Genomic DNA, 72,089 nt, shown 5'->3' on the forward strand with positions numbered 1-72,089 from the left:
ACAAAGAAAAGCTGGACCATGAGGCATTAAAGAGAGAATTTGAGGAGATGTGGAAGAGGACACTGACAGACCTACAGATTGAGAAATTAAAAACACGCATTGTCAGTAGATCTATGTTACAGCATCTAATGAATGACATGAGGAATAAAGGATCAGCTGTAAATGAACACTTACTGGGTGTGAAGGATCCAGCTATCGCTCAACCTGATTTCAAGATGGATGAGAAATATATTGAGGGTGGATGGATCAAGAAACTGACAGATTCATTTTTGCATAATTTAGGTGTTAGACCTAGAAAGCAGCATTTTGACAAAATAAATGATTTTGCTCATTCTCTTATAGATAACTGTGACCAATATATCAGAGGGAAGGTGAGGACTGGAGAGGACTATTGTGACAACTACTGCCTGGAATTACTTCATATGATTACAACAGAGATTTCCAAAGAGTCCAAAAATCTTAATTTGTCCACATGGTTTGAACTGGATATCAAGCTTCACGTTCTTGGGAAAGCTTCCAAAGAGTTTCAGGAGATGCATGAGAAATTCATTCAAGAAAATGATCCAAAGCTGTGTTTGGAGAAACTAAAGCCTGGATATTTAGAAACATTTATCAGTCTATTTCAAGAGAAAGATATTTGTCAGACTAAAGCCAAATAATTCTGTGATCGGTCCTTAAAACCAGCAATGAGGGATCATGTTTTCCACCATCTTGGGCAAAAAATAATGGATAGCATAGTAGAAAGTTCAGACAACAAGAAATTCAGCAGTAGAACATTTTTTCAAGATTTTTTACTGAAGAAGCTGCTAGAAGAAATGTCCTTTCAGGAATATGTGAAATATATACGGTCATATGAGGAATATACAAGAGCCTGGATACTGAATTACACTGAAACATATGCAACACCCCAAATCCTAAAACCATTACAAGAAGATCTGCTCTCTTCACTGGACACAAAGATAAGATCGGCTCTTACTGAAGACAACTCTCTTAAAAGTTTATCAGTTTCAGATTTTTTTAAAACTGTATGTGAGATACTGAAGGAAGAATTGGTAATCCCACAGATTGCGATGCAAGTGATCACTTTCCAGAACAAGGCTGATGTTGGCCAATTTTCATCTGACATTCAGCTCTTCCTCCAAGATACAGAAACAGAAGTCTTATCAGAGCTGCAATCTATGGATATAAAGTCTGTACTCTCCAGGGTGGAGGTGAAGCCTCAGGATGAATTGTTCAGGAAGGTTGTTGGCTGTGGGAAGCAATGTCCATTCTGTGGTGTCCCCTGTGAGGCCGGAGGTGATGAACACAAGGAGCACTTTGCTACCATCCACAGACCTAGAGGCCTGGGAGGATGCAGATGGCTTGATACTGAAATCTTAGTCACTGATATATGTAGTACAGGTGTTGTATCTAATGGATCATTTCAAAATTCAGACACAGAATACAAACCACACCCATACAAAGAGTATCGTATCATTTATCCAGACTGGTCCATCCAACCAGATTCCAGCATCAAGTCATCAGATTACTGGAAATATATTTTTGTTACATTTAATCAGAAATTTGCTGAAGAATACGAGGCAAAACCAGCAAATCTACCAGACGGCTGGAAATCCATCACAAAAGAAAACGCTCTGCAAAGCTTAAAGAAAATGTTCAACAGCTAAACAGAGAAGACAAATCACCACAACATGTAATTCATCATCCAAGTCATTGTCTGCAAATCGTTTACACTTATGAAAAATAAAAACCTTTCCATGGATTTTCTCTAATTGGAAAAACATTTCAAATATTGTCCTCACCACCACGGCCACAGTAACCAGGGTGTGACAGAATGTCTGAGAATCCTCATCCCCCCCATGATATAATGGGATCATTGCTTCTCCCAGAAGATTCCAGAACATTCCAAGTCATATTACAGGTGGTGGTTGTATCCATGGACTATGACATTCCTAACACTGCACTGGAAATGTTATAGATGATATCTCTCTAGGAATGATCATCTGATTCTATGTTTTATTGTACTACACATTATAATATAATAAGACAGAACCTCCATTTAGCTCTCATGTTGATGGATTTCAGCATTTGTTCTAAAACAGACCATCTCAGTGTCTACAGAACAGAAGTCGGGAAGATTATTACAAGAAGGTTTGTAAGAATATCTGTAATGTATTTGGAAGCCCCGGAGAGGATTGTTTCCCCAACAACACTGGAGTCTCACATATAGAGGGGAATTTATCAAAACTGGAGCAGACAGAATCTGGAGCAGCTGAGAATGGCAACCAATCAGCTTCTAGCTTTTATTTTCAAAGCTTAACCGGACAAGCTGAAGATGGAAGCTGATTGGTTGCCATTCTCACCTGTTCCAGATTCTATCTGCTCCAGTTTTGACAAATTCCCTTTATAGTGTTTCGGTATATAGTATGTGTATGGGGGTTGGTTTACTAAAGGCAAATAGACTGTGCACTCTGCCAGTGCAGTTACTCCAGAGCTTAGTAAGTGAGGTTGTGACGGGAGTCACTTTGGGTGGGGGGCCCATGGAACACAGCTCACTTTGGAGAGGTGGGGAGACCCCTGTCTCAGCTCTCCATATCCCTATTATGTGTAAGTCAGCCTGTGCCTGTTAGGGGTACAGGGTGATCTATCCTAATATTGGGGTGGGGGGTTGTTGATTGTTTGATGTTATGTGGCTGCATCCCATTGTTCTATTGTCTGTCTGGTTTGGGAGCAAACTATTATGGGATGTATGTGTTTATGTGTATTAGCTTAGTGGGGGGGTGTCTCCAGCAACCCTCCCTCCTGATGGGACTGTCTGCTGCTGTGAAGTGTGAATACCTGTGTGTCTCTTGTTACTAAATGTAGATTGCCCCGCCCTGTGCCATTATGCAGGGAGGGGGGTTGTCTCCTGAGTGTATATATCTTGTGTTCAAATAAATTAGTCTACCTCCTGGTTCACTTCAAGACTGGTGTCGTCTGGATCTTGGGGTAACAATAGCCATATTCACTGGTCTCTTGTTCCAGAGCATGAGAAGCAGCTTCTTGATGGAGATACCCAGTTGTGGGTGTTTGGGGTCCGTTACAGTGGTAAAGCTTTGCTTTGTGAAGAATACCCAATCACCTGTAAGGGAAATTTAAAAAACAGCATTTTGCTTGCACGTGATTGGATGATGGAAGTCAGTTTTACTTCCGCTCATTTACTAAGCTCTGGAGCAATTGCACTTTGCAAAGTGCGCCGTCTATTTGACTTTAGTAAATCAACCCCCATGTGGTACTGTATGGTTACATTCAAAGACCTGAACAGCCCTTCCATTACAACCGTCAGAAATGATTTTGTTCACACTGAGGGATGTATTTATATAAATGTGCTCATAGCAATCCACCCAGTGAAAGTGCATGTACATGTGTTCTGTGTGAATATAAACACATGCCATTAGGCTACTTCCTGTGCTGGATTTTTTTTTCTAACTTGAAAGGGAAAATAGCAAAAACACGTTTTTCATTGATCTGGAAAATACTGGATTTGGCCACTAGAAGGAGCTAAATATTATTGGAATTCCCTATCATATTTATCACTATCTAGTGGCCAGATGTGGTATTTTCCATTTTAAATAAATGAAAAGCGTTCATCCAGCACAGGACACAGCCTAATGACATTTGTTTATTTGCCCCATTCACCCAGAACAAATGTGCGTTCACTTTCACTGGGTGAATTGCTATGAGCATTTTTTTTTATATAAATATACCTATATGATTTTCAAATAAATATGCTTTTTCATGTGTATATTCCATGTATAACCGCAATGCATAATCATGGTAATCGCAGCGTAATGAAGATCCCGGTGAATGGGACCCGGTGATCATGTGATCGCTATGCGATCACATGATCACAATGTTAGCAAAGCTGCTATGAATCAATCTAACAGCTCTACTTCTCTTCCTAGTGCGTGTGATTGGCCCACAGCTGTCACATGATTTTTGGGACCAATCACAGCACCCTGTACCTTGTGACCAGCTCCAGCCAATCACAGATCACTATCTTGAGCTGTCAAAAATGTAACTCATTTATGACCGTTCATGACAGCAAGCTTTGCATTGCAAGAGAAATGATCTTTATTTCTTCTGCAAAGTGTAAAAAAAAATCCTCCCACAGTAGTTCAATGTTACTATGGTAACATTGTACTATTCTGATAAAAGTATTACAAATTAAAAATTAAATGCCAAATGCCAAAATACCATACTGATAATTTAAAAAAAAAAAGTAGGGTTTTTTAACTACTTGCATTTTGCGGGCGAGCAGTGGCTCATGAGCAATATATCATTTAAGTTGTCATTTTCCAAACATTTGTGGCAAAAAATAAAATGCTTCATGGACTCAACATGTCTCTCATCAAATTCCTTGCGGTGTCTACATTCCAAAAAGGGGTAATTTGGGGGGGGGGGGGGGTGTTGTGGGCACCTGAAGAAATGTTATGGGCAGTCAGAAAGTAAAAGCTGTGTAAATTCTAATAAATATACTGTAGACTTGGCCCCCTAGTTCTAGTGAAGAGAACTCTTAAGGCGACATTTTGGACAATTTCATGCTCCCAACTTTGTGGGAAGAGTTTGAGGATGGTCCCTTCCTGTTCCAAAATGACTGCGCTCCAGTGTACAAGGCAATGTTGTGACGGGAGTGACTTTTGGGGGTGGGGGACCCCTGTATCATCTCCCCATGTTCCCATTATGTGTGAGTCACCCTGTGCCTGTTGGGGTATAGGGTGATCTGTCCTAGTATTGTGTGGACCTGTATAGATGGGGTGTGGGGGTTGTTCGTTTGTTCACTGCCACTTGCTGCATCCCATTGTTCTATTGTGTCTTGCTTGCCAGCAAACTATTATGGGATGTATGTGTTCCTGTATTGTCTACTGCCAAATGGTGTATCCCTTTGTTCTATTGTGTGTCTTGGTTTGGTGGGGGGTGTTTCCGGCAGCCCTTCCCCCTAATGGGACGGCCTGCTTATGTGTTTCCTGTTCCTGGTTGTATTTCCCCGCCCTGTATATATATCTTGTGTTTGTGTTAAAATAAAGCAGTCTATTTCCTGTCTTAAGAAGCCTGGTGCTGTCTATTTCCTGTATGGTCAGCGGTGTGGTCCGTGGATATGTGGTCGGACAGGGAAGCGGGAGTCTAACGGAAATACCCTAGCGCAGTCGGAGTCCAGTTCCGTTAGAAAGGTCCATAAAGACATGGAGGAGCCAGTTTGGGGTGGAGGAACTTGACTGTCCTGCACAGAGTCCTGACCTCAACCCCATAGAACACCTTTGGGATGAATTAGAGCGGAGACTACTAGCCAGGCCTCCTCCCCCGACATCAGTGCCTGACCTGACAAATGTGCTTCTGGAAGAATGGTCCAACCTTCCCATAGACACCCTCCTAAACCTTGTGGACAGCCTTCCCAGAAGAGCTGAAGCTGTTATAGCTGCAAAGGGGGCGGGGCCAACTCAATATTGATCCCTACGGACTAAGACTGGGGGGCCATTAAAGGTCATGTACGTAGAAAGGCCGGCAGCCCAATACTTTCGGCAAAATAGTGTATATATGTATAAAATCATTTGCAGACGCTATAACTTTCACACAGTAAATAATATACACTGATTTGGGTTATTTTTACCAAAGAAATGTAGCAGAATACATTTTGACCTAAATTTCTGAAAAAAAAAGATTATTATTCAGATTATTTGTTTGCAAAATGTTATAACATTTTGCAAACAAATAATCTGAATAATAATCTTTTTTTTTCAGAAATTTTTTTGTGTTTTGAGACTTTTTTGTTTTCAAAATTTTCAGTATGTTTTTTTAATTTATATAGCAAAAAAATAAATAACCCAGTGGTGATCAAATACCACCAAAAGAAAACTTTATTTGTGGGAAAAAAACATTGTAAATTTAATTTGGGTGTTGCACGACCCTGTAATTGCCAGCTAAAGTAGCGCAGTGCTGAACAGCAAAAAATGTCCTCCTCGTGAAGGGGTGTAAAACCTTCTGGAGGTCAAGGTATTGTATACTTTCAAATGTTTGTTGCCTCGGTATTAGTGTAGTTATATTCCCTGCGTTGTTTGTTTGCCCTACCTTGTATTGATGGGCTCGCAGGTCGTTGGCTGCAGTTTCCAGTGTCATGGCCGATCGATTCCCTCTTGTTTATGGTTTGCTACAGTTGTCAAAAGTGGTTCACCAAAGGGGCAAGACAACTTCCTGTTTTGGGTCGCAGCCTCCGATCCATACATTGCCATCCACTATGTGTCACATCACAAATGTTAGACTGGTAATGAGATAAAAAAAATACATCTGCCAGCGGCATCAGCGAGCTCTCCCAGTTTGTTAACCACTTGCCGTCCGGCAGCTGTATATAAACGGCCGGACGGGGGCAGCCCAGGGACGGGTTGCCGTTCATAAACGGCGCCCGCCATTATGGACTGTGCGTGCTCCCTGGGAGCACGCAGCACCGCGATCCGGAGCCCACTGTGTCCTCTGGACACAGTGGAACACCGATCGTCATACGGGACCTCTGTGCAAGGTCCCAATCATGTGATCACTGATTGGCCAATCAGTGATCACATGCAGAGTAGTAAGCAAGATGTCACTTCTGACATCATTGCTTACTACGTGTGAAATCTGTGAATGATTACCGAGATCACATGGTACAAGGTCATTCACAACAGCCTTGTACCATGTGACAAGCTGTGACCAATCACAGCTCACACAGTAGTTCTCAATGGCTGCAAGAATGCAGCCAGAAAGAAGGAGAAATAATTGCTTTTACAGCCTTTATGCAATCAGTGTAAAAAAAAATCTTCATCACCCCCACAAGTAGTACAGTGACATTGTAATTCACATTTTTATATGTATATTTCATTATACAGCTTTTTCTACAGTATATGGATTGTTGAGATTTTAAAGTTTTTTAGGGTGATGTTTTAAATGTGAATGTTGTACATTGGAGGCTGAGCACTTACCACTTTATTCAGGATTTATCCCCATTTTAGGGATACACTTTCTATTGCACCAAAACCTATGTTTCTTTAATCCCAATTAGGGATTGGGGGTTTTATTTGATTATTCACAATTTATCGGGTCCAATTCAGACCAATTTGTTTTATTCACGTTCATTCACGATATTTGTGTCACGTGTTAGTGTGCCATAATAGATCCCTGGAGGATCAGATCACGTTTTGGATATAATATATCATATATACACTTATTTTATTTATATATACAGTATATATATGTATTTTTGTTTATTATAGATAGAGCGCTACACCAATTTATTTAATTACAAGCATTTCCTGTACACACCCATTTAGTGTCATAACCACTTAAGAACCTAAAGCCCAACACCAAGAAAAAAAGATTTTTTTGTAGCCTTGGGTAGAATGGGGAAAAGTTAGAACCTCTGTCAGGTTTTCGTTGCTAATAAACAATCCATCCTACACCTTTACCCAGGGCCCCTGTTAGACATCATGGGGCCCTGTACAGCCAAACTGACGGGGCCCCCTTTGACCCCACCCTCGATTAAACCCCTGGTCCTGATTCAAAACAAAATGCAGCTTTGTCTTCAAGTGTTACAGTATATAATAATATGGAATAAGCATACAAATATCAAAGGCCAGGGCAGCATAATGCAACTTAGGCAGCTGACTTAGGGCACTGGGCGGGGGGGGCAGTGAATCCCAGCCACTTGCTGGGGATTTGGATTTTCTATAATACCAGTCTTATGTTCCCCCCCCCCCAACAGGCAAACTTAATCTCCCATTCTGCTCCCAGTAAGAAGGAGGGTGCAGCATGGAAGCCTTAGTTTACCTACACGAAGCTACTGTCAGAGAGAGGAGAGAGCAGTAACTGGCAGGCAGGGTGGTCTGTATGTCCTGCTATCAGAGTAGATCTGCCAGGATGCAGAGGAGGGCGGAGTGGTGGACCAATCCCAGGTGTGTGCAGGGAGTGCACGGGGGACACTGTCAGGCAGGCTCCTGTGTTGTCAGGAATGGTGGTGTGCACCCAGCTGTGCAGGGTGGGTGGAGCTAGAGGGTGCCAGTGGGTGGCCCCATGGAGGAGAAGGAAGATGAGGACAAGATCAGGGTGGAGGAGCCTTACCCCCGCTCTTTGCTGCAGCCAGAGATCTTCTCCTGCCTGGGGAAACAGTACCCCTCCTGGCACCCGATTCTCTACACCAACACCATCTGGAGGAGCTTCTGCTGGGTAGGTGAGATCTGGGAGGACTGGTCATTCCTAAGGTGTTTGTGATTAGAGTGACACTGCCCCCCTCCCGTCATGCTTTGCCCCCACGTCACACTGCAGCGGGACAGGTGAGGGGCAGCGGGACAAGTGAGGGGCAGCGGGGCAGGTGAGGGGACAGCGGAACAGGTGAAGGGGTAGCTGACAGGTGAGGGGCAGTGGGACAAGTGAGGGGGCAGCGGGACAGGTGAGGGGGCAGCGGGACAGGTGAGGGGGCAGCGGGACAGGAAGGGGGAAGCGGGACAGGTGAGGGGGCAGCGGGACAAGTGAGGGAGCAGCGTGACAGGAAAGGAGCAGTGGGACAGGAAGGGGGCAGCGGGACAGGTAAGGGGGCATCGGGACAGGTGAGGGGGCATCGGGACAGGAAGGTGAGGGACAAGTGAGGGGGCAGCGGGACAAGTGAGGGGGCAGCGGGACAGGTGAGGGGCAGCGGGTCAGGAAGGGGGCAGCGGGACAGGAAGGGGGCAGCGGGACAGGAAGGGGGCAGCGGGACAGGAAGGAGGCAGAGGGACAGGTGAGGGGCAGTGGGACAAGTGAGGGGGCAGTGGGACAGGTGAGGGGCAGTGGGACAGGTGAGGGGGCAGCGGGACAAGTGAGGGGGCAGCGGGACAGGAAGGGGGCAGCGGGACAGGAAAGGAGCAGTGGGACAGGTGAGGGGGCAGCGGGACAGGAAAGGAGCAGTGGGACAGGTGAGGGGACAGCGGGAGAGGAAGGGGGCAGCTGGACAGGTGAGGGGGCAGCGGGAGAGGAAGGGGGCAGCTGGACAGGTGAGGGGGCAGCGGGACAGGAAGGAGGCAGAGGGACAGGTGAGGGTCAGCGGGATAGGAAGGAGGGAGGGGGCAGCAGGACAGGTGAGGGGGCAGTGGGACAGGAAGAGGGCAGTGTGGCAGGTGAGGGGGCAGCGGGAAAGGAAGGAGGCAGCGGAACAGGTGAGGGGGCAGCGGGAAAGGTGAGGGGGAAGGGAGACTGGTGAGGGGGCAGCGGGACAGGAAGGCGGCAGCGGGACAGGAAGGTGGCAGCGGGACAGGTGGGGCATGACAGGTGGGGAACAGCAGACCAATAGGAGGCAGCAGATATTTCTCTCCTGTCACAATGGCAGTAGGATAGTGTGTGTGTGTGTGTGTGTGTGGGGGGGAGGTGCTGGATGGATGGAGGGAGAAGAGGAGTCGCTAATACGCTGCTGTGTACTGTAGACACAAATCTTTGCATTGGCCCTGAGTGTAATCATCATCTTCCTGTGTTTTATAGGAGCGATATAACTCTGTCCCTGTGTGTTCTCCTCAGCAGGAGTGGTATGGCACGGTCCCTGTGTGTTCTCCTCAGCAGGAGCGGTATGGCACGGTCCCTGTGTGTTCTCCTCAGCAGGAGCGGTATGGCACGGTCCCTGAGTGTTCTCCTCAGCAGGAGCGGTATGGCACGGTCCCTGTGTTTTCTCCTCAGCAGGAGCGGTATGGCACGGTCCCTGAGTGTTCTCCTCAGCAGGAGCGGTACGGCTCTGTCCCTGTGTGTTCTCCTTTGATGTGGTATGGCACGGTCCCTGTGTGTTCTCCTTTGATGTGGTATGGCACGGTCCCTGTGTGTTCTCCTTTGATGTGGTATGGCACGGTCCCTGCGTGTTCTCCTCAGCAGGTGTGGTACGGCTCTGTACATACGTGTTCTCAGGTTTGGTATGGCTCTGTCCCTGTGTGTTCTCCTCATGACCTGCACAACACGCAGGGACAGAGCCATACCGAACCTGAGGAGAACATGTATGGACAGAGCCGTACCACACCTGCTGAGGAGAACACGCAGGGACAGAGCTATACCGCCCCTGAGGAGAACACACAAGGACCGTGCCATACCACATCAAAGGAGAACACACAGGGACAGAGCCGTACCGCACCTGCGGAGGAGAACACACAGGGACAGAGCCATACCGCACCCACTGAGGAGAACACACAGGGACAGAACGGTACCGCACCCGCTGAGGAGAAGACACAGGGACAGAGCCGTACCGCACCTGAGAAGAACACACGGGGACAGAGCCGTACCGCACCTGAGGAGAACACACGGGGACAGAGCCATACCGCACCTGCTGAGGAGAACACACGGGGACAGAGCTATACCGCACCTGAGGAGAACACACAGGGAAGATTCCCCCAGATATTCCTGTCACTCAGTGTGCCGTCTCCCTCTGTCATCAGTCCTCCTCCTTCTCCTGATCGCTCTACGTTGGCCCTGATCCTGCCACAGTCCTGCCATGATGATGATTTCATCTCAGCCAGAGCCCAGACTCTTCTCAGCCAGAGCCCGCCCTCTTCTCAGCCAGAGCCCGTCCTCTTCTCAGCCAGAGCCCGTCCTCTTCTCAGCCAGAGCCCGTCCTCTTCTCAGCCAGAGCCCGTCCTCTTCTCAGCCAGAGCCCGTCCTCTTCTCAGCCAGAGCCCGTCCTCTTCTCAGCCAGAGCCCGCCCTCTTCTCAGCCTGAGCCCGCCCTCTTCTCAGCCTGAGCCCGCCCTCTTCTCAGCCTGAGCCCGCCCTCTTCTCAGCCTGAGCCCGCCCTCTTCTCAGCAGGCAGGGAAGAAGATGATATCACTCTGCCATCAGCAGGGAGTGTGAGCCGGTCATTTATGAGGCAATGCCGCGCTGCTGTGTGAATCCACCTGTGCCGAGAAAGAAAAAAAATGCACCTCTATCTTACAGTCTCCCAGGCCCCTCTGGATGAACTGATGGGCCCCCCAGCCCAGGGAATAGGATTTATTATTTGGGAGCCCCAGGGGAACAACAGATGTTTACATTATTTATGCCCATGTGTACTACATTATTAGGCTGGAAGCTGCTGCTGGCCAGGCCCCCCTGTTACAGTGATGAGGTTGGGCCCCCCTGTTACAGTGATGAGGTCGGGCCCCCCTGTTACAGTGATGAGATTGGGACCCCCTGTTACAGTGATGAGGTCGGGCCCCCCTGTTACAGTGATGAGTTCGGGCCCCCCTGTTACAGTGATGAGGTCGGGCCCCCCTATTACTGTGATGAGGTTGGGCCCCCCTTTTAACGTGATGAGGTTGAGCCCCCCTGGTAAAGTGATGAAGTCAGGCCCCCCTGTTAAAGTGATGAGGTCGGGACCCCCTGTTAAAGTGATGAGGTCGGGCCCCCCTGTTACAGTGATGAGGTCAGGCCCACTGTTACAGTGATGAGGTTGGGCCCCCCTGTTACAGTGATGAGGTCGGGCCCCCTACAGGAGGCCCGGAGGTACCCCTTATCAGCGGCCCTGGCCCCCTTACATGAATTTTCCCTATCAGAGTGCCCCCACCTGTCTGCACCAGACTTGCTCATGGACCAAATCCACCCCCCACATCGAAATGTTACAATCCACTTTAAAAAAAAAAGTGTAAAAATATAAAAAAACTAAGTAGCTTACACCCAGCTTACAAAAGGAAATGACATCACAATCCTTCCGGCAGGATTCTGGGGACATTGGGTATCCAAAATCTCAGGAGAAGAGCATAGAACAGTGTCATCCCATAACATCTGGGATCATCTCAGCAGAAGGAAGGTGCCTTGCTCGGTGTAAATTATAATTATGAATATATATTTTTAAAACTTTTCTCAACTTTTTTTTTTCTTTTTTAAGGGGATTGCAAGATTTTGGTATGGAGGGACAGGCTTGTGTTTAGTAAGTGGACCTCACATTTGGATGCAAGATCTGCTATAAGAAAATCTCCTAATTTCTGTTTTATAACACATGCACTCACCGGCCACTTTATTAGGTCCACCTGTTCAATTGCAGGGTAACACAGATTGCTAATCAGCCAATCACATGGCAGCAACTCAATGCATTAGCTCCAGTCTATCCTGAATACTGCGGCCAGACTCATCCACCTTACTAACCGCTCCGTATCCGCCACCCCCCTCTGCCAATCCCTCCACTGGCTTCCGATTGCCCAATGGATAAAATTCAAAATGCTAACACTGCCGTACAAAGCTGTTCATAGTACTGCCCCAAACTACATCACCGACCTGATATCCGCTCCTCACAAGACCTCCTACTCTCTAGTTCCCTGGTCTCCTCCTCCCATGCCCGTCTCCAGGACTTCTGCAGGGCTTCCCCCATCCTCTGGAACTCCCTACCCCAATACATCAGACTATCACCTACTCTCCTCTCCTTTAGGCGCACCCTGAAAACCCACCTCTTCAGGGAAGCCTACCCCACCCCCTGCTAATTGCCGATCTCCTCTACTCTTCCTACCACTCCATCCCCCACAGCCACTTCCTCCTGTACCACTATCCCCTCCCTCCTAGATTGTAAGCTCCAAGGAGCAGGGCCCTCAAACCCCTCATGTATCGCATTGTATTGTTACTATACTGTCTCGTGTATTGTCTCCCATTGTAATGTACAGCGCTGAGCAAACTGTTGGCTCTATGTAAATACTGTGTAATAATAACTAGAAAAGCTACAATTTCTGGGGAAATTGTGTGAAGTGTTCTTGCCTGCTGACACACCTGGGTTCCTATGGCAACTCACTCTACAGCAAGGGCATAGAAGAGCGGTTAAAAACAAACTGCTCCAACTTGCTCACTTCACTGGCAGTTGCCATCTTCAAACTGTTGTAGTTTAAAAATTATAAATCCTACACTGAAGAGCTTTATATTGTGAGAATCACAAGACCCAGACCTACATGTTGATGTATAGTATGTCTCTGAAATATTAAAAATGAAGGCACAGTCGCAGTTTAGAAATTGTTCTTCAAATTTGAGGTGGCTAGAGTGGAGTTTCAATGAATGTCAATGGGCGGCATGAGTTGCAAACAAATGGTCATATTGTGAAAACTATCAGAACTATGGCTTAGCCGTGGACATTTTTAGTGGCAGCAGGGATAGCTGAACGTTTTGATATAAGATTTGTGTAGGTGGGCTTGAAAATGAGGGAGTGATGGCAGTTTAGAAATCATGTCCTGATTTTTCAGCTCACACTCTAGCTTTTGTCAGCTCCCACTCTAGTTTTGAACATTGCGCCATTCATTCCTATGGGACCAATTTCACCACAAAAACGCTGATATTTCGTGAACCATTCGGCGAAACTTTCCAAAAAAAAATAGCACACCAATCGGGAACAATCCGCACGTTTCGGTATATTACTGTCTATGTAGTGTAAAAACTGTGGGAGGAGTTGGGGGGTAAATTTGGCTATATTAATAAGAACATGCAATAACACTTAATAATTTAGGCATCTAGATGTGGTGAAGACAATTTGCTGAAGTTCAAACTGAGTATCAGGATGTAGAAGAAAGGGGGAGTTAAGTGACTTTGAATGTGGCATGGTTGTTGGTACCAGACGGGCTGGTCTGAGTATTTCAAAACTGCTGATCTACTGGGAATTTCACGCAGAACCATCTCTAGGGTTTACAGAGAATGGTCCAAAAAAGAGAAAATATCCAGTGAGCGGCAGTTGTGTGGAGGAAAATGCCTTGTTGATGTCAGAGGAGAATGGGCAGGCTGGTTGGAGATGATAGAAAGGCAACAGTAACTCCAATAACCACTCGTTACACCCAAGGTACGCAGAATACCATCTCTGAACGTCCAACACGTCCAACCTTGAAGCAGATGGGCTACAGCAGCAGAAGACCACACTGGGTGCCACTCCTGTCAGCTAAGAACAAAATCTCTGAGATATGTTTCCAACACCTTGTTGACTATACGCGACGAAGAATGAAGGCAGTTCTGAAGGCAAAAGGGGGTCCAACCCGGTACTAGCAAGGTGGTCCTAATAAAGTGTCCAGTGAGTGTGTAATCATAATCTGTATGAAGACAGAAAATTGAGTAACATGCAGTCTAGATAACTCAATGTTCAGATTAGAGGGTTTACAAGTAGAAATAAAGATAGTTAATTTTTTTCCCGAAAGATGACCAACCACATATCGCTCTATTTTATGTGTTTAGCTTTTCTTCTCCAGATCGCTGATGATCTTGGGATAGCATTTTTTGAGGACTTCACGGAATGCCTCCATGTCTTTTTCTCCCCAGCATCTCACGTAATCATACAAGGCTCTCATCTTCTCCTCGGGTGTTGATTTGTTGAGCACATGATTTTTTTGTTCATGTGTTAGATTTTCTCGTTTTAACAGGTTATCTATGACCGGCCCAATAGGATCTATTTTAAGTATCAGTTCCGCTCTATACTTCATCACAAAATGTTTCTCAGACCCATCTGTGTATAAGAAGAATTGCATGAAGTAAATCACCTTTTATCTATAATATCATGCAGGTTTCTGCAATGAATACATAAAAGTGCAGCGCTTAAAAAGTTACAAATAATCATAAGAAAACAGTGAAAAATGTGTCAAACAAACATTCCATCCAAAAATAAAATAAAAGTCCTAGAGGCTGTGATGAAACAAAAGAAATCCAAGGACAGTTGTCGCGTCACCAACCACTACTACAGAAGGCTTACCAGAAAGGCATGACTCCCCTGTTCAAGTGGTCAAGCGCGCTTTGTTAAACAATCCAGAAAGCCGGTCACTCAAATCCGCCTCCAGATCACCAAAACAGCTGATAAGGATCTTCCAAACAATGGAGCTTAATTAGGGTAGCTAAACCATTCAGGATAAGTCCTCATGCACACTGAGGGGGGACGTTTTGATAATGCTGGTAACATTAGCTGTGTAAAGTCACATTGTAACGGAACCGGACCCCAACTGCACTAGGGTATTTCCGTTAGACTCCCGCTTCCCTGTCCGAACACAGATCCCCGGACCCCACCGCTGACCAAGCAGGAAATAGATACCACCAGACTTCTTAAGACAGGAAGTAGAACTGCTTTATTTTAACACAAACACAAGATATATACACAGGGCGGGGAAATACAACCAGGAACAGGAAACGCATCAGCAAGTCATCCCCTCGGGGGGGGAAGGGCTGCCGGAAACACCCCCCACCAAACCAAGACACACAATAGAACAAAGGGATACACCATATGGCAGTGGACAATACAGGAACACATACATCCCATAATAGTTTGCTGGCAAGCAAGACACAATAGAACAATGGGACAACCACATGGCAGTGAACAATGGACAACCCCCACACCCCACCTATACATGTCCACACAATACTAGGACAGACCGCCCTGTACCCCTAACAGGCACAGGGTGGGTTACACATAAGAGGAATCTGGGGAGCTGATACAGGGGTCCCCCCACCCCCAAAAGTCACTCCCGTCACACACGTTAAAAACCTTTTCAGCTTTTTTCAGGGTTTTTGCATTAGCGTTTAGGGGTGTTTTTTGGGTCAAAAAAGTCCAAAAACGCCAGTAGGCAATGGTTTACTGCATTTTACCGCATTTTTCAGCATTAGAGCATTTTTACAGCTAAAAAAACTCCTCTAGAAACCCACTAGTTCTGGGTTTTTTCCAATCAAAAAATGCCCCTGCCAAAAAATGTTGATTGCAGTCTGTGTGTGTATGGATAACATGCTGGGGGGTTTACTGGCTGTAGAAATAAATGTAAAAAGCCATAGACAGCCACTGTAAAAATGTCAAGTGTACATGAGGGCTAACACTGAAAAACATGGCAAAATGTGGTAAAACGCAGTAAAACGCCGCAAACCAGCGTTTTTGGACTTTCTTTGACCGAAAAACATATTTTAAAAAAAATGCTAAGAAAAACACAAAAGCAGACAAAACGCGGGAAAACGCCACTAAACGCCAATGCAAAAACGCTAAAAAAGGTGACTTTACGCACCTAACATTACCAGTGTTATCAAAACGCCCCCCCAGTGTGCATGGAGACTGAGTCATATAAGGAAACTTAAAAGCCACATTTATTTATATGACATAACAAAAATGTTAGGATAACCTGCTCTGTGTAATGGTTTTGCACAGAGCAGCCCCAGTCCTCCTCTTTTCGGATCCCCAGCCAGCGCTTCTGGTCCCTCTCTCCCGACACGTGCCCTCATAGCGGGCCACAGTACATTTCCACTTGCTATGGGGGCACCCAAGCAGGATCACTGCTGAGCCGCTGCTCTGTGTATTCATTCACACACAGACGTGGCTCAGCCCCACCCCCAGGCTCTCTCCTCATTGGCTCACTGGCTGTGATCGACAGTAGCTGTCTCAGCCATTGAGGAGGGAGAGACCCAGGAAAGCAGAGGCTCTCATGCACATTGCTGGATAGGGCTTAGGTAAGTATTAGGGGGGCTGTGGCGGGAGCTGAACACAGAAGGATTTTTTACCTTCCTGCACAGTCTTAGGGAAAGAAGGGAAAGGGGAGACACGATTGAAACCCTTAAATATATGATGAGTGTGAAGAAGGCTCAGGAGGGCAGTATTTTCAATATAAAGCTGTGTGCAGATTATATTCGTCTTGTAGCCATCAATATAAAGCAAAAATATGGTTGGTTGGAGCTAAGAACCACACTGGACTGGTTCAGGTGCTCTGAATCAGTATTTGGTGGTTCAATGGATGAATGGTGATGTTTAGCTCCCTTTGTTGGTGTGGGCTGCTTCTTAACTGGTGTGAATGTGATATCATTTCAGTGGCAATGGTATTTAGATGAAGAGGAAGGCACACCTAATGATACACTTGATGGGGAGTTAGCAGTCATTTACTGAGAGTCACACAAAAACAGATCAATCCAACACATTTTGGGGGAGTACGCCTCTCCCTCCTGGCAAGAGCATAAAAACATTACCATAAATATAAGTGATGTAAAGTCAGTATTTGCTGTGGACAGTGGTGGAACTACCAGGGTCACAAAGGTCTCGCTCGCGACTAGGCCCTGGCATTCCGCCACTGCGGGGGGGCTCCGAAGGCCCAGACTGTGGCTCCACGACAGGGTTACTGGTTGCAGGTATAAGCAGAGAGTGTCTATTATATTCTCTATCTCACTGCCCAGACCCAACACTGACAGCCCGCCACCCAACCTCTCATGAACCAGAGAGGAGAGAGGGCAGGATCTACTCCTCCTCCTCCCCCCGCTCCTCTGCTCATGTGTGTGCCTGAGGTCCCATCCACATTCCAATCCCTGGCAGTACTGTGCCTCATAAAGGGGATAAGTGGAAGGGAAAGCCCAGTAGCCCCCAACTAGATCATGGAGGAAATGTTCAGACTGCCTGAGCCTCCTTCCTGGGGTGAGTGAGCTCACCAACCAAGGTGACCAAAGTGTCCCTCCTTCCTCCCTTCTCTCTCCTGCCCATGAGTACACTAATGTAAGGGGGAACTCTATGGACTGTACTGTAAAGGGAGACTCTGATGAAATGGGAGCTCTGTGGGCTTTGGAGAGCAGAGACCCCCTTACATCAGAGTTCCCCTTTACACCAGAGTCCACAGAGTTCCCCCTTACATCAGAGCCCCTCTTAAAGTGATTCTAAAGGCTTATTTTTTTTTTTTTTTTAAGAAAAAATAACAAACATGTCTATACCAGGGGCGGACTGACAACTCATGGGGCCCCTGTGTCCTTGCCCAAACTCAAAAAAGCCTATGAAAAAGGTACCAGGGGCATCTCATGGGGCCCCTACTGACCCCGGGCCCTCGAGCAGTGCCCGAGTTTCCAAATGGTCAGTCCGCCCCTGGTCTATACTTACCTGCTGTGTGCAATGGTTTTGGACAGAGCAGCCTGGATCCTCCTCTTCTCAAGTTCCCCCGCAGGCTCTCCTGGCCCCTCCCTCCTGTCAGGTGCTCCCACAGAACGCAACTTGCTACAGTGCTCTGTGTGTCAATTCACACATGGAGCGGTGGCTCAGCCCCGCCCCCTGTCTCTTCTCATTGGCTCACTGGCTGTGTCTCAGCTTCTGTCTCAGCCAATGAGGAGAGGAGTCCCAGGATAGCCAAGACTCCAGTGCACATTGCTGTATCGAGAGGGGGCTTAGGTGAGTATTAGGGCCGGGCAGGGGGGGATGCTGCACAAAGAAGGGATTTTACCTTCATGCATAGAATGTATGAAGGTGAAAAACCTTGAGCCTTTACATCCACTATAAATCAGGGTTCCCAGAGTACTCCTTGCCATGAATGCCTTGCCATGAATCCTCCCCTTCTTCCAGTGTCCCCCTCTTATCTCCTGATAAGACATATCTTGTGGAGATACTCCTCACATGCTCAGCTTGGTGTGTATTGCTAGAGAGGTTTCTTTTTTTTTTTGCTTGGAGAGTGTATGTGATCAGCACAGGGCCAATCAGCACTGGCCAGACAAAGGCCAGGGGTTCTGCATCCCCCTACAAGAGAATAAAAACTCCTCCTACAAGCTTTAACCAGTGCTCTGCTGGACACTGATAGAAGACACAAGACTGCTATATACTGCTGATGAGAAAAGCTCTGTGCAGGATTACCTTCATGGTAAGGAGAGCCTGGTGCATAGAACCCTGTTATTACTGCTACATTTTGGAATCTTGCGAATGTTCTACTAGGGCAGCACATAAGATCTGCTGACAACCTGGACGGATATCCCAGCAGAGCCCACTGCTGGTCTTCTATTCCAATATAACAAATGCGCTGCTTGACCACCAGGGGCGGGCTGACCATTTGAGCACATGGGGTCAGTAGGGGGCCCCATGAGATGCCCCTGGTACCTTTTATAGGGTTTTTTGGGTGTGCTTTGAGTGTGGGCGAGGACACAGGGACCCCAAGATCCCTTATTGCCCGGGGGCACAATAAGTTGTCAGTTCGCCACTGTTGACCACCTTAATTGGGGTCAATTATCTTTGGTGAGCGTGAAATTCACTTGTTTCGTCTCCACGTGGTGAAAGCGTACATCTTTTTTCACAGCAACAGACTTCTATGGGACTGTTAATATCTACATCATGATTGCTTTATTATCACTTCTATAAATGTTGGATGTATGTTATTGGCTGGATGTCACAGGAATTATGTATTATCACATTTCATTTGTTATTGGCGTGCATTATTAGATGTAGAGAGATGCTTTGCTTTTGCATTTTTAATTCTGTTGCATTTTGTTGGTTTAGTGCAGGGGTGGGCAAACTTTTTGACTTGAGGGCCGCAATGGGTTCATATATTGGACCCGGGGGCCGGACCAAGAGTAGATGAATGATGTGTATGTGTCATCCATAGTAAGTATAGTAATATTCCCCCATAGTAAGCATAGTAATTAATCCCCCATATAGTAATTCATCCCCCATAGTAATTCATCCCCCATATAGTAATTCATCCCCCATATAGTAATTCATCCCCCATATAGTAATTCATCCCCCCATAGTAATTCACCCCCCATAGTAATTAATCCCCCATAGTAATTCATCCCCCATAGTAATTCATCCCCCATATAGTAATTCATCCCCCATAGTAATTCATCCCCCATAGTAATTCATCCCCCATATAGTAATTCATCCCCCATATAGTAATTCATCCCCCATAGTAATTCATCCCCCATATAGTAATTCATCCCCCATATAGCAATTCATCCCCCATATAGCAATTCATCCCCCATAGTAATTCATTCCCCATAGTAATTCATCCCCCATATAGTAATTCATCCCCCATATAGCAATTCATCCCCCATAGTAATTCATCCCCCATAGTAATTCATCCCCCATAGTAATTCATCCCCCATATAGTAATTCATCCCCCCTATAGTAATTCATTCCCCATATTAATTCATCCCCCATATTAAGTCCCCAAGTCCCCCCTGTGTCAATTCACTTACCTTTGCTCCGCGCGTTCCTCTCGCTGTGTCCCGCGCCGTTCCGGTGTAGCATGAAAATCTGTCTCCTATGAGGATCTGTCCCCCTCGACGTATCTGCGCATGTGCCAGTTTCAGGCATTAGCAGCCGATCGGCGATCTCCGGCACATGCGCAGATACGTCGAGGGGGACAGATCCTCATAGGAGACAGATTTTCATGCTACACCGGTCTTCAGGGCGGACTGTGAGAGCAGCCTAGCTCCGCGGGCCGGATTAAAAGGTCCGCCGGGCCGTAGTTTGCCCATTGCTGGTTTAGTGCCTACCTATTCACAGTTTTTATGTTTCAAGTGTTTTCCACTTTATAGGGGCAGCTGCCAACCCACATAGCCGGCACACTGTGGGAGTTAATTCTTTATTTTTTAATTGTTTGATTTTTGGATCGGTTATACAGACACATAGGAGCCACAATATTATTTTAATAATACTTTTGATCCGTATACTATATGTGTGACTCCCGATAAATGATTATTAAAGTGTTACTAAACCCACAACAATATAATCGGTCTGTAGATGCAGGAAAGCATGCTTGTTATACTCACTGGGGAACCTAAGGGGTTAATTTGGGCAGCACAGTGGCTACATGGTTAGCACTTCAGCCTGGCAGTACTCGGGTCGTGGGCTCGAATCCCAAGTATGGCACCACCCGCCTGGAATTTGCATGTTCTCCCTGTGGCGGCGTGGGCAGGGGCAGACTGACTCATGGGGCCCCCGGGCAATAGGGGATCATGGGGCTCCTGTGTCCTCACACAGACACTCAAACCACACCCAAAAAAGCCTATGAAAGGTACCAAGGACATCTCATGGGGCCCCCTACTGACCCTGGGCCCTTGAGCAGTGCCCGAGTACCCGAATGGTCAGCCCGCCCCTGGGCGTGGGTTTCCTCCAGGTACTCAGGTTTCCTCCCACACTCCAATGCTGGTAGGTGAATTGGCTCCTGTCTAAATTGTCCCTAGTATGTGTATGTATGAATGTGAGTTAGGGACCTTAGATTGTACACCCCTTGAGGGTTAGGGACTGATGTGAATGTACAATATATATGTAAAGTGCTGCGTACATTGACGGCGCTATATAAGTACCTGAAATAAATAATCCTCTTCATTGTGAAAAAAGGCTGTTTGATCCTGTCTTCTCTGATTCTCCCCTTCTTCTACTGTCCCCAATCCATCTGCTTATAGTACAGAGCTCTAGGAGGAACTCTGCACATGCTCAGTTTAGTGTGTATGGCTAGAGGCTTTTTTTTTTCTTTGGGAGGGTGCATGTGATCAGCACAGAGCCAATCAGCACTGTCCAGATAGAGGGTCAGGGGTTATGCAGCCTCATAAGACAGTCAGAATGAAAACTCCTACAAGCTTTAACCAGTGCTCTGCTGGACACTAACAGCAGTCACAAGACTGCTATATATTGCTGATGAGAAAAGGTATTTAGCAGTTTATATTTACTAAAATAATTGCATTTCCATGTTCTGTGTACTGTGGGAGACCAAATATAGTGAATGCGGGGTCCGGGGAGAGCGGATATAGTGAATGCGGGGTCCGGGGAGAGCGGATATAGTGAATGCAGGGTCCGGGGAGAGCGGATATAGTGAATGCAGGTCCAGGGAGAGCGGATATAGTGAATGCAGGGTCCGGGGAGAGCGGGTATAGTGAATGCGGGGTCCGGGGAGAGCGGATATAGTGAATGCAGGGTCCGGGGAGAGCGGATATAGTGAATGCGGGGTCCGGGGAGAGCGGATATAGTGAATGCAGGGTCCGGGGAGACCAGATATAGTGAATGCAGGTCCAGGGAGAGCGGATATGGTGAATGCAGGGTCCGGGAAGAGCGGGTATAGTGAATGCAGAGCCTGGGGAGAGCGGATATAGTGAATGCGGGGTCTGGGGAGAGCGGATATAATGAATGCAGGGTCCGGGGAGAGCGGATATAGTGAATGCAGGTCCAGGGAGCCCAGATATAGTAAATGCGGGGTCCGGGGAGAGCGGGTATAGTGAATGCGGGGTCCAGGGAGAGCGGATATAGTGAATGCGGGGTCCGGGGAGAGCAGATATAGTGAATGCGGGGTCCGGGGAGAGCAGATATAGTGAATGCGGGGTCTAGGGAGAGCGGATATAGTGAATGCAGAGCCTGGGGAGAGCGGATATAGTGAATGCGGGGTCCGGGGAGAGCGGATATAGTGAATGCGGGGTCCGGGGAGAGCGGATATAGTGAATGCAGGGTCCGGGGAGAGCGGATATAGTGAATGCAGGTCCAGGGAGAGCGGATATAGTGAATGCAGGGTCCGGGGAGAGCGGGTATAGTGAATGCGGGGTCCGGGGAGAGCGGATATAGTGAATGCAGGGTCCGGGGAGAGCGGATATAGTGAATGCGGGGTCCGGGGAGAGCGGATATAGTGAATGCAGGGTCCGGGGAGACCAGATATAGTGAATGCAGGTCCAGGGAGAGCGGATATGGTGAATGCAGGGTCCGGGAAGAGCGGGTATAGTGAATGCAGAGCCTGGGGAGAGCGGATATAGTGAATGCGGGGTCTGGGGAGAGCGGATATAATGAATGCAGGGTCCGGGGAGAGCGGATATAGTGAATGCAGGTCCAGGGAGCCCAGATATAGTAAATGCGGGGTCCGGGGAGAGCGGGTATAGTGAATGCGGGGTCCAGGGAGAGCGGATATAGTGAATGCGGGGTCCGGGGAGAGCAGATATAGTGAATGCGGGGTCCGGGGAGAGCAGATATAGTGAATGCGGGGTCTAGGGAGAGCGGATATAGTGAATGCAGAGCCTGGGGAGAGCGGATATAGTGAATGCGGGGTCCGGGGAGAGCGGATATAGTGAATGCGGGGTCCGGGGAGATCGGTTATAGTGAATGCAGGGTCTGGGGAGACCAGATATAGTGAATGCGGGGTCCGGGGAGAGCGGATATAGTGAATGCAGGGTCCGGGGAGATCGGTTATAGTGAATGCAGGGTCTGGGGAGACCAGATATAGTGAATGCTGGATCCAGGGGAGAGCGGATATAGTGAATGCGGGGTCCGGGGTTTAGTAACACTATAACTTCCCATCAAGTGTGTTATCACTTTGGATACTGGGTGCTCCTTCCTCCTCCTCTAAATATCAAGAATACAGGAAGAAGAACTCAAGCTAGAAAAGTTCAAAACTAATCTTAAAAAGTATCATTTTGCCGAAAGAGTAGTTGATGCGTGGAATAAATTTCCAGTAGAGAGAGTGAGTCAACAGTAAGCAGATTTAAACATGCTTGGTACACATGTACTGTAGATCTTTCCACGGAAAAAAGTGAAAGAAAACAAAAAGAAAAAACAACACCCCCACCCCACCCAGGCAGGCACAATGGACCACTTGGTCTTTTTCTGCCATCAATCTTCTATTTTTCTATAAATTATTTTCACACCAAGTTCTGTGACAATGGAAGTTGAAACATACCGGTCTCCATATAATGTCCCACCCTGGCTGTTTCGTCTTCTAGATCGCCTGAAAATATGAAACATTACAATATTATCAGGCAGTTTTTACAGCTTCCTATCAACTATTACATGTTCACATATACAAGAACAACATGGATCATTCCTAATATATAGAAGAAGATCAATCAAAAGGTAGGTTGCTACTGAGTTTTTAAATGCTGGATCTGCTATATCCACTGTATCCCAGGACTAATGGAGCTTCGAATGCCAAGTGATTGTTACCACCAAGACCTGTCCTCACTTCTTATAGTGGGGGGGGGGGGGCTGCCACAGGAGGGTATTTATGCCACAGCCCTATTGGTTGTTAACCCCTCGCCCTCCAGAGGATTCCCCCCCTTCCTGACCAGGCCATTTTTTGTGTTACGGCGCTGCGTTACTTTAACTGACAATTGCGCGGTCATGCAACGCTGCAGCCAATTTAAATTTATGCCCTTTATTTCCCACAAATAGAGCTTTCTTTCAGTGGTATTTGATCACCTGTGCCTTTTTTATTTTTTTGCATTATAAACAAAAAATGACCGACAATTTTGAAAGAAAAAAAATAAACAACAATATTTTTTACTTTTTGCTATTAAACGTGTCCAGTAAAAAAATTTTAAAAATCAAATTTCATCAGAAATTTAGGCCTTTTATTTTTTTTATTTGCACTATAAACAAAAAAGGAGCGACAATTTTGAGAAAAAAATATATTTTTTAATTTTTGCTATTAAACATGTCCAGTAAAAAATCCCTCCAGAGGATCCCCCCCCCCCCTTCCTGACCAGGCCATTTTTTTGCATTATGGCGGTGCGTTACTTTGACTGACAATTGCGCAGCCATGCAACGCTGCACCCAATTGAATTTTTTCCCACAAATAGATCTTTCTTTCGGTGGTATTTAATCACCTGTGCCTTTTTTTTTCCCTAAAAAAAAAACAAAAAAGGATGACAATTTTGAGAAAAAAACAACATTTTTGACTTTTTGCTATTAAACATGTCCAGTAACAACATTTAAACAATCAAATTTGACAATAAATTTAGGCAAAAAAGTATTCCGCTCCGTGTCTTTGCTAAAAAAAAATCCCAATACGTGTCAATTAATTGGTTTGCGTGAACGTTATATCCTCTACAAATGGCGGTATAGATACTGGGATTTTTTTTTTATTTTCACTAGTATTGGCGGCGATCAGCGACTTATAGCGGGACTGCGGCGGACATTCTGACACTGGGGGGGGAACTGACTTGGTGTCACTGACATCCCAAGTAATATCAATACAGTGATCAGTGCTAATAATAATCACTAATCCGAGTGCCCCCTACAAGGAAATGCAAAATCACATATATATACATGATTTTGCGCACCCCTGCCGCCCTGTAGCAGTATATCTGCTATAGGGCAAACGGGAAGCGGTTAACACCACAGGCAACATTCTGAGTGAGCAGGGAACACTTATCTAAGTGCTAATGTATAGACTTGTTTCGACTTTTTGTTCTAAAATCATATTTGTATTTTCCTGAAGTGGAAGTATGAGGAAGGTAAAAAAAATGAACCAAATGCTGCTTTATATACCTGTAAGCAGATGCTTCCAAAGGGCTAAATGGTTTTCTTTTGCTGTGTTTGAGCTCTGGGGTTATTTAGGTCAACTGTGTTCATGTATACAGACCAAATGTTACAATGTAACTGTGCACAATATTTGTCCTTGGTTGACCTGCTAGGCTGGTGGATCTGAGAAGAAAGAGTTAATTGCTGCTGGCTAGGTCTTCCAGCTCTTTTTCAAAGGGTTACCGCCCCCTACAGGTCACACCATATAAATAGGGGCTCATTTGTGCACCCATTGCCAAGATGTAGACATTACTCTGTTGGTCTGTGTCCTCTTCTGAGGAGCCCAGTCGGGGTTCCCACTGGGGTCTGGAGCCTGTGGATCTATGTGGACTTATAGATGGACTTATAGATGCCAGTCATGTACTTACCGATTTTTGTGGATTACTGCCAAAATCATGGACTTTAAGGGATTACTCACTACCTCTTGTGGATTTACTGCCTACCCACATGGAAAAAAAAAATATATGAAATATATTTTAAAAGTATTCTTCCCAAATATTGTGCTGCGCTCCCTAAAAACAAAAACAGCATGTGCATATATATCAATTGATCAATTCCCCCTGATGAAGCCACGTGACCGGAGGCGTAACGCGTAGGGGAGGGGCTCTGACGTCACCGCGTTCGATCGGCTTTGCTGTGATACGGCGAGTACTGAGAGAGAGTGTGATACACGCTGATGGCTATTTTTACTGATGGGCTTGTTTTCATCTATTACAATGTGAGTGTGGCAAACTTAGTTTTGCAATAAAGTGTTTTAAAAGGATAAAGCACTATTCTTTGTTTCCCTTTATTACCATACATGTGGAGATTGCTGGAGCAATCGTTAGGAGATTCATTCCCCAGGAGGGGTGGAAGAGGCATATTATATCCATTTATCCGTATGTCCATAGAAGAGGATTAAGTATCCAGGTGGTTAATCAGGAACACTGAAGTGTGGAGAGATCCAAAGAAGGTGCTGGTCATCCAAGGGATCCTTCATCCTCATGTGGGATAAACTGCGTTCATTAGCCTGATAGGCTATGAATTGAGGTGAGCGCATAATAGAGCAGCAGTGCTGCTATAAGGAACTTGGAAACCTGGAATTAATCCATTTGATCGAAGCTGATTTATGGGAAAGAGGACTTTTGTTCATTACACTGGGATGTTTTTTGATGCATGGGTGATTTTTTTGTATGAGGATTTTTTGTGTATTATATTGGGATGTTTTTGCTGCATGGGTGGATTTTTAGTGGAACACAATTAAGATGGTTATTGTATGGTTCTGGATATTGATATATATGAACATGCTGTTTTTGTTTTTAGGGAGCGCAGCACAATAATTTATTTATTTACTATTATATACACTATTATATGAGTTGGGTGTGAAGTGTTTGCGAACCACATATTGATTTTTATTTTTGGTTTATTTTATGTTTTTATTCATTTTTTAAAAATAGTATATTCTATTTTGTTACACATTTTGAAGGTGAAAGTCACTATATTGGCTCACGAGTCTTTTTAAAAAAATTCTTCCCAAATATATTGACATATATTTGAAATGCTACAATTTTGACCATATTCAATATATTTCAAAATATATTGCAATAAATATACAAATATATATATATATATATATATATATATATATATATTTATTTATACACACACACTGCATGTTGAAATGCGTTTTATTACAAAATATACAAAAAAAAATTTTTTTAAATACATTTCAAATATACTGTATGTCTTTAAAAATACAAATTTACATTTTTGGAATGCATTTAAAAATATATGTAAAAATTATTTTTTCTATGTTAAAAAAAATCTGAAGAATATATTTAAAAAATGAGCACAAGGCTGCATGCCTGCAGGTCAGTGTGCCAAAAGACATCCTGTGTACACTGGGAGTTGTGCTATTCTGACCACGTGCGTTACCAAGTCTGCTATTTCATCACAGCAAGTTAGAACAAAGAGAAACCGTGAAATTCTGTGTGAAACTGAGCAAATCTGCCACAGAGGTGTTTGATGTGATTTGGTTAGTTTGCGGCGGTGCTGCAATGAGTTGTTTGAGGTGTTTTGAGTGGCGCGCACTTCAAAAGCAAAAGAACATCACTAGAAGATGACGAGAGATCAGGAAGACCTTCTACAAACTCAACCCCCGAAAATGCCCTCTTTTGATCCAGCTCAAAGGTCGCCATTTTGACAACATTGCGGAGATCCAGCGATTTGCTCAGTTTCATGCACAATTTCATGTTTGCTCTTTGTTCTAACTTGCTGTACATGATGAAAAAGCAGACGTGGTAATGCCCATGGTCAGAATAGCACCAGTTGCAGAACTCCCGATGTACACAGGACAATGTCTTTTGGTGCACTGACTTATAAAGGTCGGTGCTCCCTGTGACTGTGCATGCAGCCTTGTGCTTGTGTGGTATAAAACTAGTCTCTCTCTCTTTCTATTTTTCTCTTTTTTTCTGTCTCTTTTTCTCTTTCTTCTAAATTTTTCTCTCTCTCTCTAAATAGGGGGAGGGGCACCCAATTTTAGTGTTTCCTAGGGCAGCACACAACCAAAATACCCCACTGCAGGTACTGATTTATGAAACAAACTTGATACTGGAACTTAATGAAAATTGTACCCCAAAGCGTAAGTAAAACAAGTGATTTTTCACGTCCCAATAATCTGTCAAAAACAAACAGAAAACAGATCCAGCTCCTTGGGAAAAATCTAAGTTGTAATGTCAGTAAAGCTCCCAAGATACCATGTCACACTTATATCAGCAACTAAGGAGATTTTGGCTCCCATGCCTGGGCCTCCCCGCTACGTTGGTCGCCACTCTTGGTTTTGGGGTGAGCCTACTGGACTGCTTTTAAGCACCGTCTATTTGACGTATGATGTGCTACTGCTGTTTGATGTCATATAATACATTGTCATTATGGTTTGTACATATTGAGTCATGTTTTGCTCCCTTCTAGATTTTGTTCCTGAAGAAGCAGCCAAAGCCGCAAAACATGTTGAGCACCTGCTGTGGTGTGCGTTTCCTTGCATTTGCAGTCTGAAATTCAGACCTCCACCACCAAGCTTGGAAACCCCAGCAGTGTTGGTCTGGAGAAAAAGAAATTACCGTGTATCTCCAAACACGGAAAGGTTTCTTCTCCATGTATAATACATAAGGGGGGATATGATCTCCATGTATAATACATAAGGGGGGATATGATCTCCATGTATAATACATAAGGGGGGATATGATCTCCATGTATAATACATAAGGGGGGATATGATCTCCATGTATAATACATAAGGGGGGATATGATCTCCATGTATAATACATAAGGGGGGATATGATCTCCATGTATAATACATAAGGGGGATATGATCTCCATGTATAATACATAAGGGGGGGATATGATCTCCATGTATAATACATAAGGGGGGATATGATCTCCATGTATAATACATAAGGGGGATATGATCTCCATGTATAATACATAAGGGGGGATATGATCTCCATGTATAATACATAAGGGGGGATATGATCTCCATGTATAATACATAAGGGGGATATGATCTCCATGTATAATACATAAGGGGGGGATATGATCTCCATGTATAATACATAAGGGGGGATATGATCTCCATGTATAATACATAAGGGGGATATGATCTCCATGTATAATACATAAGGGGGGATATGATCTCCATGTATAATACATAAGGGGGGGATATGATCTCCATGTATAATACATAAGGGGGGATATGATCACCATGTATAATACATAAGGGGGGATATGATCTCCATGTATAATACATAAGGGGGGATATGATCACCATGTATAATACATAAGGGGGGATATGATCTCCATGTATAATACATTAGGGGGGATATGATCTCCATGTATAATACATAAGGGGGATATGATCTCCATGCATAATACACAAGGGGGGATATGATCTCCATGTATAATACATAAGGGGGATATGATCTCCATGTATAATACATAAGGGGGGATATGATCTCCATGTATAATACATAAGGGAGGATATGATCTCCATGTATAATACATAAGGGGGGATATGATCTCCATGTATAATACATAAGGAGGGATATGATCTCCATGTATAAATACATCAGTGGTTCATATCGGTGAACTCGGTGTAGAGCCATTCCCCCTGAGGTCATCACAGAGGACAAGGGGGCGCTCTTTATGTTTGGAGGAAAAACATTTAATTTCTAAATACAGAAAGGTTTCTTCACAGTAAGAGCTGTGAGAATGTGGAATAGACTCCCTCCAGAGTTGGTTGTGGCCAGCTCAGTGGATTGCTGTAGGAAAGTCCTGGATTCTTTCTTAGATACACAGAATATAACTGGATAGAACATTTATAGGTAAAGTTGATCCAGGGAATATCTGATTGCCTCTCGGGGGATCAGGAAGGAATTTTTCCCCTGCAGGAGCAAATTGGATCGTGCTTTGCTGGGTTTTTTTGCCTTCCTCTGGATCAACTGTGGGTATAGGATTATAATTTTTTTTTCTTTTAATGGTTGAACTGGATGGACTTTTGTCTTTTTTCAGCCAGACTAACTATGGTTAGAGGGGATATTCACAATGTTCTGATTTTATATTTATATTATATATTGTATAAATTGTGAAAAACTGTATTATTAAGATAATCATTGCAGTAAATTTTAATATTCTGGGGTAAAATTCATGACCTTCTGTGTTGCTTCTAGTGCTTGAATGTCCATATTTGGTCAATGTGAGGGCAATCCCTGACTGATAGCTGAATGTACGGGGCTGGGGCGACTCACTGGCTATTAGGTGGGTGCTGGCTCCCTAACAAACAGAAGGAAGCTTCCATGTTTAGCACATACAGCTGGAGGTTCATTCAAGCATTTGCACAGGAATCTCCCTAGGCTGTACATAGTGCCGACGTCTCCCTCATTATACTCCATGCTGGCTCAATGTTCTTAACCGAAAGGCAACAAACTATTTCACACAAAAGTTAAAAAGTTTTATGGGTTGCACAAACTGAGACTTTTGCAAAGTGATTTTTTTTTTTTTTTAAGAAACAGACCCCTGTAAGAGACGGTTACGATTTCCCAGGTCGAGAAGATGTGATGAAAGAATTGTAGTTTGTAAATACAATAATACCTCTTGTCAGCTCTCCCATCCACACAGACTTCTCATCTCTAACCAGATCTAGAGAAATCGATGTTGCACGTCCTCCCACATTGATTTCCATAAAGGGGAGATCGTCTATACCTTCGTACAGTTCATACTGCAAAAACTAGAAAATATATCAAAGGTTTAGCTTGTTATGGGGTCATAGGCATTGACTTTTATTATTAGTACTATTTGTAGCATTACCCCTTAGGAGTTGCTGAAGTTATTGGGTCCCCCTATAGTCCTTCACAGCCAGGCAACAGGCATTTTCTCAGACTTTCACTCTGGAGACAGTAAACAGTCCTTGAGCTTGTTTTTTAGGTTTTATTAGGGTGTTGAACTTGGATGGGGTAAGGGGTGTATGGGATGCCCAAGGGAACTGCAACTGAGGACAACTTCGTAGCAACTATGTACAAGTACATGTACAGCAAAAATGGTTTCTTCCTAGAGAGCTCTCCAGCCTCTCCCGATGTACCACCCTAGACCCCAGATGGATCCTCTCCTCATCCAGCTGTACTGGGACAATCCATGGGCAGGGTGACCCAGAATCTGTCTCTTTCAATCAACAGTCCCAGATGGGGGCTAGTCATGTTTCCCACCCAAATGCCCTCTCTCTTTTACCAGCCCAGGGGGTGCAGGACTGCTCATTCTTCATCTCCTGCGAGCTTGCTTGGTTGGTGGCTGCCTTCCGGCCTTCTGCTGGGCTAGCTCCTTCCCTGCTGCAGAGTTGGTCCTCTCTCTGGGGACTACTGAGGTTGAGACATCCTCCATTCAAATTCAGCCTGGAGGTAGGCCCCTTCCCAGGGTTCCCGGGCTTCGGAATGCTCAATCTAAAATGCCCGCGCCTATTTTTAGTCTCAGTCCTCGCCTGCCCTCATTGTATTCCTTCTGCTGGTCGAATGTTCTCAGCCCATACTATTAGGCTATTTTCTCTGTTGGTAAATGCGCTTTTATGGTTAAATGTTCATATGGCTATATTTCTCATAGGATCGAATGTTAGGGAATACTACAATCGAAAGATTGTGCCCATACAAAAAGTTAACAAAAACAACCCCCCCCCAAAAAAAAAACACAGGCAGACTTGATGAACCTGCAACGGAACCGGACCCTGACTGCGCTAGGGTATTTCCATTAGACTCCCACTTCCCTGTCCGAATACAGATCCACGGACACCACCGCTGGCCATACAAGACGAAACAGCACCAGACTCGTCTTAAAACAGGAAGTGGACTCCTTTATTTTAACATAGATACAAGATATACAGTATATACACAGGGCGGGGAAATACACCCAGTAACAGGAAACACATCAGTAGGCCGTCCCATGAGGGGGAAGGGCTGCCGGAAACACCCCCCCAACAAGCCAGTACAAACACATATATCCCATAATCCTTTGCTCCCAAGCAAGACACACAATAGAACAGTGGAATACACCACAAGGCAGTAGACAATACACAAACCCATACATCCCATAATAGTTTGTTCCCAAGCAGGACACACAATAGAACAATGGGACCACATGGCAGTAAACAATGAACAACCCCCACACCCCACCTATACATGTCTACACAATATCAGGATAGACCACCCTGTACCCCTAACAGACACAGGGTGACTTACACATAATAGGAATATGGGGAGCTGAGACAGGGGTCTCCCCACCTCTGCAAAGTGGGCTGTGTTCCATGGGCCCCCCACCCAAAGTCACTCCCGTCACAGAACCACTCAGTATTTTTCTGCCATCACTTTTCTATGTTTCTTTGAAAGGTAACAAAGAAACTGTTCCACACATTTTACAAATATGGGCATTTTGTGTTATGTTTGCACATAAATGATGAGACCTTAACACAACAATATTTTTTTTAATAAATAGCTATAGAAATATCTATTTATATTTTTATTAAGATTAGAAATATAATGCATAGTATTACCTCCGGCATAACTTTGCTTTTTGGCTCAGTTTTCACTTTGTAAATATCACCAACAATCAGTGTGGTGTTGTAAGGTTTATCAATCTTTTTAAATCCAGTTTCTTTCTTCAGATCATCAAGTTTCTATATTAAGTGGAAACAAAGAAATATATTTTAAAAGAACAAAAATATGACTTGACTAATCCACAGTATAAAGCAGCAGTTATATACAGGGCTTGAGATTCTCAGTTTGTTTAGCGAGATAAGAAATTCATTAAGCTATAACAATTGTTACTTCGGGATGCAGAGTGGGGAAAGGATCCAGTAAACATGTTAAATTTGCCACCCCCTTTTCTTTCCTGAATGAACCCAATGAGTTATCAGTAGCACTCACTCACTGTGTTCGTTCACAACTGAAACATAGTAAACTTCTTTTTCTTTGGGGACCCTGTCAGGTTGGCTGTATGGGGCCCCGTGATTTCTAACATCAGCCCTGTGGTATATGGAGAGCTAAAAGGTTAGCACTTCTGCCTGGCAATACTAAGATCATTGGTTTGAATCCCAACCACGGCACCACCTGCCTGGAGTTTGCATGTTCTAGATGCAAAGAAGACAAACAGGGTGCACCGGCCTAGTGCACAACCTAAATAGCCTTTATAGATAAAAGTAGTAGATGGTGATATACTCAATGTATAAAAGCTCATCATAGAGAACAGCAATGTCCAGTCCGCCTGGTATGGCTTTCCACACAGGAACACTGGACCTCCAACAGGCTAACGTGTTTTGAGGACTTGCCTCTTCCTCAGAGCCAGTGTATACAGTGCCTGTACCCTGAGTTCACCCCCAAGCGCAAGAGTATTTGTGTTGAATATTTGGTAGTTTGCAAAGGGCTAAGTGGTCAGCACTTCCACCTGGCAGTACTCGGGTCGCTGGTTCAAATCTCAACCATAGCACCACCTGCCTGGAGTTTGCATGTTCTCCCTGTGCCTGCTTGGGTTTCCTCTGGGTACTGCAGTTTCCTCCCACACCCCAAAGACATGCTGGTAGGTGAATTGGCTCCTGTCTAAATTGGCCCTAGTATGTGTATGTATGAATGTGAGTTAGGGACCTTAGATTGTACGCCCCTTGAGGGTTAGGGACCTTAGATTGTACGCCCCTTGAGGGTTAGGGACTGATGTGAATGTACAATATATATGTAAAGCGCTGCGTACATTGACGGCGCTATATAAGTACTTGTAATAACTTAGGCAGAGACCTGCCCTCCTGATGTTACCTATATGTTTCTGGGTTCAGATACTATATTCTTTAAATGCTGCTATTACAATTATTGAAACATTTTTTCATGATATTTGTCTGCAGCTCCTTTTTAATCACAACCTTCACACCTTTTTTGAAGGTCCAAAACCAGCTGCCCCAAAAAATAAAAAAAAAATGCTGATCCCCACCTTACCCAATGCATATGCAGGGTAAAGCACTCATATTTTTCTAGTTGGAATCTCACCAGATCCAGCACTCCGGTCTCCTCTCCCACCCTCAATATTAGCACTGCTGGTCCTACATCATAATGATGTCAACAAGGTGGGCAGGGATGTGTAAGGGAAATGCACATGGACATGTTACCTTCAGTTCAGGTTTCTTGCAGGGCACCAGATACAAATGAGTGCGGTATTCTTTGTATTCTTTGTTGTGTGGACTCACTATACGGAAGTATAAAAGAACCTTCCCATTAATTTGTATGGATCTCCTCTTCAGTGTCCAAAACGAAGTGGAACGAATCATAGCTCCGGCACAGGAGAAAGTGGGATCCTCCAACACAATGTAGGATGGATTAATGCTTGTTGGGGTTTTAAAAGTTAAGTTTTCATCTTTAAAGTGGCCGTATTTGATGCTGGATTTGTCCTTACCAAGACCTGTTTAAAAGAAGCATTACATAAGTATCTGTATCACTTACACTCCCTCTGGGGTGGGTATTGAGCAGCATCAAATACAAAAGTTCAGATTGCTGAGAGGTCCTTTTGAAATGTCTATCGACTTTAGGGGGTGCAATAGTCAAGTGCCCTTAAATATTGGCCATATAGTGTATTAAAAATGGCTGTAAAGAGAGCAATGATGTACACATTTCAGCACTCCAAAGCTGAGTTAAGAACAGGCTTGAGCCCACAAATCACCAAATGTTCTGATTTGTTTGTGATTAAAAATGTTTCCCTAGCAACAGAATTACCTGAACTAATGTCCTGTACTCAACGCCAATGTTAGGGGTTACAGGCAGTCCCCCCACACCAGGACCGTGGCCCCCTACATATCCAGTGGTGCTCAGATGGGCCCAGTGCAACATTTCCTGACGGGAACTTTCCTGGATATTATGGGCCACTAATTGGAAGAGGGGACTGGTGGTGGGGACCTTAAAATGAACTGTGCAGTATATATATAGTTACATAGTTAGTTAGTCCATCTAATTGAACCAATAAAAGGGAAAATAAATGCACAATCCTATATACACAATCCAATACCCACAGGTGATCCAGAGGAAGGCAAAAAAAACCCAATAAAGCACGATCCAATTTGCTCCTGCAGGGGAAAAAATTCCTTCCTGATCCCCTGAGAGGCAATCGGATATTCCCTGGATCAACTTTACCTATAAATGTTATATCCAGTTATATTCTGTGTATCCAAGAAAGAATCCAGGACTTTCCTACAGCAATCCACTGAGCTGGCCAAAACCAACTCTTGAGGGAGTCTATTCCACATTCTCACAGCTCTTACTGTGAAGAAACCTTTCTGTGTTTGGAGATTATATTTCTTTTCCTCCAGACGTAAAGAGCGCCCCCTTGTCCTCTGTAATGACCTTAGGAGAAATAACTCTACACCAAGTTCACTATATGAACCACTGATGTATTATACATGGAGATCATATCCCCCCCTTATGTATTATACATGGAGATCATATCCCCCCCTTATGTATTATACATGGAGATCATATCCCCCCCTTATGTATTATACATGGAGATCATATCCCCCCTTATGTATTATACATGGAGATCATATCCCCCCTTATGTATTATACATGGAGATCATATCCCCCCCTTATGTATTATACATGGAGATCATATCCCCCCTTATGTATTATACATGGAGATCATATCCCCCCTTATGTATTATACATGGAGATCATATCCCCCCTTATGTATTATACATGGAGATCATATCCCCCCTTATGTATTATACATGGAGATCATATCCCCCTTTATGTATTATACATGGTGATCATATCCCCCTTATGTATTATACATGGAGATCATATCCCCCCCTTATGTATTATACATGGAGATCATATCCCCCCTTATGTATTATACATGGAGATCATATCCCCCTTTATGTATTATACATGGTGATCATATCCCCCCTTATGTATTATACATGAAGATCATATCCCCCTTATGTATTATACATGGAGATCATTTCCCCGCCAGGAGCGGACAGACAACCTATGGGCCCCCCGGGCAATAGGGGATCATGGGGCCCCTGCGTCCTCGCCACACTCAAACCACACCCAAAAAGCCTATGAAAGGTACCAGGGGCATCTCATGGGGCCCCCTACAGACCCTGGGCCCTCGGGCAGTGCCAAGCGCCCAAATGGTCAGTGCGCCCCTGATCCCCCTTTAATCTCCTCTTCTCAGTAGAGAATACATTCAGTTCCTCTAATCTTTCCTCATAGCTGATCTCCTCCATGCCTCTTATCAGTTTGGTTGCCCTTCTCTGTACTTTCTCCAGTTCCCCAATGTCCTTTTTGTGAATTGGAGCCCAAAACTGAACTGCATATTCCAGATGAGGTCTTACTAATGATTTGTACCGGGGGGGGGGGGGGGGGGAATATGATATCTCTCTCTGGAGTCTATACCTCTTTTAATACAAGAGAGGATTTTGCTCACTTTAGAACCCGCAGCTTGGCATTGCTGCCATTATTAAGCTTGTGATCTAATAGAACTCCCAGATCCTTCTCCACCATTGACCCCCCAGATCCTTCTCCACCATTGACCCCCCCCAGATCCTTCTCCACCATTGACCCCCCAGATCCTTCTCCACCATTGACCCCCCCAGGTCCTTCTCCACCATTGACCCCCCCAGATCCTTCTCCACCATTGATCCCCCAGATCCTTCTCCACCATTGACCCCCCAGATCCTTCTCCACAATTGACGCCCCCAATTGTACCTCCCCAGTATGTATGATGCATGCATTTTCTTAGCCCCCAGGTTCAGAACCTTACATTTATCAACATTAAACCTCATTGGCCACATAGTTGCCCAATTGCGCAGTGATGTGCGAGTCATCCCTACTTGCCCGATCACTGACAGAGTCCTTAAAAAGCTAGGGCCCCAGCTCACAACTAGGGCTCCTGTGTCTGGATTTCCTCCTCTTGATCTATGGATCCCCCAATCCTCTTTGCTCTCACCTGTAGGGATGCCCTCTGATTTGATTTGCACTCTGTACATTACATACTCCTGACCCCTGCCACCTGTATATAGGCTCAAGCTTTAGGCCCCTCTCTTTGTAATTTGTCATACCACCAGCAATTCGCCTTGGCTCCAAATGTTTACACCCTGTGGAAAGCCAATCGCGCCCCCAGGTAAGCTGTAGGTGGTCCCATGATTTCTAATGATGGCCCTACTTTTATAAGGGAAAGTAAATGACAACCATTAAGACTTTCTGTCTGTGCTCATATATGTGTGTTTGTTAGGTGTCCATGAAATGTTGGCTATATGATGTACACTCACCGGCCGCTTTATTAATTACACCTGTTCAATTGCTTGGTAACACAAATTGCTAATCAGCCAATCATATGGCAGTAACTCAATGCATTTAGGCATCTAGACGTGGTGAAGACGACTTACAGAAGTTCAAACCGAGCATCAGAATGGGGAAGAAAGGGGATTTAAGTGACTTTGAACGTGGCATGGTTGTTGGTGCCATACGGGCTGGTCTGAGAATTTCGAAAACTGCTAATCGAATTGGATTTTCACACACAACCATCTCTAGGGTTTACAAAGAATGGTCCGAAAAAGAGAAAACATCCAGTGAGCGGCAGTTGTGTGGATGGAATGCCTTGTTGATGTCAGAGGTCAGAGGAGAATGGGAAGACTGGTTCCAGGTGATAGAAAGGCAATAGTAACTCAAATAACCACTCATTACACCCAAGGTATGCAGAATACCATCTCTGAATGCACAACACGTCCAACCTTGAAGCAGATGGGCTACAGCAGCAGCAGAAGACTACACCGGGTAGCAAGGTGTACCTAATAAAGTGGCTGGTGAGTGTATATATGAAAGGAAAAGGTACACATTTATGTAGTCAAAAGAAATTGTCCTTCCTGCTGGCAAATATGATTTACAGCAGTCACACAGGGGTGGTATGTTTTTCCTTGTTCTTGGAAATAGTGAACGCTAAAATTTGAGTTTTATGGATATTTTTTCAAGTTAGCCAACAAGGAACCTGAATAACTGAAATGAGTGAAATACACATACGCTATTTACTAGAGGCACACTTACAACATTCACAGCATATGACCTACCTTCTAAATGCAAATAATGTGGCAGGTGCACGCTGGACACCACGCCCGACTTAACAGTGATTTTAAACAGAGGACCCACGAGTTCATATCCACTTTCTTTCATTTGTTTCATGTAGTTTTTGCCATATTCCAACGCATATTCAATTGAGACCATTGATTTCCCCTGGAATTTAATCCCCGTCTCCGGGCAGCAGAAAAGCTGGCCAGGTTCCAGTTTGTGACTAAATAAAAAAAGAGATTCCTCTTAGGCAAGATACTGGGAGTGTATAGTGTATTGAAATATATATTTTTAAAATATATTCTTCGGGTTTTTTTAACATATAAAAAAGTCATTTTAACATATATTTTTACATATATTTGTAAATGAATTCCAAAAATGTAGATTAAATGTATTTTTAAAAATATTTTTCATATATTTTGTAATAAAAATGCATTTCTACATATATATATATATACACACACAATGCAAGTAAGATTTGTATTTCACACATTACCTGTAGATCCCATTGATACTTGAAGAAATCATGTTTTCCCCCTACATTAAAAAAAATAAAGAATTTATATGAAATGTTGTATTTTTGTTTTATCAAGTGAACACATGAGATGATATAATCTGTAGGATGTAAACTTTGGAGTCAGATGGAAGTTAAATTCAGTCTGAATTTCTCCTGTTTGGTGAACAGTTGAATTAAATGGGGTGTTGGCCTGCCCACCTTTTCGAGTGCTGAACCTCCGGTGCAGCAGGAAGTAGTAGATTCCGCTCCAGCAAAAATTTTATTTTGAAAAAAAAAAGCAATTTACATTTTCTTGCCAATTTCTTTTTCTTTGTAAAAAAAAAACTGCATGGTAAGGATCTGGTGTGTATTTTGGGGGTCCCCATGCCCTTTTTTTTTTTTTACAAAGAAAACCAAGTTGCCAGGGTAATGTCCAGGGCCATGGATAAGGGAGTACCGCCAGTCTTCCTGTACTGGGCCCAGACCAGCGGTGGGCCTAGGTAGCTGGGTGAATCAGATTTGGGCAGGGAGGGTGATCAGCATGGTGGGGGGCTGCTGCAGAGAGAGCCATACTGGGGATCGGTTCCAGTAATTGCCCCTCTCTCCACTGCACCCATCACCCTCCCTGTGTACCACACGTTCCCCATGCTGCCCAAGCCTTCGTTTATGCCTCCACCCCCACATTGCTGCTGGTTTCCCTCCTCTTCTTCCCATAAGGAAGAAAAATATATTTAAAATACTTAAAAAATATATTGACATATATTTGAAATACTACAATTTTGGCCATACTCAGTATATTTCAAAATATGATATATATATATATATATACAGTGGGGCAAAAAAGTATTTAGTCAGCCACCAATTGTGCAAGTTCTCCCACTTACAAAGATGAGAGAGGCCTGTAATTGGCATCATAGGTAGACCTCAACTATGAGAGACAAAATGAGAAAACAAATCCAGACAACCCCATTGGCTGATTTGGAAAGAATTTATTTGCAAATTATGGTGGAAAATAAGTATTTGGTCACCTACAAACAAGCAAGATTTCTGGCTCTCACAGACCTGTACCTTCTTCTTTAAGAGGCTCCTCTGTCCTGCACTCATTACCTGTATCAATGGCACCTGTTTAAACTTGTTATCAGTATAAAAGACACCTGTCCACAACCTCAAACAGTCACACTCCAAACTCCACTATGGTGAAGACCAAAGAGCTGTCGAAGGACACCAGAAACAAAATTGTAGACCTGTACCAGGCTGGGAAGACTCAATCTGCAATAGGCAAGCAGCTTGGTGTGAACAAATCAACTGTGGGAGCAATAATTAGAAAATGGAAGACATACAAGTCCACTGATAATCTCCCTCGATCTGGGGCTCCACGCAAGATCTCACCCCGTGGAAGAACGGTGAGCAAATATCCCAGGACCACATGGGGGGACCTAGTGAATGACCTGCAGAGAGCTGGGACCAACGTAACAAAGGCTACCATCAGTAACACACTACGCCGCCAGGGACTCAGATCCTGCAGTGCCAGACGTGTCCCCCTGCTTAGCCAGTACATGTCCGGGCCCGTCTGAAGTTTGCTAGAGAGCATTTGGATGATCCAGAAGAGGATTGGGAGAATGTCACATGGTCAGATGAAACCAAATAGAACTGTTTGGTAGAAACACAACTCGTCGTGTTTGGAGGAGAGAGAATGCTGAGTTGCATCCAAAGAACACCATACCTACTGTGAAGCATGGGGGTGGCAACATCATGCTTTGGGGCTGTTTCCTTGCAAAGGGACCAGGACGACTGATCCATGTACAGGACAGAATGAATGGGGCCATGTATTGTGAGATTTTGAGTGCAAACCTCCTTCCATCAGCAAGGGCAATGAAGATGAAATGTGGCTGGGTCTTCCAACATGACAATGATCCCAAACATACTGCCCGGGCAACAAAGGAGTGGCTTCGTAAGAAGCATTTCAAGGTCCTGGAGTGGCCTAGCCAGTCTCCAGATCTCAACCCCATAGAAAACCTTTGGAGGGAGTTGAAAATCCGTGTTGCCCAGCAATAGCCCCAAAACATCACTGCTCTAGAGGAGATCTGCATGGAGGATGGGCCAACATACCAGCAACAGTGTGTGCCAACCTTGTGAAGACTTACAGGAAACGTCTGACCCCCCTATGGACACATAGGATAACATGCCGGGGATGGACACATAGGATAACATGCCGGGGATGAACACGTAGGATAACATGTTGGGGATGGACACGTAGGATAACATGCCGGAGATGGACACGTAGGATAACATGCTGGGGATGGACACAGGATAACATGCTGGGGATGGACACATAGGATAACATGCCGGGGATGGACACATAGGATAACATGCCGGGGATGGACACGTAGGATAACATGCCGGGGATGGACACGTAGGATAACATGCCGGGGATGGACACGTAGGAGAACATGCCGGGGATGGACACGTAGGATAACATGCCGGGGATGGACACGTAGGATAACATGCCGGGGATGGACACGTAGGATAACATGCCGGGGATGGACACGTAGGATAACATGCCGGGGATGGACACGTAGGATAACACGCCGGGGATGGAGACATAGGATAACACGCCTGGGATGGACACATAGGATAACACGCCGGGGATGGACACACAGGAGAACACGCCGGGGATGGACACACAGGATAACATGCCGGGGATGGACACATAGGATAACACGCCGGGGATGGACACATAGGATAACACGCCGGGGATGGACACATAGGATAACACGCCGGGGATGGACACATAGGATAACACGCCGGGGATGGACACACAGGAGAACACGCCGGGGATGGACACATAGGATAACATGCCGGGGATGGACACACTGGATAACATGCCGGGGATGGACACGTAGGATAACATGCCGGGGATGGACACAGGATAACATGCCGGGGATGGACACGTAGGATAACATGCCGGGGATGGACACACAGGATAACATGCCGGGGATGGACACACAGGATAACATGCCGGGGATGGACACATAGGATAACACGCCGGGGATGGACACACAGGATAACACGCCGGGGATGGACACACAGGAGAACACGCCGGGGATGGACACACAGGATAACATGCCGGGGATGGACACACAGGATAACATGCCGGGGATGGACACATAGGAGAACATGCCGGGGATGGACACATAGGATAACATGCCGGGGTGGACACGTAGGATAACATGCCGGGGATGGACACGTAGGATAACATGCCGGGGATGGACACATAGGATAACATGCCGGGGATGGACACATAGGATAACATGGGGGGGATGGACACATAGGATAACATGCCGGGGATGGACACATAGGATAACATGCCGGGGATGGACACATAGGATAACATGCCGGGGATGGACACACTGGATAACATGGGGGGGATGGACACATAGGATAACATGCCGGGGATGGACACATAGGAGAACATGGGGGGGATGGACACATAGGATAACATGCCGGGGATGGACACATAGGATAACATGCTGGGGGGTTGACTCGCTGTAGAAAAATACGTCAAAAGCCAAAAACAGCCGCTGTAAAAACATCCCGTGTGCTTGAGGACTGAGGTTCCGTTCACATATATGCATTTTCCGTCTGATGCTTTCTCCAGTGCAGTTTGCAGTTTGTTTTGCGTTTTTCTACACACACATTTTTGACACATTTTTGATGTGTTTTTACTGTATTTTGTTCAACTCTTTTTTTTTTTAAAGAGGGTTTTTTTAGTTTGCTGGGCAGGTTAAAAATGCAAAACGCAAAATGCGGAAAAATGCACTACCATGCAGGTCAGCAGATTCTCCATTGAACTCTTTTGTTGCAAAAATGCTGCTGTTTGCTTTTGAAAAGGTCCCCAACCCTTTCCACAAAACGTAACAGCTCAAAAAAAGCATCAATGTGAACATGTTCCATAGGATGCCAAGGGTGGGTTCTGGACAGCAGGTACATTTCTCCACTATTTGGGTTGTGGTCCCTTTAAGGGGTGGAGGTGGAGCAATTTGAAGACATTGTTGAGTACTTAGGGGTTGCAGGGTAGGGGCAGGGAGAGAGGTTCCAGGGTAGTCCAGTTGGAGTGGAGAGGACTGATTTTCAGTACTCTCAGGACTGGTAGGTCCACAGTAGGGACTCAGAATTTCGAAGGTTTAACCAGTTCTTCACCGCTCTATAGCAGAAGAACTGCTACAGGGCGGCAGGGCTACGCAAAATCATGTTAAATGGACTGTAGTGCGTTTCTGCAAAAAGCACAAAAAAACGCATCGGTATGATTGGAACCTCTCTTATTCGCTCTCTTTTGGTCTAAATAATATACCATTGGAAGTGATTTGTTATATCTGTTTGATATGTGCAAAGAAATAATCATTGGTCCTACCAGAAATCCAGACATGTCCTGTGTTACTGTAAGGAGTCCAATCAACTCTGCCTAGCTTTTGTCCTTGGACTACAGAACATCTCCTCTTATGTTGTAGAGATAATGAGAGAGGGAGGTATTCTGTAGTTAAAGGAGAAGTACAGGCAAAGCTCGTTTGGCTGTATTTCTGTGAATCACTGGAGTAAAGTTCGTTCTGCACTCTTGTGACCTGTTTTTAGCTGACAGCGGGCTGAAGTCTACTGTCGGCTGACGTCACTCAGCCTGTCCAGGCTGGGGAAAGATCCTGACTTTAACCCCTTCCTGCCGGTGTCTCCCGGCCCTTTAAGAGTTTCAGAAGCCGGGAGGCGGGACGGGCGGGGTGGGGTTTAGGGATCATGTGACCACTGTGACGCGTTGTCATGGCGGTCACATGATCGGGAAATGTCCCGATCGAAAGAGAAGACCGGGACCTTTCCGTGAGTACCGGACATGCGTGCTGGGAGCGCTCTCAGCACATTTTTTTAAATAATTGAACACAAATGTGCGGCCGCTTGGCGTCTAGGCCCAGACATCGGGAGGCCGCACATTTGTGTGCAGCCGGTGTGAGGAGGTTAAAGTCAGAATCCACCCCAGAGTCTGGAGCAGCACTTGGCTCAGCCTCTCAGCGATCTGCTGATAGCCTAAGGCAGCCGCTCACTCCCCCTCCACAGCCCAGTGGTCCAATGAGAACTGGAGGGGGGGATGAGCAGAGAGCGGTGACTGTCAGTCACCGCTCTCTGCTCAGAACGGCTGTGACAACTCATGTCATGTGATTGCTGAGTTCTCACCTTTAGAGTCAGTGGGGGGGACAGATGCAGCATTGGACCTATGTTGCATCCACCTAGGTAAGTATAAATGGGGGAAAAAAAGCCAAACTTCATTTTTAAAGAGGAGGTTCAGTCTGTAAAAAAATAATTCAAAGTCAGCAGCTACAAATACTGTAGCTGTTGATCAGGGGCAGACTGACCACTCATGGGCCCCCCGGGCAATAGGAGATCATGGGGCCCCTGTGTCCTTGCCCAAATTCAAAAAAACCTATGAAAAAGGTACCAGGGGCATCTCATGGGGCCTCCTACTGACCCCGGGCCTTTGGGCAGTGCTCGAGTTTCCAAATGGTCAGTCCGCCCCTGCTGTTGACTATTAATAAATGGCCACTTACGCATCCAAAGATCCAGCACCGTCCTCACCCAGGCTAGTCCTACACTAGCCTCTGGGATCTTGGCACTGGCATCCTAACTGTGGGCAGCCAGCTCTGCGGCTTTCGGCTTCACAACCGGCTGCCCACTGCGCACGCGAGAGCCACACTGCGCTTTGTGAATGGTCCTGCATGGACCTGTGACGTGTCCCAGAAGACTGAAGGGAGGGAGGGGGGAAGGAGAACTTCCACTTGGAACACCTAGGTGATCCAAGTGGAAGTGGGAGCGGGTACCTGTCAAAACTAGGTACCTGCCCCCCCTCCTTCTCCAAAATTACACACCAAGTTAGGCAGAGGAGGGGGGGGGGGATGTCTTAAAGTGGAACTTCCCCTTTTGGGTGGAGCTCTGTTTTAAAAAAAACAAATGGGCTGGGCCAACATCTTTCAGTCTACAAAATATTGCATTTCTTCAGCCTACAATAAGGAACCAAGAGCTCAGTGCGTTTCTGCTACACACAAGTAACTGCTGTTAATCCTGTGTATGAACAAAAATGATTTCTTATTACAGGTTCTTACACAGTGTTTTATCTACTGTATAATATACAGGAGGACAGGTCTCTGCCTAATTTATTTCAGGTACTTATATAGCGCCATCAATGTACGCAGCACTTTACATATATATTGTACATTCACATCAGTCCCTAACCCCCGAGGAGCTTACAATCTAAGGTCCCTAACTCACATTCATACTAAAAACAATTTAGACAGGAGCCAATTAACCTCCCAGGATGTCTTCAGAGGATGGGAGAAAACCCACGCAAGCACAGGGAGAACATGCAAACTCCATGCAGGTGGTGCCGTGGTTGGGATTCAAACCAACGACCCCTAGTACTGCCAGGCAACCACTGTGCTGTTTTTATTTCTGAAAAGGCCCCGAGGCCAAAATGGCTGCATGGCCCAAAAGTCCACATGCAGAAGAGTCCAAAATCCTTAGCTTTTTGTCAATTTGCATGACACCGTTTCCCTTAACCCCCCTAGTGGTCTGATTATGTCAGTATTTCTGTGCTTAAAGCGGTACATTTTGTTGCATGGAAATATGTTGGGTTTTTTTATTGTAGGCCTGTAATTTTTAGGAATACCTCACTGAAATCTGTCCGAACAAGAGTCTAGTAAACATCCCGGGGAGGATAAAACTTGAAACACGAAATCATAAATTATAATATAATAAATAATCATAAAAAATAATAATATAATAATAATAATAATACATTTAATTCAATAATATAAATCAAACCAAAAACACTGAAAGGTGAAATAGAGCGCCAAGTTCGCACATCGCTGAGCTCAGTCGCAGAATCGTTTTCAGTGTCTGATGAGGAATTTCCCCCACGAATCATTATCACTAGAGATGAGCGAAGTATTCAAAAATTCGATTCGACTGATTCGGCGAATTCGTGGAAAATATTCGATTCGAGTCGAATATATTCGCTGTGAATTTAACTTAAAAAAGGGTGTTTCTAGGCTTCAGAGAGACTTAATATTAGTGCAGAACACTGTACCTTTAATTTAAATGCCCTTGGAGTCTGCTGGGGAAGAGAAATAATACTGTCAGTCAGTATGACATGCAGATGAGTGCCGTCGATCTTAGAATCACCGCACACTTCACTCCTTTGGCCAGTCACGGGGCCAAAACCAGTGTTTGGAGCCACAGTGTGGCGGCGGAGGCAGCAGCAATGGGAGGCCATACAGCAACCTATGACAAAATGGAAACCAGCAGGAGTGTGAGGAGACCTGAAAGTGGCACATGGCAGAGTGGGAGCAATGGGAGGCGGTACAGGGACCCAGGTCACACTGTGGGCCCAGCAGCAGCGTGACCAGGCGGTACGGGGGCCCATGGCAGATTTGGGGCCTGGCAGCACCTATGGGAGGCCTGTAATCTACCAGCAACCTATGACAAAATGGAAAACCGCAGGAGTGTGAGGAGACCTCAAAGTGGCACATGGCAGAGTGGGAGCAATGGGAGGCGGTACAGGGACCCAGGTCACACTGTGGGCTCAGCAGCAGCGTGACCAGGCGGTACGGGGGCCCATGGCAGATTTGGGGCCTGGCAGCACCTATGGGAGGCCTGTAATCTGCCAGCAACCTATGACAAAATGGAAAACCGCAGGAGTGTGAGGAGACCTCAAAGTGGCACATGGTAGAGTGGGAGCAATGGGAGGCGGTACAGGGACCCAGGTCACACTGTGGGCCCAGCAGCAGCGTGACCAGGCGGTACGGGGGCCCATGGCCGATTTGGGGCCTGGCGGCACCTATGGGAGGCCTGTAATCTGCCAGCAACCTATGACAAAATGGAAAACCGCAGGAGTGTGAGGAGACCTCAAAGTGGCACATGGCAGAGTGGGAGCAATGGGAGGCGGTACAGGGACCCAGGTCACACTGTGGGACCAGCAGCAGCGTGACCAGGCGGTACGGGGGCCCATGGCCGATTTGGGGCCTGGCGGCACCTATGGGAGGCCGCTAATCTGCCAGCAACCTATGACAAAATGGAAAACCGCAGGAGTGTGAGGAGACCTCAAAGTGGCACATGGCAGAGTGGGAGCAATGGGAGGCGGTACAGGGACCCAGGTCACACTGTGGGCTCAGCAGCAGCGTGACCAGGCGGTACGGGGGCCCATGGCAGATTTGGGGCCTGGCAGCACCTATGGGAGGCCTGTAATCTGCCAGCAACCTATGACAAAATGGAAAACCGCAGGAGTGTGAGGAGACCTCAAAGTGGCACATGGCAGAGTGGGAGCAATGGGAGGCGGTACAGGGACCCAGGTCACACTGTGGGCTCAGCAGCAGCGTGACCATGCGGTACGGGGGCCCATGGCAGATTTGGGGCCTGGCGGCACCTATGGGAGGCCTGTAATCTGCCAGCAACCTATGACAAAATGGAAAACCGCAGGAGTGTGAGGAGACCTCAAAGTGGCACATGGCAGAGTGGGAGCAATGGGAGGCGGTACAGGGACCCAGGTCACACTGTGGGACCAGCAGCAGCGTGACCAGGCGGTACGGGGGCCCATGGCCGATTTGGGGCCTGGTGGCACCTATGGGAGGCCTGTAATCTGCCAGCAACCTATGACAAAATGGAAAACCGCAGGAGTGTGAGGAGACCTCAAAGTGGCACATGGTAGAGTGGGAGCAATGGGAGGCGGTACAGGGACCCAGGTCACACTGTGGGCCCAGCAGCAGCGTGACCAGGCGGTACGGGGGCCCATGGCCGATTTGGGGCCTGGCGGCACCTATGGGAGGCCTGTAATCTGCCAGCAACCTATGACAAAATGGAAAACCGCAGGAGTGTGAGGAGACCTGAAAGTGGCACATGGCAGAGTGGGAGCAATGGGAGGCGGTACAGGGACCCAGGTCACACTGTGGGCTCAGCAGCAGCGTGACCAGGCGGTACGGGGGCCCATGGCAGATTTGGGGCCTGGCAGCACCTATGGGAGGCCTGTAATCTGCCAGCAACCTATGACAAAATGGAAAACCGCAGGAGTGTGAGGAGACCTCAAAGTGGCACATGGCAGAGTGGGAGCAATGGAAGGCGGTACAGGGACCCAGGTCACACTGTGGGCTCAGCAGCAGCGTGACCAGGCGGTACGGGGGCCCATGGCAGATTTGGGGCCTGGCGGCACCTATGGGAGGCCTGTAATCTGCCAGCAACCTATGACAAAATGGAAAACCGCAGGAGTGTGAGGAGACCTCAAAGTGGCACATGGCAGAGTGGGAGCAATGGGAGGCGGTACAGGGACCCAGGTCACACTGTGGGACCAGCAGCAGCGTGACCAGGCGGTACGGGGGCCCATGGCCGATTTGGGGCCTGGCGGCACCTATGGGAGGCCTGTAATCTGCCAGCAACCTATGACAAAATGGAAAACCGCAGGAGTGTGAGGAGACCTCAAAGTGGCACATGGTAGAGTGGGAGCAATGGGAGGCGGTACAGGGACCCAGGTCACACTGTGGGCCCAGCAGCAGCGTGACCAGGCGGTACGGGGGCCCATGGCCGATTTGGGGCCTGGCGGCACCTATGGGAGGCCTGTAATCTGCCAGCAACCTATGACAAAATGGAAAACCGCAGGAGTGTGAGGAGACCTCAAAGTGGCACATGGCAGAGTGGGAGCAATGGGAGGCGGTACAGGGACCCAGGTCACACTGTGGGACCAGCAGCAGCGTGACCAGGCGGTACGGGGGCCCATGGCCGATTTGGGGCCTGGCGGCACCTATGGGAGGCCTGTATTCTGCCAGCAACCTATGACAAAATGAAAAACCGCAGGAGTGTGAGGAGACCTCAAAGTGGCACATGGTAGAGTGGGAGCAATGGGAGGCGGTACAGGGACCCAGGTCACACTGTGGGCCCAGCAGCAGCGTGACCAGGCGGTACGGGGGCCCATGGCCGATTTGGGGCCTGGCGGCACCGATGGGAGGCCTGTAATCTGCCAGCAACCTATGACAAAATGGAAAACCGCAGGAGTGTGAGGAGACCTCAAAGTGGCACATGGCAGAGTGGGAGCAATGGGAGGCGGTACAGGGACCCAGGTCACACTGTGGGCCCAGCAGCAGCGTGACCAGGCGGTACGGGGGCCCAAGGAATGCGAGGGACTCCCTGCCTCCATCTCCACAGCATACTGCCACGGTGCGTCTGGGTCCTCTGTCTCCTCCTCCTCCTCCTCTACCAGATGCTCCTGCTCCTCCACTCCTGTCCGCTGAGTGGAAAAACCACCCATTTCACTCAATAATTCCTGAGCACCAATGTCCTCCTCTACCTCCTCCTCTTCTTCCTGTCCTGCCCCCACAGGGGTCATGTGGCGTTGAGATCTGTGCGCCACGTCTACCGCACTCTGACCAGCCATTGTTAACAGCATTTGTTCCAGGACGTGCAACAGAGGAATGACCTCGTTCATCCCATAGTCCTGCCGACTCACGAATAGCGTGGCCTCCTCAAAGGGCCTGAGCAAGCGCAGGTGTCACGCATGAGCTGCCAATGGCTGACATCTAAGTTACACAGGGAGTACCTTTATCCGCTTTTAACATCAGGAAATCTGTGATGGCCTTTCGCTGTTCGTAAAGGCGGTCTAACATATGTAGGGTTGAATTCCACCTTGTTGCAACGTCACAGCATGAGCAGCCATGGGAGGCCCGTAATCTGCCAGCACCCTATGTCAAAAAATTGAACACACCAGCAGTGTGAGGAGACCTGAAAGTGGCACATGGCATGAGAGACTCTGGACCTGGCAGCAGCATGAGGAGGCGGTATAGGGGCCCATGGCAGATTAGGGGCCTGGCAGCAGCTATGTGAGGCCCGTAATCTGCCAGCACCCTATGACAAAAAATGTAACACACCAGCAGTGTGAGGAGACCTGAAAGTGGCACATGGCATGAGAGACTCTGGACCTGGCAGCAGCATGAGGAGGCGGTATAGGGGCCCATGGCAGATTAGGGGCCTGGCAGCAGCTATGTGAGGCCCGTAATCTGCCAGCACCCTATGACAAAATATAACACACCAGCAGTGTGAGGAGACCTGAAAGTGGCACATGGCAGAGTGTGGCGATGGAGACAGCAGCAATGGGAGGCCGTACAGGGACCCATGAGAGACTCTGGACCTGGCAGCAGCATGAGGAGGCGGTATAGGGGCCCATGGCAGATTAGGGGCCTGGCAGCAGCTATGTGAGGCCCGTAATCTGCCAGCACCCTATGACAAAAAATTGAACACACCAGCAGTGTGTGAGGAGACCTGAAAGTGGCACATGGCAGAGTGTGGCGATGGAGACAGCAGCAATGGGAGGCCGTACAGGGACCCATGAGAGACTCTGGACCTGGCAGCAGCATGAGGAGGCGGTATAGGGGCCCATGGCAGATTAGGGGCCTGGCAGCAGCTATGGGAGGCCCGTAATCTGCCAGCACCCTATGACAAAAAATGGAACACACCAGCAGTGTGTGAGGAGACCTGAAAGTGGCACATGTTTGGGGCATGATTCATGGCGGATTTAGTCAGTTGTGTCAGGAACTGGTGGTTTGAAATCCAGACTAATCCACGCCTGATTCATTTTCACAAACGTGAGTCTCTCCACACTTTGGGTGGACAGTCGTGTCCTCCGCGGAGTTACAATACCTCCTGCCGCACTAAACACGCGCTCCGATGCCACGCTACTGGCCGGGCATGACAGCCTTTCAAGGGCAAATTCAGCTAGTTGGGGCCAAAGGTCAAGTTTCGTTGCCCAGTAGTCAAGGGGATTGTCTACCTCGGTTGGCAGGGTGCTGTCCAAGTAGGCCCAAGCCTGTTGTTTGAGCTCCTGCTCCAGGTCCACCTGATGCTGCTGCTGCGGCTGGTTAGTAGTTTCCTCACTGCGCTGGTGAAGAAAGCTACTCATCATCGACTGCAGACTGAGGCAGCCGCTGCTGGTGGAGCTGCCACTGCTCCTACCACCCCACCCCTCCCCTGCTGCCATGGCAGCGGAACGCGAGCGCACAGGGCCCACAGTGTCTGAGGATGGACGTTGGCGCAGAAAGGCAGAGACCAACTGACTACATAGGTGGTTTTTATAGTACGTAATTTTGGCCTCCCTCTCAGCAGGTGTGAAAAAGGCCACCATTTTGGAACGGTAGCGAGGGTCCAACAAGGTGGACAGCCAAAAGTCATCCCTCTGTCTGATGGTTATTATTCGGCTGTCGCTACGCAAGCAACCGAGCATGCTATGGGCCATTTGCGCCAAGAAATGAGAGGGACTCCCTGCCTCCATCTCCACAGCATACTGCCACGGTGCATCTGGGTCCTCTGTCTCCTCCTCCTCCTCCTCTCCCAGATGCTCCTGCTCCTCCACTCCTGTCCGCTGAGTGGAAAAACCACCCATTTCACTCAATAATTCCTGAGCACAAATGTCCTCCTCTACCTCCTCCTCTTCTTCCTGTCCTGCCCCCACAGGGGTCATGTGGCGTTGAGATCTGTGCGCCACGTCTACCGCACCCTGACCAGCCATTGTTAACAGCATTTGTTCCAGGACGTGCAACAGAGGAATGACGTCGTTCATCCCATAGTCCTGCCGACTCACGAATAGCGTGGCCTCCTCAAAGGGCCTGAGCAAGCGGCAGGTGTCACGCATGAGCTGCCAATGGCTGACATCGAAGTTACACAGGGGAGTACCTTTATCCGCTTGTAACATCAGGAAATCGGTGATGGCCTTTCGCTGCTCGTAAAGGCGGTCTAACATGTGTAGGGTTGAATTCCACCTTGTTGCAACGTCGCAGATCAGGCGATGATGTGGAATTCCGTTCTGCCGCTGCAGCTCAATGAGGGTGTGCTTTGCGGTGTAGGAATGGCTGAAATGCATGCAAAGTTTACGTGACATTTTAAGGATGTCTTGCAGTGGGATGGTGGATTTTAGGAACCGCTTGACAACCAGATTGAACACGTGAGCCATGCATGGCGCATGGCACAACCTTCCTTGACGCAGAGCAGACACCATGTTCTTTCCGTTGTCGGTCAACATGGTTCCGATTTTCAGTTTGCGCGGAGACAGCCATCTGTCGATTTCTCTGTTCATTACACTCAGAAGTTCCTCCCCTCTGTGACTACGTTCGCCAAGGCATACCAGGTGCAGCACAGCGTGACACCGTTGCGCCCTGCACATGTGATATGCCGGTCGGGTAATGGGACTTGGCACGGGGGTGGCGGCTGAGGACACGGCGGAAGAAGAGGTGGTAGAGGCGGACATGTTTGCTGGACCAAGGACGTGCAAACGTGGAGGCAAAAGCGTCGTGACCTGTCCAAGTTGCTGGTGCGGCTGTGCCGGCACCACGTTCACCCAGTGGGCCGTAAATGACATGTACTGTCCCTGACCATAGTTACAGCTCCACACGTCGGCGCTGCCGTGCACTTTGGCAGAGACCGACATGCTCAAAGACTGGCCCACCATCTCTTCTACATGTGAATGCAGGGCTGGCACTGCCTTTTTGGCGAAGAAATGACGGCTTGGCACTCTCCACCGCGGCGCGGCACAAGCCATCATTTCTCGGAAAGGTGCTGAGTCCACCAGTTGGAAAGGGAGGGACTGCAGCACCAGCAACTTGGACAGGAGGACGTTCAGCTTTTGCACCGTCGGGTGCGTGCTCGCAAACTGTTGTCTCTTGGAAACGGATTCCAAGAAAGACTGCTGACGGAATCCGAGAAGAGGAGTAGCAGGAGAAGGAGCATCTGAACGAGCGGAAGATGCCAACGAGCGACAACTCCCCTCAGCAGAGGTGTTGGAGCCTTGACTGGCTGATAGAGGGCGATTGACGTCGGGTGACGGAGCAAGTAACGGAGCGGGTGATGGAGCGGGGGCTGGGGCAGGCAGAACCGCCGTATCTTTATCACGGTTTTCCCAGGCCACCAAATGGCGACGCTGCATATGCTGACGCAACGCTGTAGTCCCAACATGGGCCCCCTGGCCACGCTTGACTTTCTGGCCACATAGTCGACATACGGCTACGTTTACTTCCTCGGGCGGCTTGACGAAAAATTGCCACACATCCGAGTAGGAAACTTTGCCCCCGCTACTCCTCACTGGCTGACTGCTACTTCCTCCGTGCGCACCGGTACCACTACTGGCCGTGGTGGTAGGCTGCAGTGGAGCTGGTGCTCTACTCCGTGGACGTTTGGCTCCACTGACACTGATGCGACCCTGCTGCCTCCTGGGCAACCCACCGACTGTTTCGCTCGCTGCCAAGCTGGCACCCTCTTCTCCTGATGATGCGGAAGAAATTACCTGATGACGACGAGGCTGCCAAGTGCGATCAACCTCCTCATCATCAAGTAGGGTCTCCGCCTCACTACTAGCCCCCTCGGCTGCGTCTGGGTCAGGAGACAGACCTGTCTCTAGACCGGCTACCGAGCCACTCTCCTCGCCAGTACTTCTTCGCCTGGCTGCTGAAAAGGCGGATGTCTCCCCCCGTTCCTGACCGCCCTCTGTTAGCTCTTCCTCACTGTACAGTGGGGCTGAGCCCACAGCATGCGATACTTCGCTTGGTGAGGGAACAGCAAAGGACAGGGGCAGGTAGAGGACACGTGATTTCAGTGGGCTTGCTCCCGGGCCATGCCAACTAACGGTTGTGTCTGACGTACCCACCGACCGTTGGCTGTAGGTGTCAGAGGTGACCTGGGAAGAGGAAGACGACCGAGCCAACCAATCGATGACGGCAGGGTTGTCGGTGGAGACACGACCGCTGGATGACACCGGGAGCACTGGCCTCTGGCTGCGAATAGTGCTGCCTCGACCCCTTCCTCTGCTGCCACGTCTGCTCGCTCCTAAAACATTGCCTCCTCTGCCACTCCTCTGCATGTTGTCTGACATACTCTTTAATTCAACGATTCTGTGTCCCTGAGTAACAATTCTGTGTCCCTGAGTAACAATTCTGTGTCTGTCCCTGAGTAACAATTCTGTGGCCCTAAGTAACGGTTCTGTGGCCCTCAGTAACAATTCTGTGTCCCTGAGTAACAATTCTGTGGCCCTAAGTAACGGTTCTGTGGCCCTCAGTAACAATTCTGTGTCCCTCAGTAACAATTCTGTGGCCCTAAGTAACGGTTCTGTGGCCCTCAGTAACAATTCTGTGTCCCTCAGTAACAATTCTGTGTCTGTCCCTGAGTAACAATTCTGTGGCCCTAAGTAACGGTTCTGTGGCCCTCAGTAACAATTCTGTGTCCCTGATTAACGTTTCTGTGGCCCTAAGTAACGGTTCTGTGGCCCTCAGTAACAATTCTGTGTCCCTCAGTAACAATTCTGTGTCTGTCCCTGAGTAACAATTCTGTGGCCCTAAGTAACGGTTCTGTGGCCCTCAGTAACAATTCTGTGTCCCTGATTAACGTTTATGTGGCCCTAAGTAACGGTTCTGTGGCCCTCAGTAACAATTCTGTGTCCCTGAGTAACAATTCTGTGTCTGTCCGAGTAACAATTCTGTGGCCCTAAGTAACAGTTCTGTGGCCCTCAGTAACAATTCTGTGTCCCTGAGTAACAATTCTGTGGCCCTAAGTAACGTTTCTGTGGCCCTCAGTAACAATTCTGTGTCCCTGAGTAACAATTCTGTGGCCCTAAGTAACGGTTCTGTGGCCCTCAGTAACAATTCTGTGTCCCTCAGTAACAATTCTGTGTCTGTCCCTGAGTAACAATTCTGTGGCCCTAAGTAACGGTTCTGTGGCCCTCAGTAACAATTCTGTGTCCGTGATTAAAGTTTATGTTTCTCTAAGTAACGGTTCTGTGGCCTTAAGTAACAATTCTGTGTCCCTCAGTAACAATTCTGTGTCTGTCCCTGAGTAACAATTCTATGGCCCTAAGTAACGGTTCTGTGGCCCTCAGTAACAATTCTGTGTCCCTGATTAACGTTTCTGTGGCCCTAAGTAACGGTTCTGTGGCCCTCAGTAACAATTCTGTGTCCCTGAGTAACAATTATGTGTCTGTCCGAGTAACAATTCTGTGGCCCTAAGTAACAGTTCTGTGGCCCTCAGTAACAATTCTGTGTCCCTGAGTAACAATTCTGTGGCCCTAAGTAACGGTTCTGTGGCCCTCAGTAACAATTCTGTGTCCCTGAGTAACAATTCTGTGGCCCTAAGTAACGGTTCTGTGGCCCTAAGTAACGGTTCTGTGTCCCTCAGTAACAATTCTGTGTCTGTCCCTGAGTAACAATTCTGTGGCCCTAAGTAACGGTTCTGTGGCCCTCAGTAACAATTCTGTGTCCCTGATTAACGTTTCTGTGGCCCTAAGTAACGGTTCTGTGGCCCTCAGTAACAATTCTGTGTCCCTCAGTAACAATTCTGTGTCTGTCCCTGAGTAACAATTCTGTGGCCCTAAGTAACGGTTCTGTGGCCCTCAGTAACAATTCTGTGTCCCTGAGTAACAATTTTGTGGCCCTAAGTAACGGTTCTGTGGCCCTCAGTAACAATTCTGTGTCCCTGAGTAACAATTCTGTGGCCCTAAGTAACGGTTCTGTGGCCCTCAGTAACAATTCTGTGTCCCTGAGTAACAATTCTGTGGCCCTAAGTAACGGTTCTGTGGCCCTCAGTAACAATTCTGTGTCCCTCAGTAACAATTCTGTGTCTGTCCCTGAGTAACAATTCTGTGGCCCTAAGTAACGGTTCTGTGGCCCTCAGTAACAATTCTGTGTCCCTGATTAACGTTTCTGTGGCCCTAAGTAACGGTTCTGTGGCCCTCAGTAACAATTCTGTGTCCCTCAGTAACAATTCTGTGTCTGTCCCTGAGTAACAATTCTGTGGCCCTAAGTAACGGTTCTGTGGCCCTCAGTAACAATTCTGTGTCCCTCAGTAACAATTCTGTGTCTGTCCCTGAGTAACAATTCTGTGGCCCTAAGTAACGGTTCTGTGGCCCTCAGTAACAATTCTGTGTCCCTGATTAACGTTTCTGTGGCCCTAAGTAACGGTTCTGTGGCCCTCAGTAACAATTCTGTGTCCCTGAGTAACAATTCTGTGGCCCTAAGTAACGGTTGTGGCCCTCAGTAACAATTCTGTGTCCCTCAGTAACAATTCTGTGTCTGTCCCTGAGTAACAATTCTGTGGCCCTAAGTAACGGTTATGTGGCCCTCAGTAACAATTCTGTGTCCCTGAGTAACGTTTCTGTGGCCCTAAGTAACCGTTCTGTGGCCCTCAGTAACAATTATGTGTCCCTGAGTAACAATTCTGTGTCTGTCCCTGAGTAACAATTCTGTGGCCCTAAGTAACGGTTATGTGGCCCTCAGTAACAATTCTGTGTCCCTGAGTAACGTTTCTGTGGCCCTAAGTAACAATTCTGTGGCCCTCAGTAACAATTCTGTGTCTGTCCCTGAGTAACAATTCTGTGGCCCTAACTAACGTTTCTGTGGCCCTAAGTAACAGTTCTGTGGCCCTCAGTAACAATTCTGTGTCCCTGAGTAACGTTTCTGTGGCCCTAAGTAACAATTCTGTGTCCCTGAGTAACAATTCTGTGGCCCTAAGTAACGGTTCTGTGGCCCTCAGTAACAATTCTGTTTCCCTGAGTAACAATTCTGTGGCCCTAAGTAACGGTTCTGTGGCCCTGAGTAACAATTCTGTGTCCCTGAGTAACAATTCTGTGTCTGTCCCTGAGTAACAATTTTGTGGCCCTAAGTAACGGTTCTGTGGCCCTCAGTAACAATTCTGTGTCCCTGAGTAACAATTCTGTGGCCCTAAGTAACGGTTCTGTGGCCCTCAGTAACAATTCTGTGTCCCTCAGTAACAATTCTGTGTCTGTCCCTGAGTAACAATTCTGTGGCCCTAACTAACGTTTCTGTGGCCCTAAGTAACAGTTCTGTGGCCCTCAGTAACAATTCTGTGTCCCTGAGTACCGTTTCTGTGGCCCTAAGTAACAATTCTGTGGCCCTCAGTAACAATTCTGTGTCTGTCCCTGAGTAACAATTCTGTGGCCCTAACTAACGTTTCTGTGGCCCTAAGTAACAGTTCTGTGGCCCTCAGTAACAATTCTGTGTCTGTCCCTGAGTAACAATTCTGTGGCCCTAACTAACGTTTCTGTGGCCCTAAGTAACAATTCTCTGGCCCTCAGTAACAATTCTGTCTGTCCCTGAGTAACAATTCTGTGGCCCTAACTAGCGTTTCTTTGGCCCTAAGTAACAATTCTGTGTCCCTGAGTAACAATTCTGTGTCTGTCCGAGTAACAATTCTGTGGCCCTAAGTAACAGTTCTGTGGCCCTCAGTAACAATTCTGTGTCCCTGAGTAACAATTTTGTGGCCCTAAGTAACGGTTCTGTGGCCCTCAGTAACAATTCTGTGTCCCTGAGTAACAATTCTGTGGCCCTAAGTAACGGTTCTGTGGCCCTCAGTAACAATTCTGTGTCCCTCAGTAACAATTCTGTGTCTGTCCCTGAGTAACAATTCTGTGGCCCTAAGTAACGGTTCTGTGGCCCTCAGTAACAATTCTGTGTCCCTGATTAACGTTTCTGTGGCCCTAAGTAACGGTTCTGTGGCCCTCAGTAACAATTCTGTGTCCCTCAGTAACAATTCTGTGTCTGTCCCTGAGTAACAATTCTGTGGCCCTAAGTAACGGTTCTGTGGCCCTCAGTAACAATTCTGTGTCCCTCAGTAACAATTCTGTGTCTGTCCCTGAGTAACAATTCTGTGGCCCTAAGTAACGGTTCTGTGGCCCTCAGTAACAATTCTGTGTCCCTGATTAACGTTTCTGTGGCCCTAAGTAACGGTTCTGTGGCCCTCAGTAACAATTCTGTGTCCCTCAGTAACAATTCTGTGTCTGTCCCTGAGTAACAATTCTGTGGCCCTAAGTAACGGTTCTGTGGCCCTCAGTAACAATTCTGTGTCCCTGATTAACGTTTCTGTGGCCCTAAGTAACGGTTCTGTGGCCCTCAGTAACAATTCTGTGTCCCTCAGTAACAATTCTGTGTCTGTCCCTGAGTAACAATTCTGTGGCCCTAAGTAACGGTTCTGTGGCCCTCAGTAACAATTCTGTGTCCCTGATTAACGTTTATGTGGCCCTAAGTAACGGTTCTGTGGCCCTCAGTAACAATTCTGTGTCCCTGAGTAACAATTCTGTGTCTGTCCGAGTAACAATTCTGTGGCACTAAGTAACAGTTCTGTGGCCCTCAGTAACATTTCTGTGTCCCTGAGTAACAATTATGTGGCCCTAAGTAACGGTTCTGTGGCCCTCAGTAACAATTCTGTGTCCCTGAGTAACAATTCTGTGGCCCTAAGTAACGGTTGTGGCCCTCAGTAACAATTCTGTGTTCCTCAGTAACAATTCTGTGTCTGTCCCTGAGTAACAATTCTGTGGCCCTAAGTAACGGTTATGTGGCCCTCAGTAACAATTCTGTGTCCCTGAGTAACGTTTCTGTGGCCCTAAGTAACGGTTCTGTGGCCCTCAGTAACAATTCTGTGTCCCTGAGTAACAATTCTGTGTCTGTCCCTGAGTAAAAATTCTGTGGCCCTAAGTAACGGTTCTGTGGCCCTCAGTAACAATTCTGTGTCCCTGATTAACGTTTATGTGGCCCTAAGTAACAATTCTGTGGCCCTCAGTAACAATTCTGTGTCCCTGAGTAACAATTCTGTGTCTGTCCGAGTAACAATTCTGTGGCCCTAAGTAACAGTTCTGTGGCCCTCAGTAACAATTCTGTGTCCCTGAGTAACAATTCTGTGGCCCTAAGTAACGGTTCTGTGGCCCTCAGTAACAATTCTGTGTCCCTGAGTAACAATTCTGTGGCCCTAAGTAACGGTTGTGGCCCTCAGTAACAATTCTGTGTCCCTCAGTAACAATTCTGTGTCTGTCCCTGAGTAACAATTCTGTGGCCCTAAGTAACGGTTATGTGGCCCTCAGTAACAATTCTGTGTCCCTGAGTAACGTTTCTGTGGCCCTAAGTAACCGTTCTGTGGCCCTCAGTAACAATTATGTGTCCCTGAGTAACAATTCTGTGTCTGTCCCTGAGTAACAATTCTGTGGCCCTAAGAAACGGTTATGTGGCCCTCAGTAACAATTCTGTGTCCCTGAGTAACGTTTCTGTGGCCCTAAGTAACAATTCTGTGGCCCTCAGTAACAATTCTGTGTCTGTCCCTGAGTAACAATTCTGTGGCCCTAACTAACGTTTCTGTGGCCCTAAGTAACAGTTCTGTGGCCCTCAGTAACAATTCTGTGTCCCTGAGTAACGTTTCTGTGGCCCTAAGTAACAATTCTGTGTCCCTGAGTAACAATTCTGTGGCCCTAAGTAACGGTTCTGTGGCCCTCAGTAACAATTCTGTTTCCCTGAGTAACAATTCTGTGGCCCTAAGTAACGGTTCTGTGGCCCTGAGTAACAATTCTGTGTCCCTGAGTAACAATTCTGTGTCTGTCCCTGAGTAACAATTCTGTGGCCCTAAGTAACAGTTCTGTGGCCCTCAGTAACAATTCTGTGTCCCTGAGTAACAATTCTGTGGCCCTAAGTAACGGTTCTGTGGCCCTCAGTAACAATTCTGTGTCCCTCAGTAACAATTCTGTGTCTGTCCCTGAGTAACAATTCTGTGGCCCTAACTAACGTTTCTGTGGCCCTAAGTAACAGTTCTGTGGCCCTCAGTAACAATTCTGTGTCCCTGAGTAACGTTTCTGTGGCCCTAAGTAACAATTCTGTGGCCCTCAGTAACAATTCTGTGTCTGTCCCTGAGTAACAATTCTGTGGCCCTAACTAACGTTTCTGTGGCCCTAAGTAACAGTTCTGTGGCCCTCAGTAACAATTCTGTGTCTGTCCCTGAGTAACAATTCTGTGGCCCTAACTAACGTTTCTGTGGCCCTAAGTAACAATTCTCTGGCCCTCAGTAACAATTCTGTCTGTCCCTGAGTAACAATTCTGTGGCCCTAACTAGCGTTTCTTTGGCCCTAAGTAACAATTCTGTGTCCCTGAGTAACAATTCTGTGTCTGTCCGAGTAACAATTCTGTGGCCCTAAGTAACAGTTCTGTGGCCCTCAGTAACAATTCTGTGTCCCTGAGTAACAATTTTGTGGCCCTAAGTAACGGTTCTGTGGCCCTCAGTAACAATTCTGTGTCCCTGAGTAACAATTCTGTGGCCCTAAGTAACGGTTCTGTGGCCCTCAGTAACAATTCTGTGTCCCTCAGTAACAATTCTGTGTCTGTCCCTGAGTAACAATTCTGTGGCCCTAAGTAACGGTTCTGTGGCCCTCAGTAACAATTCTGTGTCCCTGATTAACGTTTCTGTGGCCCTAAGTAACGGTTCTGTGGCCCTCAGTAACAATTCTGTGTCCCTCAGTAACAATTCTGTGTCTGTCCCTGAGTAACAATTCTGTGGCCCTAAGTAACGGTTCTGTGGCCCTCAGTAACAATTCTGTGTCCCTCAGTAACAATTCTGTGTCTGTCCCTGAGTAACAATTCTGTGGCCCTAAGTAACGGTTCTGTGGCCCTCAGTAACAATTCTGTGTCCCTGATTAACGTTTCTGTGGCCCTAAGTAACGGTTCTGTGGCCCTCAGTAACAATTCTGTGTCCCTCAGTAACAATTCTGTGTCTGTCCCTGAGTAACAATTCTGTGGCCCTAAGTAACGGTTCTGTGGCCCTCAGTAACAATTCTGTGTCCCTGATTAACGTTTATGTGGCCCTAAGTAACGGTTCTGTGGCCCTCAGTAACAATTCTGTGTCCCTGAGTAACAATTCTGTGTCTGTCCGAGTAACAATTCTGTGGCCCTAAGTAACAGTTCTGTGGCCCTCAGTAACATTTCTGTGTCCCTGAGTAACAATTCTGTGGCCCTAAGTAACGGTTCTGTGGCCCTCAGTAACAATTCTGTGTCCCTGAGTAACAATTCTGTGGCCCTAAGTAACGGTTGTGGCCCTCAGTAACAATTCTGTGTTCCTCAGTAACAATTCTGTGTCTGTCCCTGAGTAACAATTCTGTGGCCCTAAGTAACGATTATGTGGCCCTCAGTAACAATTCTGTGTCCCTGAGTAACGTTTCTGTGGCCCTAAGTAACGGTTCTGTGGCCCTCAGTAACAATTCTGTGTCCCTGAGTAACAATTCTGTGTCTGTCCCTGAGTAACAATTCTGTGGCCCTAAGTAACGGTTCTGTGGCCCTCAGTAACAATTCTGTGTCCCTGATTAACGTTTATGTGGCCCTAAGTAACAATTCTGTGGCCCTCAGTAACAATTCTGTGTCCCTGAGTAACAATTCTGTGTCTGTCCGAGTAACAATTCTGTGGCCCTAAGTAACGGTTCTGTGGCCCTCAGTAACAATTCTGTGTCCCTGAGTAACAATTCTGTGGCCCTAAGTAACGGTTCTGTGGCCCTCAGTAACAATTCTGTGTCCCTGAGTAACAATTCTGTGGCCCTAAGTAACGGTTGTGGCCCTCAGTAACAATTCTGTGTCCCTCAGTAACAATTCTGTGTCTGTCCCTGAGTAACAATTCTGTGGCCCTAAGTAACGGTTATGTGGCCCTCAGTAACAATTCTGTGTCCCTGAGTAACGTTTCTGTGGCCCTAAGTAACCGTTCTGTGTCCCTCAGTAACAATTATGTGTCCCTGAGTAACAATTCTGTGTCTGTCCCTGAGTAACAATTCTGTGGCCCTAAGTAACGGTTATGTGGCCCTCAGTAACAATTCTGTGTCCCTGAGTAACGTTTCTGTGGCCCTAAGTAACAATTCTGTGGCCCTCAGTAACAATTCTGTGTCTGTCCCTGAGTAACAATTCTGTGGCCCTAACTAACGTTTCTGTGGCCCTCAGTAACAGTTCTGTGGCCCTCAGTAACAATTCTGTGTCCCTGAGTAACGTTTCTGTGGCCCTAAGTAACAATTCTGTGTCCCTGAGTAACAATTCTGTGGCCCTAAGTAACGGTTCTGTGGCCCTCAGTAACAATTCTGTTTCCCTGAGTAACAATTCTGTGGCCCTAAGTAACGGTTCTGTGGCCCTGAGTAACAATTCTGTGTCCCTGAGTAACAATTCTGTGTCTGTCCCTGAGTAACAATTCTGTGGCCCTAAGTAACGGTTCTGTGGCCCTCAGTAACAATTCTGTGTCCCTGAGTAACAATTCTGTGGCCCTAAGTAACGGTTCTGTGGCCCTCAGTAACAATTCTGTGTCCCTCAGTAACAATTCTGTGTCTGTCCCTGAGTAACAATTCTGTGGCCCTAACTAACGTTTCTGTGGCCCTAAGTAACAGTTCTGTGGCCCTCAGTAACAATTCTGTGTCCCTGAGTAACGTTTCTGTGGCCCTAAGTAACAATTCTGTGGCCCTCAGTAACAATTCTGTGTCTGTCCCTGAGTAACAATTCTGTGGCCCTAACTAACGTTTCTGTGGCCCTAAGTAACAGTTCTGTGGCCCTCAGTAACAATTCTGTGTCTGTCCCTGAGTAACAATTCTGTGGCCCTAACTAACGTTTCTGTGGCCCTAAGTAACAATTCTCTGGCCCTCAGTAACAATTCTGTCTGTCCCTGAGTAACAATTCTGTGGCCCTAACTAGCGTTTCTTTGGCCCTAAGTAACAATTCTGTGTCCCTGAGTAATGCTTCTCTGTCCCCAAGTAACGTTTCTGTGGCCCTAACTCTGTCCCTAATACAGAGAGGTCTGCCTCTCTTGAATGACTGGAGGCAAATGAAGAATTCTAAAATGGCCGCTATTTATAGCTCGACCATTACACAGTGCTGGCTGGCTGGCTGCTGATTGGCTAATGCGATCACATGTCATTAATGAATGCATTATGGGTCAGCGCGCCTTGTCTGCGCGCCTTCCCAGACATCCCCGCTCCGTCGCCGCACATGTCCGCCGCCATTTTAGGAAAAATTTTGATTCGCGCGTCCGAAGTAGGCTATTTTTCGGATTCGGCGCGAATCAAAAATTTTCCAATATTCGAAACGAATTCCACTTCGCCTACTTCGATTCGCTCATCTCTAGTTACAACCAAAAACATCAGTGTATTTTATGTGATAGACCAACACAAAGTGGCCCATAATTGTGAAGTGGAAGGAAAATGAGAAATGGTTTTCAAACATTTTGACCAATAAATCTGTGAAGTGTGGCTGGACTCCTTTAAAAGGGGGTGAAGCTTGCTCAGTCAGGGGGGAGGAGGAGGAGGAGAAGGAGAAGTTGGTGGTGGAGATGCTGATGGAAGGAGAGAGAAAAGTGCTGTGAGGCTGTGAGGAGGTCTGCCAGGATGGGACCTGCCTGCAAGCCTGGAGTCAGAACGGGGAAAACTCAGACCCCAAGGGGTTTATTTACTAAAGCTGGAGAGTCCAAAATCAGACTCCCTTCTGCATAGAAACCAATCAGCTTCTAACCTCAGCTTGTTCAATGAAGCTTTGGCAATGAACCCTGGAAGCTGATTGGTTTCTATGCAGAAGGGAGTCTGATTTTGGACTCTCCAGCTTTAGTAAATAAACCCCCAAGTGTCAGGAATGGACTCGCCAATGGGACTCACCTGCCTTGTGGGCTGCAGTACCAAGGCTGGCCAGCGGGTGCTCTCAGCAGCCAGAAAATCACTCCTGCAATCAAGCCATCACCTGAGGCTGATTGCAGGAGGTGTATTTAAGCAATGGCCAGGCCTGCAGTCAGTGCCTTGGTGTATTGTTTCCCATGAGCCCCTGTATCGTGTTACCTGTGCCTGATCTCTGTTCTGTGAAGTACCCTTTGTTGCCGACCCTGCTTTGATCCTGCTGACTGTCCCCTGCACTGACCCCTGGCTCTTTACCTGACTATTCTCTGCCTGCTCCTCCTGTACCTACCTGCCCGTTAGTTGCTGAACCTGGCTTGTGACCTGACCACTCTCCGCCTGCTCCACCTGTACCTACCTGTCCGTTAGTTGCTGACCTGGCCTGTCTGACTACGTTATACCTTCATGGTTATCCATCCATCCCGCACAGATCCAGTCCCTGCTGCCCAGGCCTGCTAGCCTCTTCATGTCACCCGGTACATACCCTCGGCGGACCCCTCTACCACAGTTGGGTGCACTCAGGGGCCGCGGCTTGGTCTCAGTCCTGCGCCAAGTCCATCCCCACTATCAGGGGCTCTGGTGAAAAGGCAGACTGGGGCTTACACTCCGCGCCCTGAGGAATTCCGTTCTGTGGGTCACTGTAGATCCTGCCGGGCGGTGCCTGGCGGTCCCTTATGGCTTGCCTGACCATTCCACCTCTCCAGCCCTGAATTCGCCTGTGTTCCTGCACATATTGATACTAGCTGAAGGTTGGTTTTGTTTACTGTGCGTTTTGTATATTTGGGCGGCTAATAATAAATCATTATTACTATTATTATTATTACATCATTTCTGAAGCCTGCTGTTTCCTTGTGTCAGTCCACACATTTCTGGTCATACTCGGATCCCTGACACCAAGGGACTCTTTTTAGAGGGACACTTGTGGAGCAGGAGAGAGCCGTCCAGATCACAAGCCTGGCCGCTGCAACTCTCCATATGCCTTACAGGAGAGCACTCTGAGTGAGTACACCTACAACCCCTGGGTGGATTGGGAGGGAGCACTTTGGTGGGAAACCAGATTCACCCCATGTTCTAGAGACTGTGCACCTAACCCCAGAACAGTGACAGGAAAAGGAAGAAAAATATATTTTACCCCCCCCCATGATCCACATCTCCTCATGATCCACATCTGGACAAGATGAAGCTTAGAAGGCTGTATCTGGACCTTGATCGGCTTCATCAACAGTGGATGTTCCAGTAATGCCTTCTCTTGTGGGCATGCAGTCTCAGCAGTGCAATGGCCATAACCATGAATAAGCCTGCCAGTGCAGACATCTTCTAAACACAGCAACATAAAGCACTCAAAGGGCACTTCCAAGCAGTGGTTGGTGGCACCTGGTACGGTAAAACATGGTGTCAACCCCCAATAATATTTTTGAAGATAACACTGCATGTAATGGCAATAATAGCGCCGTTAACAACTATCAAGTCAGGGTACAGTTGGCAGTAGATTCAGTGATGGGTAAGTGAAGGTCATCTGGCAGTAGGCTCAGTGATGGGGAAGTTGGGGGTACAATTGACAGTGGGATCAGTGATGGAGAGGTTGGGGCACAGTTGGCAGTGGGATCAGTGATGGGGAAGTTGGGGGTACAATTGGCAGTGGGATCAGTGATGGGGAAGTTGGGGGTACAATTGGCAGTGGGATCAGTGATGGGGAAGTTGGAAGTACAATTGGCAGTGGGATCAGTGATGGGGAAGTTGGGGGTACAATTGGCAGTGGGATCAGTGATGGGGAAGTTGGAAGTACACTTGGCAGTGGGATCAGTGATGGAGAGGTTGGGGTGCAATTGGTAGTGGGATCAGTGATGGAGAGTTTGGGGTACAGTTGGCAGTGGGATCAGTGATGGAGAAGTTGGGGTACAGTTGGCAGTGGGATCAGTGATGGGGAAGTTGGGGGTACAATTGGCAGTTCCTCAGACAATAAAACATGACTTATACAGTTTCCAAAATATTAAAAAATAAATTCACTCCCCCCTTCCCCTCAATTTCTTTCTACCCTCTTTTCCACCCTTTTTTGTTCTCTTCTTTTTTCTTTTTTTTTTCTCTCTCTCTCTCTTTGAATTTTCATGCTCAATAAAACATTATGAATAAATAAATAGATAAATAAAATATATCATGTATTATTATTATTATTACTACGAGTTTATATAGCGCCAAAGGGTTTGCTCAGCGCTGTACAATAGGGGGGGACAATACATGTATTAGTAAGCCCCCTTGTTCCCCCCAATTAGCGGATCACACCCCTGGATTATCTTACCTGCTATAGGAGTGCTGAGATGCAGCGATGCTATACTGTCAGTGCGCAACTTTCAGCTGCTCAGGAAGGAAATGAGCTCCTTCCCTTCCGTTCACATTATACAGACAATGGCAAATTCTTCACCGACTTTCACTTTCACTTTTTCTAGTTAACCCTTTTGTACCCTCAGAATGGTGTTTTCAGAGAAGCCCCGTGTTTTATGTGCAATAACGTATTGAAGATCATACAGTCTAGGCTAAAGTTCAGGCAAACAGCTAAATACACAAATGAAATGCACATAACTCAGCAAATGAACGATGAGCCATTAATGATATGCACAATATTTGTGGAGCGCCACCACCGTTAAGGGCCGCTGGATTTAAATTGGGTCCCCCTAAGCTATGCACAACCAGGCAGCTCGCATTTTCAACAATTTCTAGTAATGGCGGCAATCAGTGACTTATAGCGGGACTGAGGCAGGCATTCTGACACTGGGGGGGAACTGACTTGGTGTCACTGACATCCCCAGTGACACCAATAAAGTGATCAGTGCTAATAAAAAGCACTAACACTGTACTAATGGCACTGGGCAGGAAGGGGTTAACATGTAACGGAACACCAATGATGCAGCAACAGAACCCGATGCTGCAAAAATTTAAAATAAAAATAAAAAGGAATAGTGGTGAAGCAGAAGTGCTCTAAAAACACACCGACTTCACTGACACCACTACACTGCTCTTCACAACACTACACTACACTGCACTGCACTGCACTCCTAACACACCACTAACACCACTAAACCCCAGCAACACACTACACAAGCCTGCTGTGTAAGCAGCCTTATATAGTGTGGGGTGTGGATTTTGCCGTGAGACATGATTGGCCAAAGTCACGTGACTTTGGTCAATCATGGCTCTCACAGTGCATTGTACTGTGATTGGACAAAGCATCGTACCTGACCTGTGGTCAGGCGCATTGCTTTGGCCAATCATGGCTCTCAAAATGCACTGTGAGAGAGCAATGCATTGTAGTGCACTCGGCGGGCAAACATCCCCTCGAACACTCTTACCATTCGAGTGTTTGGCAAACACGCGAACATCGATCCCAACACTATACACCAGCATGTTCTCTGATGCATTTAGGAGGGATACGCAGAGCCCTTGCCTTCTCCATCTGTCCAGCGTATCATCACTACCTCACTCCCAGTAATGGAATGGGGCCCCACCATGTTCCTAGTACTGACTCCATGTGGGCACTTCACTTAACTCTTCCTCTTCCATACCAGTGTACAGGGTGGTGAATTATGTGGTGCTGATCTGCTCCCATTGCCATGGGTTATGGATCTCATGGATAGAGTGTCCACAACAACTCCTGCTAGAAGCTATCCTACCTGTCACATGTACACACTTATGACAGAAACCTTCGCCACCCTTGGTAACCACTGTATTTCCATTTTCTTCATACTCCAATGTGCTTAGTGACCCAAGCTGTAGCCTATTAGTGCCGGTTACTTGCATGACGCCCCTTCAGTAACTTCAGAACAGGCAAAGGTAAAGTTTCAAAAGCTTTACTGAAGAGTAGGTCAACATGACAGTTTACTATAAAGTGCAGTCTTTCCATAACATCCCTAAGTTCAGGCTTGTTGCTGCCCCAGCATACCTGCACAGACAAGAGTCCATTATTGGCAAAATCCATGGATGGCAGCTTCAGGGAGGGCTGCAAGTCCTAGTAATCACCCTACTAGCAGGGACTCCAAACCCGTCATGGCACTGCTGATCTAGACTCCGGAAACCGTAAAGAACAAATCCCTCACATCTCTCTCCATGTGCGAGTCCCTGAGCCCCCTGGGTTCGGACCCCTGTCCCTTTTAATTATAAAAAGAACCAGTGGGTTGGACCCAGAAAAACATGAAAGAAAAGAAGAACCCAGAAATATAATTAACACATTTTTTAACATAATTATAATTCCTGGCTAGGGCAGCATTAAACCCCACCTGCCTACATGTGTATCTCAGGGAATTTGGGTTTTCCAGCACTTTCTGTCTTTTCAGTCTGAATGACCAAAAGGACAAACAGAAGGGGGTTTATCTTCTTCAAAAAGCTTTGGCTAAGTATATACTTTAATACAAGTTTGCAGTAAAAAGGTTTTTAAAATGTGATTATCGTTAAAACTTTGAATTTACATTTTGGAAATATTCTTCACTGTGAATATTGACTTTATTAACCGAATTTTGTATCGATTTTTATTATGAACCTATGAAAAGAATTCATGTAATTGGAGTGTAATGGACCACACCTTATTTTATCTAGTCTGATATTTCAGGGAATTTGTTTTGACATGAGATATTAAATCTTTGATGTTATCCTAAAACATTGCCAACATGAAAGAAATGTTATGGTGCTTTTCATAGTAACCGTAGACTGTGACTTGTGTATTTCAGAATATATTGTTATGCGCAATGCAGTTTTCGGTTGTATTTAAAGAAGAATTCGAGGTAAGAATATTTTTACAAAGTTCCATGGGTCGGGATTGGAAAAATATACCTACGAATATAAAAAATAATAACACTGTGTTACGCTCAAAATGAACAATAAAGTGAAACAACAATTACTTACAATCAATTAAAAGTGAAAAGAAATTATGACTTAAAAGTAAAAAGTCTGAAAACAGTCACATCAAGAGTGTGCACAATGGTATGATCTCACTTCCTCCCAAATTCTTGTATCTACAGAGCCACCGACACCAATCAAGCACCCAAGGTGATGTTAGAGTGATCTCTTACCGACTTCCTATGACCTCCTATATATAAGAGTGGTCATAAAGCTCTTGAATAATCTCTGGGAGCATCCAGGTCACCTTCCAAACCATCTCAATGGCACCCAGGAGCACCATCAATAATACATATGTAGCCCAATTTCCACCATATCATCATAAAAGGTAAAGCAGAGAAGGCCTCTCCCTAGTGTTAAAACTTCCTAAACATTTAATTAAGACCAAAAAATACACTCACTTGTAGATAAAACATATGCACATGTACAAATACTCACCAGGCCGGCATCAACATACACTTCCTGGCACATGGTAAAGCGTGATGACGTTAACAGGAGGCTCCGCCCTATGTATATACCATACCTATGGGATCCACCTGGAAGCTAGGAATAACTGTAGAAGGCACTGTTATTACACTGCTACTCTAGTGATCTCCCCTAGCTTCCGGGTCCCGTGCTGAGCAGCTGCCCTGGTGCATTGTTAGCACATAAGACCACTCACTTGGCACTGGCACCATTCAGAGAATGCTTACATTTTCTCAAAGCATTTTCTGATTGGATGAGGTTGATATTGTGATGTTACTGCCTAACCTTTTCAGCCATCATCCAAACCTTCCCTCCACACTGCCTCAACCCCAGGTCATTCTGATCAGGCTATGTTGTGGACAGGGGCGGATTGACAACTCATGGGGCCTCCGGGTAATAGGGGATCATGGGGCCCCTGTGTCCTTGCCCAAACTCAAAAAAGCCTATGAAAAAGGTACCAGGGGCATCTCATGGGGCCCCCTACTGACCCCGGGCCCTCGGGCAGTCCCCGAGTTTCCAAATGGTCAGTCCGCCCCTGGTTGTGGTACATTCTAGTTGCGTCAAAGCTTGCCTGCACCATTCCGGTCCCTGCACATTTCGATTGACCATCGAGGCAGCCTACTGTAATGATGGGCCAATAGGAATATATGGGAGGCAACATACAAAGGTTAATGATACTAAGAGCTTTGCCCAATCACATCAGCCCTGCAGTCAGATGTAATGGAGTGGGGTGACTGAATGCTAATGTGGGTCTGTGCTGTCACATATAGGTGCCTTCACTTTGTAACCAATATTTTTTCTTTTAAATTACAGCATTACTTTATATTATTTAAACCCAAGAATAAGGATGTAATATCTTGCAGCTTACCCATCTTTAGATGAGGGGGCTGAACTAGTTTTCTTGTTTTTCAGTCTTTTTTCCCATATTTTCACCTGGTGATCCTGCCAGTAACATTATCCTCGGGTGACAACGCTCACTCACTGTATTGTATTTATTAAGGAACAGTGTTGTCACTCAGGACCACAGAATACCTCACCTTCTCCTCATCTCTAACAGAGGTAGAGTTTGCTGCAGTTCACAGAGAGAACTGAAAGTAAGTCCTCACGCACACGGGACATTTTTACAGCGGCTGTTTTTGGCTTTTTACATTTTTTTTCTACAGTCAGTACCCCCCCCCCCCCCCAGCCTGTTATCCTATGTGTCCGTGCACACAGACTGGAACCAACGTTTTTTGGCAGGGATGTTTTTTGGCTGGAAAAAAAACCCAGAACTATTGGGTTTCTAGAGCAGTTTAGCCGTGAAAATGCTCTAATGCTGAAAAACGCGGCAAACCAGTGTTTTTAGAATTTTTTTGACCAAAAAAACCAAAACATTTGTTGGGTCAAAAAAAAAAAAAAACCTAAAAAAACGCTAAAAAACACAAATGCAAAAAACATGACTAAAAGCCAATTCAAAAACGTGAAAAAACTCAAGTTTTTAACGTGACTTTACACAGCTAACATTACCAGCGTTATTAAAATGCCCCTCCCCCCCCAGTGTGCAGGAGGACTTACTGGTAACAATTTGCACAGGCGGAGAGCACAGGAGGTTATCAGATCATTGGACTTAAAAAGGTATTTTTCGTCTCTTCTCGGACAGACAGGTCACTTCCATGGCAGGTTTAACAGACCAAGATGGAGCAGATAGGAGAAGTTCATTGTGAGGGTTTTGCATGCTAGTTATCCACCTAATAGCCCAACCTCAGACCACGCGCACCAGAAATGATTACAGACATATTAGGTGAGTTTCTAAAGCTTTAATAATAGCAATCATTTTACAAATAATATGCACATTAATATCAATCATTTCATATTTAGGAAATATCTTTATAACAAAGTACAATATCTTCCATTTTATTTGGTCTCCCTGCACAGATATATTTGACATATAAGTTGGGGGATCTCTTCCAGGACTCCACAGTTGGTAGCTATACATTGAAGGACGTGTTCAGATTTTATTAATCTAATGATATTCTGCTCCCCAACTCTTTTAACCTATATAGAACTCACCCCCCCCCCAAGCCACGTATCTTCATTGCTGAATTGAATGGGGCTGTAAAATGAGGAAACCTTGGTTTACTGCTGGATTCAAATCAATGGGACCTTGGCATTTAAGAAGATTGCAGGGATAAGGATGTAGACACAGAAGTAGGCCATGGCTCTGTAACAGAGGATAGTAAAGCTGGCCATATACTGATGGATTTTCTCTTCATTCAACCAGCAGGTTCCACCATCCATACTCTACAGTGCAGATGGCCCAATCTTCAGGGCTGGTATTGTATTATGAGAAAAATATGTAAATGGACGTACCACACCACTTCTAAAAGGTCCAGATATGACTTTATGCCAATAAAAGTCAGGGGGACAATCCAAAGAGTAGCCAACACATTTTGGGAATCTAAAAACACCCCTTTCATCAGGGCTTGAGGCCAAACCACCTGCTGACAAGGTCTGTGCTTGACATCGCTTTAGAAGAAAAATCAGTAAAGATCCAGTTCACTTTTTCAATTTCAAGCTCTGATTCAGGAGGCATTTTGGAGCCCTGAAATGCATTTGCCACTTTTTGGATTGTCTTCCTTAGCTGAAATAAAGTCATGTCTGGACCTTTTAGCAGTGGTGTGGTGCAGTTTACATTTTTGGTATATTACACTGCAAGCCAAGGAGACCATGGAGATCTTCAGGGGTGTAGAAGCCTCCTGCATGGGCACAAGGTCACTTATATCAACATCTATACTTTAAGGTAGCAAAACCAATACGTTGACCTTATTTCCAGCCCTATATTTTCATTTTCCTCAGCTATTGTATTCTGTCAGCAACCGGGAGTGAATGTAAAAGCTGCTGCTGCACCCAACATAAACATTATTCACTTTATCCGTTCTCCCCGGACCCCGCATTCACTATATCCGCTCTCCCCAGACTCCGCATTCACTATATCCGCTCTCCCCGGATCCTGCATTCACTATATCCGCTCTCCCCGGACCCTGCATTCACTATATCTGGTCTCCCCGGACCTGGCATTCACTATATCCGCTCTCCCCGGACCCTGCATTCATTGTATCCACTCTCCCCGGACCCCGCATTCACTATATCCAGTCTCCCTGGACCCCGCATTCACTATATCCGCTCTCCCCGGATCCTGCATTCACTATAGCCGGTCTCCCCGGACCCTGCATTCACTATATCCGCTCTCCCTGGACCCTGCATTCACTATATCTGCTCTCCCCGGACCCCGCATTCACTATATCCGGTCTCCCTGGACCCCGCATTCACTATATCCGCTCTCCCTGGACCCTGCATTCACTATATCCGCTCTCCCCGGACCCCGCATTCACTATATCCGCTCTCCCCGGACCTTGCATTCACTATATCCGCTCTCCCCTGACCCCGCATTCACTATATCCGCTCTCCCCGGACCCTGCATTCACTATATCCGCTCTCCCCGGACCCTGCATTCACTATATCCGTTCTCCCCGGACCCTGCATTCACTATATCTGGTCTCCCCAGACCCTGCATTCACTATATCTGGTCTCCCCGGACCCCGCATTCACTATATCCTGCACTCTTCCAAGAAAAAAAAACCCTCTATAGCAATACACACCAACTGAGCATGTGCAGAATGTTTCCACATGATATGCCTTATCAGAGGATAAGAGATGGACACTGGAAGAAGGGGAGGATAAGAGAAAACAGGATCAAATAGCCTGTCTTCAATGCAGAGGATTAACCCCTTAGGTCCCACAGTGAGTATAACAAGCATGCTTCCCTGCATCTACACACTGATTGGACTGTTGTGGGTTTAGTAACACTTTAAATGCCTTCAGAGATTTGATCCGGCCCTTAGTGAAAGCTAATCTACTACTAGAGTAAAACTGTCCCGTGATGTATTTATATATCAAAGAAATCATCAGTTAAAACTCCTTTTGGGTTTTTAATGATATCCGTTGGAGATTTCCCCTCACTTCCTGGCCTGGTGTTTTACCAAGGAGTAAAAATCTGACAGGGGGTCTAGCCTTTCCCTACTGTACTTAAAAAAAACTAAATCTATCAATTAGACATTTTTTTATGTCTTTTAAGAAACGATTCCCATTTTAAAGCTGACAGTTTGCACGCCAAAAGATATAT

General features: G+C 46.6%; 1 protein-coding gene and 1 pseudogene across 1 annotated transcript; one reads left to right on the top strand and one right to left on the bottom strand.

Annotated features, from left to right (window-relative positions):
* The window catches only part of LOC149440969 (up-regulator of cell proliferation-like), a 5,351-nt pseudogene extending 3,075 nt beyond the window's left edge, over positions 1-2,276 (top strand).
* Positions 2,277-13,344: 11,068 nt separating this feature from the next.
* LOC149440970 (NACHT, LRR and PYD domains-containing protein 1b allele 2-like) lies at positions 13,345-37,805 on the bottom strand. The gene is made up of 6 exons (XM_089657925.1): positions 37,589-37,805; positions 33,641-33,930; positions 32,042-32,164; positions 30,100-30,235; positions 23,354-23,401; positions 13,345-14,445 (listed from the first exon to the last, which is right to left on the bottom strand). Exons 1-6 carry the CDS (start codon positions 37,740-37,742, stop codon positions 14,174-14,176), a joined length of 1,023 nt encoding a protein of 340 aa, XP_089514051.1. The 5' UTR covers positions 37,743-37,805; the 3' UTR covers positions 13,345-14,173.
* Positions 37,806-72,089: the final 34,284 nt, after the last annotated feature.

Source organism: Staurois parvus, unplaced genomic scaffold (genome assembly GCF_062004578.1).
Source record: "Staurois parvus isolate SC_StPar_1 unplaced genomic scaffold, SC_StPar_1.0 ptg001042l, whole genome shotgun sequence".
Classification (NCBI taxonomy): domain Eukaryota; kingdom Metazoa; phylum Chordata; class Amphibia; order Anura; family Ranidae; genus Staurois; species Staurois parvus.

Excerpts from the sequence above, each read along its gene's own strand:
- LOC149440970 (XM_089657925.1), bottom strand. The coding sequence starts at position 37,742 with ATGGTCTCAATTGAATATGCGTTGGAATATGGCAAAAACTACATGAAA. Across the intron at positions 32,165-33,640 it reads GCAAGAAACCTGAACTGAAG|AAACTTGATGATCTGAAGAA; the intron begins GTAACATGTCCA and ends CACTTAATATAG. Across the intron at positions 23,402-30,099 it reads GATGGGAGAGCTGACAAGAG|GCGATCTAGAAGACGAAACA; the intron begins GTATTATTGTAT and ends TCATATTTTCAG.